The sequence below is a fragment of the Balaenoptera borealis genome (genome assembly GCF_965194805.1).
Source record: "Balaenoptera borealis genome assembly, chromosome: 20".
Classification (NCBI taxonomy): domain Eukaryota; kingdom Metazoa; phylum Chordata; class Mammalia; order Artiodactyla; family Balaenopteridae; genus Balaenoptera; species Balaenoptera borealis.
The window spans coordinates 7,086,034-7,154,380 of record NC_138879.1 but is presented as its reverse complement, the minus strand read 5'-3'; the positions used below and the strand labels follow the sequence as shown (position 1 = coordinate 7,154,380).

At 51.5% G+C, this 68,347-nt stretch overlaps 4 protein-coding genes and 1 pseudogene across 12 annotated transcripts in view; 1 reads left to right on the top strand and 4 right to left on the bottom strand.

The window, feature by feature from the left end:
* ARMC7 (armadillo repeat containing 7) overlaps nt 1-16,699 on the bottom strand; it is a 30,021-nt gene extending 13,322 nt beyond the window's left edge. For all 3 annotated transcript variants that reach the window (XR_014238602.1, XM_082372938.1, XM_082372937.1), the window contains exons 1-3: nt 16,591-16,699; nt 1,344-1,608; nt 1,102-1,245 (exon numbers count right to left, since the gene is read on the bottom strand). Coding sequence is in view for 2 of the 3 variants with exons in the window: in XM_082372938.1 (XP_082229064.1) it covers nt 1,102-1,245; nt 1,344-1,434 (235 nt within the window). In the remaining variant the exon portion in view is untranslated. The remainder of the gene's footprint in view (nt 1-1,101; nt 1,246-1,343; nt 1,609-16,590) is intronic.
* SLC16A5 (solute carrier family 16 member 5) lies at nt 2,267-16,722 on the bottom strand. 4 transcript variants are annotated; one of them, XM_082372933.1, is made up of 5 exons: nt 16,591-16,722; nt 13,497-13,755; nt 10,738-10,881; nt 7,399-8,208; nt 2,267-6,170 (listed from the first exon to the last, which is right to left on the bottom strand). In XM_082372933.1, the coding sequence occupies exons 2-5, from the start codon at nt 13,693-13,695 to the stop codon at nt 5,923-5,925; spliced, it is 1,401 nt and encodes a 466-aa protein (XP_082229059.1). In that variant the 5' UTR covers nt 13,696-13,755; nt 16,591-16,722; the 3' UTR covers nt 2,267-5,922. The 4 variants fall into 4 exon arrangements, with proteins under 4 accessions (XP_082229059.1, XP_082229060.1, XP_082229062.1 ...); XM_082372934.1 differs by lacking the exon at nt 16,591-16,722 and adding an exon at nt 16,047-16,204; XM_082372936.1 differs by lacking the exon at nt 16,591-16,722 and adding an exon at nt 15,662-15,752.
* Nucleotides 16,723-24,859: 8,137 nt separating this feature from the next.
* LOC309619360 (E3 ubiquitin-protein ligase TRIM65-like) lies at nt 24,860-46,131 on the bottom strand (annotated as a pseudogene). Its single transcript, XR_014249838.1, has 7 exons — nt 37,460-46,131; nt 35,294-35,389; nt 35,039-35,126; nt 34,678-34,869; nt 34,391-34,543; nt 28,376-33,481; nt 24,860-25,875 (listed from the first exon to the last, which is right to left on the bottom strand). The product of XR_014249838.1 is annotated as an E3 ubiquitin-protein ligase TRIM65-like (transcript).
* An 86-nt stretch (nt 46,132-46,217) lies between these two features.
* Nucleotides 46,218-61,477, bottom strand: KCTD2 (potassium channel tetramerization domain containing 2). Of its 2 annotated transcripts, none has more exons than XM_082372239.1 (6): nt 60,987-61,477; nt 59,262-59,370; nt 56,913-57,004; nt 52,426-52,521; nt 50,195-50,320; nt 46,218-49,069 (listed from the first exon to the last, which is right to left on the bottom strand). In XM_082372239.1, the coding sequence occupies exons 1-6, from the start codon at nt 61,323-61,325 to the stop codon at nt 49,040-49,042; spliced, it is 792 nt and encodes a 263-aa protein (XP_082228365.1). In that variant the 5' UTR covers nt 61,326-61,477; the 3' UTR covers nt 46,218-49,039. The 2 variants fall into 2 exon arrangements, 1 of the variants encoding a protein (XP_082228365.1); XR_014238507.1 differs by lacking the exon at nt 46,218-49,069 and adding an exon at nt 50,687-50,824 and having other exon boundaries at nt 50,211-50,320.
* Nucleotides 60,608-66,396, top strand: ATP5PD (ATP synthase peripheral stalk subunit d). Of its 2 annotated transcripts, none has more exons than XM_082372241.1 (6): nt 60,608-60,632; nt 63,208-63,338; nt 63,622-63,718; nt 65,682-65,753; nt 65,992-66,054; nt 66,199-66,396. In XM_082372241.1, exons 2-6 carry the CDS (start codon nt 63,217-63,219, stop codon nt 66,328-66,330), a joined length of 486 nt encoding a protein of 161 aa, XP_082228367.1. In that variant the 5' UTR covers nt 60,608-60,632; nt 63,208-63,216; the 3' UTR covers nt 66,331-66,396. The 2 variants fall into 2 exon arrangements, with proteins under 2 accessions (XP_082228367.1, XP_082228366.1); XM_082372240.1 differs by lacking the exon at nt 60,608-60,632 and adding an exon at nt 61,533-61,651.
* Nucleotides 66,397-68,347: the final 1,951 nt, after the last annotated feature.

Below are 68,347 nucleotides of genomic sequence, written 5' to 3'. Positions count from 1 at the left end.
ACAACAAAATGTCCTTTTGGGAACTATTAGAGAAGTTTGCCTAACTGGGTATTTGGTGATAATGGAATTATTAAGTTCATTCTCTATGTAGATAAGATTCCTTTCACTATGTAGAGAAATGTTCTTTTTAAAAGATGCATGCTGAAAACACAATGTTGGTTTGCCTTCAGAATAAACTCCAAACTCTTTCCCAATGCCGAGACCTGAATCCCTGTAAACTCTGGTGCCGTGAGCTCTCTATAACCTCATTTAGTACCACTCTCTGCTTCACTCATCACAATGGTGCCACATCAGCGTTCCTTCTGGCTCCTCCTGCTCTAGAGTCTTTGCCCACGCTGTGCCTTCCCATGATGGCCAAACCAGAAGTAGCCCCTCCCTCCCCTTGCTCTCTCTCATCACCTTGTTTATTTTCTTCAGAGCCTCAGCCTTCTTGTTTGTCAACCAGCTGTCTCCCACTACTAGAATGTAAATTCCTTGAGGGCAAAGACCCTTTGCCCAACTTGTTCGCCATCTCTCCAACATCTAGAACAGTACCTTGCTCGCACAATATACGCCCAATAAATATCTGTCCAGTGAATAATTCAGTAGGTCTTAGACCATAACAACTACAGGAGTCACAAGCCATTCCAAGTCACCGCTACTTCTCTTGATGGTAAAACTTTTTTTGGCTGTGCCCCACGGCATGTGGGATCTTAGTTCCCCAACCAGGGATTGAACCCGTGCCCCCTGCAGTGGAAGCACGGAGTCTTAACCACTGGACCTCCAGGGAAGTCCCGATGGTAAAACATTAAGTCAAAGATGTTTAAAAAGGGCACTCAATTTTTTCCCTCCAATGGGGCTTCAATCCATTCCCTCATTTTTGATCTCACCTCTAAGCGGGAGGGAAGCTAGACAGGCAGAGGCGCTCCTGGGAGTTCCAAACCTGATTCAAGCGAGCTGTGACCTGCACGACGTGTGAACCGCGGAGGCGGCACAGACATCGCGGAAGTCTGCCTTCGTAGCTGAGGGACTGCCTAAGAGATTCCTTTCCCAACAACTCACTTCTAACTCATTATCTCATTACAGCCCATCAGGCATCTAGGAGAGCGGCCCCATCCTTACCAATAGCAAACTCCACCAGGGTCTCATTCTCCTCCGACAGTGAATCGAGGAATAAATCCAGGACCTGCAGCTGCCGCAGATACTGGTAGTTACTGGGGTCATAGGCGAAGTTGGCGAGGTTGGCCAGTACTTGCTCCTTGGCGTCTGCAGTGGAAAAGCGGCACTGGAGCCAGGTCCGGGGCGGCGATCGCGGCCGGATCCCTCCCTGCCCGGTACCCTGCTCCCCACCCTGCCGCTCTCACCTTGGCTCTCGGTCTCCTGGAATTCCGTGACCAGCGCCTGCAGGTATCCCAGCCGGCCGACGTGGGGGTCTACCTTCGGCTTCTGGGCCATGGTCGGGCGGCGGAGGAACCCCGGGGGAGGGGCAGGGGAGTGTGGAAGGTGAGGCTGGAAAGCGGGCGAGAACCTCACCTGGGCCTCGCCGGGTCCGGAGAGGGGCAGACCGGGGCGGCAAATAGGTTCCTTTCCTGGCTTCAGGTTCTGCAGTAATTTGCAGCTGAAATTGGGCTGGGGAAATGGGGTGGGGACTCAGTACCTCGTAAGAGTTGGGAGTGAACATCCAAATTGGGGCGCGGCAGAGAAGAACGCAGTCGCGCGCCGTAGGAGGAAGGAGCAGCGCCCAGCGGGGCTTAATTTTCGGCTCGGTTCCGGACTTCCGGGGGAAGCCGCGCTTAGCCCCGCCCCAGGGGGCGGAAGGGGCGGACCTAGGAGGTTGAGGGGCGGTGCCGTCATTCCCTGGGCTTGCTTCGGGTTCTTACGCCGGGCGCTTCAAGCCTCTTGTGTCAGGCAGGTGGCGATCCGCATCGTGATGGAAGCGGTCATGGAAGGTTGCGGATGCGTTGAGGAACTCCTCTAGGGCCCTTAGGAGCTCAGAGGTGCCGGAGCGCCTATGTGGGGGGCTGTCGGGGCAGAAGCACCTCCAGGTGCCCCTGCACTTGACGAAGGGGTGCAGTTACCCCCACACACCAAGGGCCCCCAGGAATGCAAGTGTCGGCTCCCTGTGTCCCCCACGTGGGTCCTTTTGAAACGGAGCAGGACCCTATGGTCCTTGCCCCCCATGTCCTCAGCCTGCCTTTTGTCTGTGGAAAAACTTTAGCCAAAGAATAAGTTTAATCAGAGAAGTGAAAAAATGCAGAAATAGAGGAAAACGAAGGAGACCAAATAATAATAGTTTAGTCCTTAAGCATAGTCAAGGACGTTTAGTTCCTCCTTAAGGGCTATAGATAACATTCTGAGCCGTATCCTGTGAGCTGTTTTGCAGCTACTGAAGCCCCCACCAGGTGGAAGAGGATGACCACACGATGATCAAATTGAAGCCATGACATAAGCTGCTCCATTTCACACAATTCCGAGAACTGGCCTCAAAGAAATGGGAACAAACCCTGGAACTAAAGATTAACCGTACTTAAAACAACCAAGGTGACGCTGATCAGACCACCACATTACTGGTTTCAAGATGACTGTCAGAACTGACTATTCTGTTCTGCTCCCTCCCTCCGCCTATATAACCCTGAAACTCCCTTTTAAAAGCCCCTGTCCCCTGAGCAGCCATCGGGAGTTCTCGGACAGGACTCCACCCTCTCCCCGGTTGCCAGCCTCTGAAGCAACCTTTCCTTTCCTACCAACCCTTGTCTCTCAAGAATTGGCTTTCGAGCGGCGAGCAGCTGGACCTGGGTTCGGTAACACTCTGACACTACCTTCTGGTCTGCTTTTCCCAAAAGCCAGGTGACGACTTCCCTGGCAGTCCAGTGGTTGACTCCGCGCTCCCAATGGAGGGGGCATGGGTTCTGTCCCTGGTCGGGGAACTAAGATCCCGCATGCCGCGTGGCGCGGCCAAAATGAAAATAAAAGGCGGGCGAGCCTGGTACCCTCTGCTTCCCAATCCCGAGCTGAGTCTGCCACCTCTGGCTGGAAGGCATTTTATCAGCCAGGTGGACGGGGAGCACCAGGGCAGCACCATCGGGCCCTAGAAGGAGCCCAGTTGTACCGCTTTGGCGGTTTTCTGATGCTGAAGCCCTTCTGCCCACTTCTTTCTCGGGGCTTCTCAGGAAGGGGGCGTGTGACCCAGACCTCAGAGGCACAGGGGACAGAGCACCAGGGAGGAAGGTGGTCCTCCCAGACTCCAGTCGTGCTTGAAAATGTGGGGATGAAAGGGGCTTGGGCTGCGAGCTTCTTGAGGGCAAGGGCCGTGCTCCTTTTGCCCTGGGCCTGGCATGAGGGCAGAGTGGCTGCCACACTCCAGCCTACCACAGCCCCGTTGAAAGCAGCCTCCACCTCCGTGGTGGGCTCAGGTCCCTGTGATCAGCCCCTGCCCTATGCACACACCCCTGGGACAGGAGTTATGACCATAGTCTGGGTGCTTGGGTACCCTGGCTGCTTCTTGCAGGGAAGTGGCCCCAGGCCCCTCACCAGGCCCTCCACATTCTGAGGGGAGCTGATTCGACTTGGGGAAGTATATCTCAGCACAAGGTGGCCAGGGGGGCTTCTCTGCTTCTGTCTGGACAGAGCAGTAAAGGCCTGGGGACCAGGAGCTCAGAGCTTGGGGACAGGATGGAAGTGAGTTCCTGGTCAGGAACTGATCTAGACCTCTCTAGAGGAATCCCAGGATCAGCTAAGTGTGGGTTCTGGAATCAGATGGGCCACCCCAGCCTCCCTCATTTGTCCCCTCCTAAGGCTTCAGAGGTCCTCATCTTTGGGAAGAATTCTTAGTCCTTGGTTTTGTGCTGAGGGCAGCGACCAGGTCTTAACTCCTCTCTGCCCAGTTCCTGACACACAGTAGATGCTCAGTAATATTTGCTGAAGGAATTCTGCCCAGAGATTATCGCCACTCTTGCCCAGGGGGCAGAGGAGGTCAAAGTTCCCTATGCTAAATGTTTACTAATATCTTTTTTCCTTGAAAGAAATCAGTTTTCAGGAAGTGGGCCTAAAAGGGGATACACGTTTCAAAGCCTTGTGGCTACTAGCACCAAAAAGTATTCATCTACCCACCAGCCCCAACTCTCCTTTTCCGCTCAGTTAAGATGGAGAAGGTGGCAGGACCTGGTAAAATGTGTCCGGTTGTGGATTCCCCCTTCAGTGCACAAGCTGTCGATGGTGACCAAGTACAGGACAGGATGGGGGGGGGGGGGTCAGGGAGGCAATGGGGGGTCTTCAGGATCAGACTTTTCAAACTGGAAGAGACTTTAACTTATCTAGGCCAATCTCCTCCTTTTTCAAGGCCCAGAGATGGTGGACAATTTGTCCAGAGTCACACAGCAAATTGTGGCAGAGTCAAACGTGAATTCAGGTCTCTATTCCAGCCCAGAGCCCTTTGCTTCACCTCCGTACTACCTCTTTTGGCCAGAAGGGGGCACTCAAGAGTCCTGGAAAAGACAACATCCCCAAGGATGCTGACTCACGCCAGTTGGACTTGTGCAGGAGGAAGGCTGGGGTCGGGTCATAAAAAGAAAATCAATTCTCCTGATAAGGGTTTCTTGTTGAAACCTGGTTGAGCTTGAATCAACAAACAAGGTCCTTGGTGGGAGTAGCCCTGAAGGGGGATGGGGGAAAACTTACTCCAGGCCTCTTTTCTAGCTTCGTTAGTTCACAGGGTTTATAACCCGCTGCAGAAAATGTTTTTGTGTGTAATTCAAACAAACTCTCTTTTTCCTTTCACTCAGTTGGTACACTGTTGGGACGAGCCTGGGCTGATGACAGCCAGCCCCCAGGTGATGACCTCAGGGAAGGCACCAGCAAAAAGAGTATGTGGCGGCCGGTCTGGGGGAGAAGCTCTGACTTCCAGGCCAGACGCACAGGCCAGTGGGGAGCAGGGCTGGCCTGGCAGCTGGCCCAGCCAGCCACTTATCCTGACACAGCAGGGACACCTCTGACACAGCAGGGAGAAAAGGATGACAGGAGAGGGCAGTGAAAGGGCTTCTGCTGCAAAAGCAGCTCCATTTTCACAGAGGTCCTGGGGCCCTGCCTCGCAATCCTTCCTCCCCTGGTCTGATGTGTGGCTCCCCCACGCCCCGCCGCCCCCAGCACTAATCTTCCCAGCCAAGATACAGGATGGGGCAGAGGAGGGAGGAGACCCTAGAGCAGGCCCTGCTGAGTGTGCAGGGGGCCCTCAGATTTCACTGATTCTAGGACCCAAGCCAGGGGCTCCCCTCCAGTTCTCTGCACTGTCGCCAGGACGGGTGCTCCACCTGACATTTAATCTGTCCAAATCCTGCATCCAGGCCGACCCCTCAGCCTGGCCCTCCACCACTGCAACACATTCTCTCACAAAGCCCTTCGTCCCAAGGTTCCAGGTAGCATGAGGCCCAGCAACCTGTGCTGGGGGGCAGCCCTGCGGGCAAGGGCTGGGCCACCTGGGAAGAAGGGGGGCAGGAGGGACTCGGAGGAGGGTTGAGCTCTTCGGAACTGTCTAGAGGGTGAAAGACAAAGCGATCACATGGGAGGCGCCCAGGCTGGACTTGAGGGTCCAGTGTGTTGAGCTGTAGCAGCAGCGTAGGCAGACAGCTGAGCCGTGACAGACCTGAGCTGGGCTCAGACCCACCTTCCTGGGCCCCAGGTACTCTGGTGCCCCAGCAAAAAAGTCAGGAGGATCCGCTTCTGGATTCTGCTGGTTAGGAGGAACCCCGAGCCTCTGGAGGCCAGCCTCTCAGGCCCCGACTCCTGGCTGAGCCCCGACGTGCGGAACCCAGATGGCCTTTGGTTCACACTTTCTGGGCAGCCCTTCACCCCAGCCTCTGGCGAAGTATCTGGACATTCCTGGGCTGAGGCAGGACTCACTGACTTCAGGGCTCAGGTGCCAGTCACACACGTGAGTGATCCCAGGGCTCAGACGCTGGTCACATACATGATCTCCATGCGCAGCTGCTTCTTGGGACCGTCTGTGTCCTCCATAGTGAGGCCCTGCTCTGGGGCAGCCTCTGTTACAGCTCCTTCCATCTCAGCCCGTGGGCCCTGCCTCTCCATCTTCCCCAGGGCCCAGAAACTGCCACCCATGAAGAGGGCGGCTGAGATGAGGAAGAAACTTGACATGTAGAAGACATAGCTGAAGTTGCTGGTGGTGTCTAGGAGGAGTCCTAGGGGACAGAGAGCAAGTTAGGCCACTGCCCTTGGCTACCAGGCCTCCCGCCCGCGCCCCCTCAGCCCCCAACCCCTGCTAAATTGTGTGCTCTGTGAGAGCAGGGATTTTATTGTTGTCTCTGCTGCATCCCCAGCACTAGGAACCGTGGCTGGCACCTAGTAGGAACTCATTAGGTATTTGTTGAATGAAAGGAAAGGAAACACTAAACCAGCCCCAGTCTGGGCAGGAAGAGTCCTTGGGTGGGTCAGATGAGCACTTAAGGGCATGTTTCCTTTACCCTTGGCGGCAGGAAGCCAAGGACTCAAGGGCCAGTGGCGTCTGGGATATCTGCTCAGCCATACCCCAGGCCCGCCATACCTCCTCCTGGATTGCTCTCCCCGCTTGTCGGCTTGGAGAACGCCCTTGGAAACTGGGACTTCCGATGCCACACTTGGGAGGAGTCCCCACTGTCTGACTGTAATAACTGTGCTGTCTGTTGACTGCCCCTCAGCACCACGGGCTTCACACACCTTCCCTTCTACTCTGAATGTCACACGCTCAGCTGCCCAGCAAGTCCACTCCTGCGGGTCTCTGCTTCCATATCTGTTCGTTTCCTTCCCGGCACAAATCACCATTACGATCACAAAGGGGTCTCTTTGCTCTAATCCCCGACTCCTCCACCAGAAGGTAAGCCCTGAGTGGTGGGGACTAGATCTCTGTACTCAGCCCTGCCCACCCCGTGACTGGCGCAGGTGTAGGGATGGGTATGGCAGGTGTTCTCGTCTGCACAGATGACACTGTGGCTCAGAGGAGGAAAATGACTTGCCCGGGCCCCACAGGCACAGGACGTTAATAACAGCAGACATGTGCGTAGCACTTACCGTGTGCCAGGCTCTCTACTGAGCGCTTTGCTATATGACACTTGTGATCCCCACAACAAGCCTATGAGGTAGATTCTATTGTCATCCCCACTTTACTGATAAGAAACCAGAGGTACAGAGGGGAAGACAAAGGACTGAGGTAAGTCTGGTATGAAAATCCTTATTTTTCACTGTTCCTACCCCGAGTGCCAGCTGGGGAACAGGCTACAGCCAGTCCCCTGAGGTGCTTGAGAAAATCACAGATTCCAAGTCTCTAACCCTGAGATGCTGGAGGGGCCCCACATCTCCAGACTGTTCCTATTTGCACCCCTCCCCATGCCCTGCCCAGGCCACACCTGGCTGCCCTCCCTCCCAGGGCCTCACCAGCCAGTGGCGGGGAGATCAGGATGGAGACGCTCTCCAGGACGGTGAAGAGGCCCAGGGCGCTGGAGAACCGGTCCATGGGGACAACGTCCATGAGGACCTGGAAGAGGAGAGCACCAACGCCGCTCATGGACACGCTGTACACCAGGCAGTAGCCCACCAGCACCCGGAAGTCGGCCGACGCCGCGCACACCAGGTTGGTGAGCCCGTTGAGCAGGGCTGCCAGGCTGAACAGGTACTTGCGGTGACTGGCAAAGTCCCGCCGGCCTGCCACCAGCCCAGCCATGGGCCGCAGGAAGATGTTGCTAAAGCCAATGATGGAGATGAGCAGGGCCGCCCTGTGTTCATCCACCCCGTGCCAAATGGCATACGGCACCAGGAAGACGTGGGGCAGTGGGAAACCCATGATCATCCAGACGACTCCCAGTGTGTACACACGGTAGCCCACGTTGTGCCGCAGGACGTCGAAGGCCAGGTGGCGCTGGACGGCCCGACCGTAGGCTGCCAGGCAGCCTCGTGCGGGTCTCTTGGAAGGTGGAGGGAGGCCTTCTCTGGTCTCAGGGGTCGCAGTGGCAGGCACGGGCCTCAGGATGGCCCCACAGACACAGCAGTGGAGAAGAACCCCGCCGAAGATGAGGAAGCTGCCTCTCCAGCCCAGGTCCTCCAGGAGATAGCGGGAGAGCAGTGGCCACAGCATGATGCCCAGGGAGACGCCCGCCGAGGCCAGCGCGTTGGCCAGCACCCGCCAGCGGGTGAAGTAGAATCCCAGCACAGTTATGCTCGACTGAAAGCTGAAGCACATGCCCAGGCCTGCGGAAGGAGAGGGGGGGACCAGCTCCAGGGCGCACGCAGCGCACGGACCCTGGGGTCACGTCCCAGGTCTGTTCTCCTTCCGTTCCAGCGCAGACCCACTTCCAGGTCCCCGGGGATTTAAGATGGACTCAGCCTACCTCACCACCTCCCTAGAAGTATCCCACCCCTCAGATCTGCCCTCTCAAGGCTGCCAGGGGCACACGTGTTCCCGCTGGCACAGCACCAGGGGGATTTTCAAAAACCTAAATCAGGTTAACTCTCTCTGCTGCTTAACACCTTCCAAAGATTTCCCATCACACCTAGAAAAAAAGCCAAAGTATTTACTATGCCCTGGAAGGCTCTGCACGGTCTGGTCCCTGGCCACCTCTTGAGTGCCATCTCAGGCCACTCTCCCTGTCACTCGCCATGATCAAGTCCCATCAGTCTCTTTCTCTTCCTCTGGACATTAAGCTGCCCACCTACTCGGACCTTTGCAGTTGCCATTCCTTCTGCCTGGAATATGCTTCCCTCAGACTTTCCTCTCCTGACTCAGCTTGGATGCCACCTCCCTACCTACTCCGTGCACAGCTGAACATGCTGGAGAGAAAGTTCACAACCACGCTGTGACCACTGGCCTCAGGCGGGCCCTCGGGCCACCCATGGTGCCACTGTAGTTCCCTCGACCATTTACTCTCCCCGCTCTTAGATGACCACCAGGCCTTCTTCCTCTGAGCACCCCGACACCTCCCTCCCTCACTGCCAGCTGACCACCTACCCTCCCATCTGTGACAATGGACAGTCCGTGCTCCCAGTCAAGGGCAGCCCTCCACTTCTGCCCTGAATCCTGTCTACTTGAAGGCACATCCCTCCAGCAATTTCCCTCTCCTGCGGCATCCATTATCCCCTCTTTACTAGATCATTCTCCTTCATTGTTATTTCTCCCGTTACAACAAAACTCTTGACATCAGTCTCTTCTGGGTACTGGCCCATTTCTCTGCTCCCCTTATATCAAAATTTCTTGGAAATACTGTTTATCTCCACTGTCTCCAGTTTCCCTCCTCTTCTTTCTCTCTCTTTTTTTTTTTGGCCGTGCCACATGGCTTGTGGGATCCCAATTCCCCGACCAGGGATCGAACCTGGGCCACGGCAGTGAAAGCCCAGAATCCTAACTACTAGGCCACCTGGGAACGCCCCTACTGTTCTCTTTTGAACCTATTCCAATCAGGCTTTCATCCTTACCTCTGCTCCAGGATTCCTCTTATCAAAGCCGCCAACCTCCACTTTGCAAAGCCAAAGATGGAGTCTGATCCCCACTCGGTCTGATCCATCAGTGGCTTGACGGTCTATCACTCCCTCCTGCTTGAGCACTTTCCTCACTTCCTTTCTCAAGAAACCCCACTCTCCTGGTGCTCCTTCTACCTCTCTGTCACTTCTTCCTGCCCAGGCCGCTAATCACTGGAGTGTCTGTGCCCTGGGCCTCAGGCCTCAGTCCTTTACATCCGTCCTCCCTTGTTCCCTTAGTGACAGCAGGGCGATACCTCATCTCGAGACTTGAGTACCAGCCATCTCAGGATTCCCCAGCTGCCCACTCCAGCTCAGGCCTGTTCCCTGAACTCCAGACTGGACGTGTCCAAACCTGAGCTTCCCACCCTCTCGAGAACCTGCTGCTCCCCTAGTTTCCCACTGTAGTCAGTGGCTACTCCATTCTTCCATTCTCCCCTTGGTATCACCCTCCTTGGCTCCTTCTCTGCACCTCACATGCGGTCCTGAACACGACCACTTCCCATCACCCCAATCATACCACCCTGGTTGAAGGTACCACCACCTCCTGGCTGGGTGATGGCCACGCCCCTACCTGTTCTCTGCTCCCAGCCCAGCCCCCTATGGTGTATTCTCAACACCGCAGCCAGAGCAGCGCTCAGTGCTTCACAAACAGCGGCTGGATGACGTCCCTCTGCCCGAACCCCTCACATGGCTTCCCATCTCACTACACAACCTTTTAGGAACTAAACCTGTGTCTGGTCTCCCCACCCCCCCACGCCTTTGACCCTTCATTCACGCCCCTCTACCCCATCGGCCTCCGCGCTGCTCCTTGAGCACTTCTGGGCCTTTGCCCCTGCTGTTCCTGCTGCCTGGAAGGCTCTTCCCCAGACAGCCTGCTGGCAGACTCCCTCACCTCCTTCTGCCCAAACGCCACCCTCTCTGCAAGGCCTTCCCCGACCGCCCTGCTGAAATCAGCAACCTCCCGCAACCCTGCGTTACCTTCCGCGTTGGCTGTTGTAGTTATTCTACCTCTTTACTTGTTTAATCTCTACCCACCCCTAGCCGAGCCAGGACACTATCACATCAGCTGTCCTGTCTTCTCAGGTGCTTGTCATGATCAGATATGCTCTTTCTCACTCCTCTGTTCGTTGTTCCTCTCCCTCATGTGACTGTAAGCAGCCCCAGAAGATCTGGTGCTTTGCCTGCCCTGTTCACTGGGCCTGGCCCTTTTCAGTCTTGCACCCAGTAGCTACGCAGCAATTCTCGACATGGAATGGCAGTCACCTGTGATGAAGCCTGCCGTGAGGTAGAGCTGGCCGAGGGTGCAGCTGAAGGAGCCGGCCACCATGCCCAGGCTGGCCAGCACGCCGCCCAGCATCACCGTCGCTCTGCAGCCGAAGCGCCCCACCAGGATGCTGCACAAGGGTCCTGTGGGGAGGGGGCAGCCGGCAGGTGGCAGCGGGATGACAAGGTCAGAGGGAGGGGGACAGTGGCTTTGGGAGGGGCTTCCAGCAGGAACTAGCAGGTGGCTTAACGGGCACAAGCCCCGGAACATACAGACCTGGGTTCCGAGCCCCGCCCTGCCACAGACCGGCTTCGGGCCAAGCAACGCCAATCCCTCTCTGTGCTGCAGTTTCCTCCCCCAGAGACTGAGGGGTCAGACTGGGTGATGTCTGGCCAGCTGTGAGGTGAGGTGCTGCAAATATTCCGTTTGACCCTGATAAGGATCCCCGGAGGGACAGACTGAGGCCGTTCACTGCACTGACCTGAGGCCGCTTCCGTCCAGGTGAAATGGGATTGGCTTGTGACCTGGGTGGACGCCCCTCACGGGGGTCTGTCTTGGTGGGCGAGGGTCCCAGGGCAGCTAAATCATGGTGAGCGCCTCCAGCCGCTGCTCCCCCTCCCCCATCCTCAAGAAGACTGGCCACAGCCCTCCCACCGTCCTTCAACCTGTCCAGGGTGGGCAGCCTGGGGCCCTGGGCCACCCTTCACCCACTGGCTCTGGCCTCTGGGGCACTCTGGAGAAAAGCAGGTGGGGTACCCTCTCTCCCCAACCCCCTCCAGCCACCACCAAAGTCTTGCACCCAGATGTTTAGCTCCTGGTAGAGAGGGGCCTGTCCTCCCTCACCCACCCCCAGCCTGAGCTGCTTTCTCACCAGTGCAGACCCAGGGTAGAAGTGAGCCAGTCCTGGCCGGCTGCTCTCGACACCTCGCAGGGCCCCATTCACCAAGTACCCTGCCCCCGAGTACACACAGCAGAGTTTCTCCAGAGTTGCTCTCCCAGAGAGCAGCCAAAGGGACAAGGAAAGTGTGTGTGTGCACTCGGTGTGTGTCTGTGTGTTTGGCGTGGAGAGAGGATGTGTGGGTGTGAGCCAGTACGAGTACGGGAGCGAACATGGGAAGTGAGCGGCCCGTTCTCAGAGGTAATCAAGGAGAGGCACCATAGAGGGAGAGGAAAGGCTTTGAAGTGGACGTGACTGCTGACTCACACATCTCTCCCACCCCACACTCTGGCCTGACTTTGGAAAGGTGACACTGGGGAAAGCCCTGCGTCATCGAGTTGGGGGTGAGGGGCTGGGATGTGTGCCAGCTCAGCCGAGACAGCCGAGGGCGCGGGGTGGGGCGCTGGGAAGCAAGGTGTTTCTGCTTCCGCCCTGAACTCACTCTGCAACACCGGCAAGGCCTTGTACTTTGTGCTTGCTTTCCTCACCTCTAAAACGTGTGGGAGTGAGAGGTACTTAGGATCAAGGACACTTTCAAGTTTAAAATTTCCATAATACTCTGAATGAGCGTGGGCTAAAGGTGTGTGTGTGTGTGTGTGTGACACAGACAGGAGTCCCGGGCCCACTGAGATGCTGGCACACCTGCTAGGCATGAGTCTAAAGCTGGTGGGGGAGTGAGGTCCCCAGCGAATGCCTGGTTCCCAGCCCCTGGCCCAGACCCCTCTCTGGCCGCAGGGAAGGAACTGTCTGAGATTCCCACTTCTGCCCAACCTTGCTGACGAAAAGGTTATGCGGTCTGGGCCAGGCCTGGCCTTGCTCCTTGCCAGGCAGCAATGTTCAGGGGTCATTGCAGTGAGGGTGGCTTCTATCCCAGTCTGACTTCCCTCCCCATTCGAGGGAAGGACCTGGAATAACAAGCAGGCTGCTGGTGCCAGGTGGAGGGCAGGGCAGGAGGTAAGCAGGGAGATGGATCAGCTGAGACAGGCAAACACACCCGTGGGGAGAGCCCGGCGGCCTGCGAGGTCTGGCTCTAGCTGACCAGGCCCCTCTGAGGGAACTGCCTGTGGAGCTCTCCCTGGAGATCTTCCAGGAGCCCAAGGCTATTGTGGAGAACCCTCCTGCGCAGCCCATGCCCTTCCCTTTCCCTGGGGTCAGGGTGAGGTGCTCACATCCCTGGAGGAGCCCTCCCTCCGTCTCCCCAGCCCTTGCAACACTCACTCTGCTTCCTGGTGAAAGATGGGCTCTTACCCTGCCCCCATCCTGCTCCTGGTGTCTTCCTTGAGCCCCCCTTCCCATCCTGAAGCCCTGATGAGGGTCTCCAAAATACTAGTAATTCACAGCTGCTTCCATTGCCCTAGCTCTCAGACCTGGCCGGGACCCCATGTGATCTTCTCTCCAATCCTATGTGGGAGGTGGGCAGGATGGGATGCTGGGTGTCACTCCCATATTGCAGAGGGAAAAACTGAGGTTCCGAGAGATCACCCAGCGGGACCCCAAGCCGCTCCTCCTCCAGTCTGTGCTTGAGTGCCCGGCACGCCTTCAGTCTGGCTCCATCCTCCCAAGGTCATCAAGGGGACCGGCTTCACATCTTAGGGGCCTCTCCCCCCTCTGCCCCTCCCCAGCCCAGTCCAGCCCCGCCCCGCCGGGTTCCAGGCAGGGGAACTGGCCCTGTTGAAATCACAGGAGATCTTAGGGATACACAGCACAAGGCAAAACCTGTGGCCTCAGAGAGAGGGAGCCAGGAGGCCAGGGGGGTTGTGGCTTCCTCCCCCACCCGGGCTCTTTTTCATCCCTCCCTCCATCCCTCCCCTGGCTGCTCACCCCCTGCATGGAGCATGGCTGTCAGGATGGAGGGGAACCAGGAGGTCTCGCTGTTGCTGGCCTGGAACTCACGCTGCAGTTCAGTGAAGAAGATGCCGATGCACGTGGGGAAGCCCAGGGTGAGGCCCTGGGTCACCACAGAGGCCAGGAGCACCATCCAGGCCCAGTAGCCCTCCGAACACTCCGGGGCCTGGGGCATCCTCGGCTACGAGTGCTGCTGCCACAGCCTCACGGCCACTGCTCCTACTGCCCGGGCCACCTGGGGAAGGGACAGAATGGAGCTGCCAGCCCTCCCTTGGCCCACCTGCCACCTTCCCTGGGCGCTTGAAACCGTCCCTTCCTCTTGCCCCAGCACCAGGTATCACAGAGGGGCACCGCCCCCTGGGAGATGGCCAGAGGCCCATGCGCTGGCCTTGGCATCTCCTTTCTCCTACTTCCCAGGGCAAGCCTGGAGGGAGGGACAGAAGGGGCAAGCAGGTGAGCCATAAGTGGGACAAGGCAGGTGGGTGGAATTCGTTCTGGCTGTTACATCGCTTAGTGGTCAGCAGGTGGGACTTCCCAGCCAGCCTTGGCCCGCCCGCACACACCACGTGGCAAGCACTCGACAATCGCTTACAGAATGGACCAGGCGTCTGAGCCAGCCTAGCCCCGATGGCACACAGGCACACACGGATACCTTCCAAACATTCATAACCAGGCTTCCTGCTCACCAACACGGGCTTTCACAATGCCACATCAACAGCCAGGTTCACTGTCAGTGCTGCTGTGATGGCTGAGGTGAGCAAGACAGGGCTGGGGCCCCCCAGGAGTGTACACAGAACAGCTAAACGAGGGCTTACATAGATGCACACGCAGAGGGCTTCCCTGGAGGCGCAGTGGTTAAGAATCCGCCTGCCAATGCAGGGGACACGGGTTCGAGCCCTGGTCCAGGAAGGTCCCACATGCCGTGGAGCAACTAAGCCCGTAAGCCACAACTACTGAGCCTGCGCTCTAGAGCCTGCAAGCCACAACTACTGAGCCCGTGTGCCACAACTACTGAGCCCATGTGCCACAACTACTGAAGCCCGTGCGCCTAGAGCCCATGCCCGTGCTCCACAAGAGAAGCCACCGCAGTGAGAAGCCCGCGCACCGCAAAGAAGAGTAGCCCCCGTTCGCCGCAACTAGAGAAAGCCCGTGCACAGCAACGAAGACCCAACGCAGCCAAAAAAAAAAAAAAAAAAAATACACACGCAGACACACCCAGACACACACCACACAGACAGGCAGAGAGAAACACATGGAACCACCCAGGCACACAGATTTATATGCAGACACACACTTACATAGACACATACAGAAAAGTCTAGAGACACACAGACACACAGTCACACATACAGATGCGCACAGACATATACAGAGACACACACAGACATACACTTACGCAGATACACACTTAAAGAGACAAACTCAGACAAGCCTAGAGACATACAATCAAATGCACACAGACAGACACATGCTACACAGACGTAAGGACACACACAAACTCCCAGGGTCGCACGCTCTGCAGACAGATACACACACCCTCACATCTTTGACTCAGTCCTACCTTGGTTCCTCGCCACCACCCAGGCCACTACCCCCATCACAGAAGCTGCCTTAACCAGGCCTCAAAGCCCCAGCCTCCTCCCCAGATGTCGAGCCCTTTTCCAGTACCCTCCATCCTGGCTCTCCAAAGAGCCAAAGGATCCCAGGAGCTCCTGTTCCCACAGCCTCCCTCCTTTTAGCCCCAGGCCCCGAAGATCCATGGAAACTCAGGAAACTATCAGAAATATGAAACCCCCTTCCTGCCAAGCCCAGCACCCCACCCCTCCCCCCCACCCCGGGGCCCAGGAGCTTTAACACAGCACCTAAGCCGGACCCACCCTAACTGCCTCCTTCACGGGCTCCAATCCCTTCTCCAGCCACAAGGCCTCTTCCCTCCCCAGAGGACCCCCAGGGGCCCTGCCAAGGGGAGCAGCCCGTTCATCCCTAGCCCCGGAGTGTGGGGTGTGTGTGTGGTGGGGGGACCTCGAGTCCTGTGTGTGGGCTGGGAGCACCTCCTGCCCTCCTAGCTCCTGCACGTGACACGAGCCCTAGAGATCCCCCAGCTCCGATTCTCCTGGCTCAGCCCCATGCTCCGGGCAAACCTCAGACAGGCTCCTCCAGCAAACTGGCTCTCGCCCCTTCCAGGATTTCTGTTCCCTTGGCAAATGAAAAGGCCACTGGTGCCACCTGATCCTCTCTGTGAATGTCAAGTCCCCCACCCTGCTCTACTGCTCGCCCCCCTCCCCACGCATCCCGGCCCCTCGGTCCTCCCAGACCTGCCACCTTCCCCCTCCTCCCAGAAGGGACGCCAGCCTTCCCTCCACCATCCTCACTTCCTCCCGCTCCCCCCGCATGGCACCCCACCCCTGGCACTCCCCAGCCCCTCCCCACTCTGGTCCCCTCTCCTTCCGCCCTTGTCGGGCCCCTCTATGGAGAGGTCTCTTTCGTGCCCTTAGTCCAGGACTCTGACCTTCCCTCTGCACTTACCTTCCCTCTGAACCTTTCAGTGGAGCTAGTTTCTCCTCCCTCCAGGCCCCCCAGACAATCAGAGCCCAGGAAACCCTAAGCACCTTTGTTCTCTCTTTGCCCTGGCCTCCCTCTGGGAGCTGTCTTGAAGACTTTGGCCTTCCACAAGGAGGCTATCCCCTCCCATACACCCCCAATTCCCGGGTCGCACACATAGCTTTTCTGTCCCCCAGCCCCTCCCACAGCAAGCTGGTTCCCCCTCCGGAACTCGGCTGCCGAGATTCCAAAATCCTCAGCCAGAGAGAAGTCCCGTTGGTCCTCCAAGATTCAGCCCCAGCAGCACCTCCAGGAAGCTACCCTGACTCCTACCCCAGGCTAGGCTAGGCCCTTTCCTGTATTTCTCTCCGTAATAGTAGTTCTCACACCACGTTGGAGTGGGTCCTTCCCTTGTTTATCACTGTCGCTCCCCTCCTCCTCCCCACCTTCCATACCACGAGCAGGACCTGTTCACAGCCCCGCACCCAGCCTCCACCTGAGCACAAAATGTAACATTAATGTGACCCACCTGTGTTCCCCGGGGGGCAGGCAAGCCCAGGAACAAGGGTGACCTGGTTTCCCGGCAGGTAGGTCCATTCCAGAAGACTCGAGCAGAGCGGAGCAGAGCAGAGATGGGGGCTCTGGTCCCACCTCTGCCCCAGCAGAGAAGTGGTCTTCCCTTGGTACTGGGAACCAGGAGTCACAATCCCTGCCTGGTGCGTGGCTGGGGCAAAGGAGGGAGACGCGGCTGGAGGCGCTTCACTCTCCCTTCCCGGGACTGGAGGCGAGCAGCTTTCCACAGGAGCTGCCGACCTCAGCCCTCAGGGTTCCCCCACCCTGAGTGACACCATCTTCGTGCCCAGGTGGCCTGAAGCTGGGTTTGTGGGCAGGGCAGAAGTTCACATGACACCTCTTGCCCTTCTCCCGTCACACACCGTCCCCGGGCTGATTTTTAGGGCTTCTCATCTGACGACAGAGGCTTAGCTAGGCCCTCAGAATCCATTCCCAGCCCCTCTGAGCTTGCAGGTACGGGCAAAAGGGTGAGCGGACGCTCTCACACAGGGCTTTGGGGTTAGGGGCCGGGTGTGCGGAGAGGAGGGGCCGCCCCTCTCCCTCTGCTCCCTTCCCGTGGTGGGAGAGCTGGCGAGAGGAAAACAAGGAATCACCAGCTTCACCAGCAGCGGAAGGATGGGTAGACCCTGCAGACCCCCTCTCTCCCCAGGCTCCACATCAGGCAGGATCCCGGGCCTGAAGCCCAGGACACGGGACAGGCAGCAGTGCGGGTTCCTACTGGACAGGAGAGCAGCAAGAACCAGCCCGAGCCTGGGGTTGACAAGCCCGCACATCCCTGCACCTGGCAGGGGCCGGGGAAGGAAGGAGGCGGTTCCAGAGGTGGGCCGGCTGGGGCCAGCCACCCTCCTCCCTTCTGTGCCTCCAAAGGTGCCCCCGCCGTCCGGGCGGGGTCAGGCTGACCACAGCCTGGAAGGGGGATGGGATAGGCAGCAGGAACTTCCTGACCTCTTGTCACCCTGGCTCAGTCCCTGCTGTCGGGATCTAGTTTCCTTCCACTCGGCTTCCCACCCTCCCCGAGATGGAGCTCCTCTGGGTGGGGCTTCTGGGACGTCCAGGCGGCGTCCCCGTGGAGATTTCAGCCCAGGCCTTGGCTGGTGCCTGTCCCCTCACCCCTCAGGCCATCGCAGGCTGGGGCGGCCCAGGACCCGGACAAGAGGCTTTTCTGGATCCTCTCCCCCCACAGGCGGGAAGGGGCCCCGGAGGCCCACGGCGGGGCGGGCCCGCCACGGTGCTCCCAGGGACCCCGGCGGGGGAGCACACCTTGGGGACTGTGGGGGGAGCCCGCTCACCGGCTCGCCCGGGCCCGGCGGAGGGGCGGCTCCACTCCAGCGGAGCGCGGCTTCCTGCGGCCCGGCCCGCTCGCGGTGGAGACGGCAGGACGCCGGGCGGCGGCGGGGACCGGAGGGGCGGGCCGCAGGGCGCCGGTGGGCGGGACCACCTCCGCGTCTCCAGGGAGCCGGGCGGGGAGGCCTCCGGGCGAGGCGGGGGGGCGTGCCCGGGGCTTCAGCCGCTTCTGTCAGCCTCGCCCCCTCCTCTGAGTGGCCTCGACCCCGGCTCGGCGGGTTCATTTGCATGTCGTTAGCATGTCATTTGCGTAGCCCGCCTTCTCACTTTGCGGCTTCTCGATTTTCCCGCTCTGGGTTCTAGGGGCGCCAGGAGTGGAAGGGAGAAAGCGTGTGATGAGAGACTCCACCTCCCAGCGGCAGCGGGGTGGGAGGCCAGGGTGCAGGATTCTTTCTTTGGGGGCTTTAGCTGCCCCGGAGTCCTTCCAATGAAAACCTAGAGCTTTGAGGGCCACATCCAGGGGAGCCCAGGCAGGCAGCTGTGCGGAGCAGACAAGAGGGTGGACCCCCAACCCTGGGGGCAGGTCAGACGGCGCCCACCACCTCCGCGTGCGCCTCTCCCCCACCTAGCCAGCCCTTGATATGCATTGTTTAAAATGTATTCAATTAGTACAAAGTTACAGTAACCAGGACAGGCATAAGGGTAGGCATATAGATCGGTGGACTAGAATTGAGAATAAACCCTTACATTTACAGCCAGTTGATTTTCCGTTAAGTATGCTGAGACGATCCAGGGTGGGAAGAATAGTGTTTTCAGCGAACAGTGCTGGGTAGCTGCATGTAAAAGAAAGTGGTTGTGGTTGGACTTCCACCTCACACCATTTAAAGAAAAAAAAAAAAAAAAAAGGATTACAGATAGAAATGTAAAAACTAAAACTGTGAACTTTTTTAAAAAGATTTTTTGATGTGGACAATTTTTAAAGTTCTTATCGAATTTGTTACAATACTGCTTCAGTTTTATGTTTTGGTTTTTTGGCCGGGAGGCAGGTAGGATCTTAGCTCCCCCACCGGGATTGAACCTGCACCCTCTGAATTGGAAGGCAAAGTCTTAGCCACTGGACCACCAGGGAAATCACTGAATTCTGTCGAAGAAAGCACAGGAGTAACTCTTCATGACCTTGGAATTAGGCAATGGATTCTTAGACACTACACCAAAAGCACAAGTGACAAAGGAAAAAACATAAATTGGATGTCATCAAAATTAAAAACTTTGGGGGAATTCCCTGGCAGTCCAGTGGTTAGGATTCCACACTTTCACTGCCAAGGGCCTGGGGTCAATCCCTGGTCGGGGAAATAAGATCCTGCAAGCCACGTGGCATGGCCCAAAAAAAAAGAAAAAAAAACCTAAAAACTTTTGTGCACTAAAGGACACCATCAGGAAAGTGAACAAATAACCCTCAGAATGGGAGAAAATATTTGCAAATCATATATCTGATAAGGGACTTGTATTGAGAATATATAAAGAACTCTCACAACTCAACAGTAAAAAGACAAATTAACCCCATTAAAAATGGGCAAAGGATATGAATAGATATTTCTCCAAAGAAGATATGCAAATGGCCAACAAGCACATGACAAGATATTCAACATCATTATTCATCGGGGAAATGCAAATCAAACCCACAATGAGGTACCGCTTCCCACCCACTGGGATGGCTTACCTTCTGGATGAATGAGGTAGGAGATAACCCTATCAAGTTGTGAGTCCATCTTAAACATAAGTCATTGTTGTGCCTGTGGTTTATGTTCTTGCCAACAGTCACTGCGCTGGGTTGCCTCTTACTGGGGGCATATTCAACTTAGCCTGAGGTTCCCTGGATACAAACTTTGGGAGGAGGGGATCAAGGTTTATCCCATGGTCCCATAGGGATGGTCCCAGGCCTTGAGAGGTCCAGTGTGGGGGACAACAGGGATCATACTCCAGGGTCTGCACCATCTCGTCACCCCTTATCTCAGCCTGGCCCAGTACTGAGCGGCAGTAAGATAGGAGGGAAGGGGGCAGGGCACAACCATTAAAAGAATGACCCAGCTGAGGATACAAAAAAACCAGTTAGAACCAACTAGGCCCAAGGACTTCTCACAGACCTGGAGCCTCATTATACACTTACTGTAATACATTAGCAGGCTAAATGACACACATACCAGTACCATGACAGTTCCGAGGCTGACCATAAAAGGCCGAAAGTGGGCGGTGGCCCAATTCCTGGAAATCCCCACCCCGTCCCCAAAATAGCTGGAATCATCTTCCCACTTGTTAGCCCATGAAATTACCCAGCCCATAAAAACTAACAGCCCCATGCCCCGGGGCCCCTCTCACCTTCTGAGAGGGACCGCTTTCTGCCTATGGAATGTGTATTTTTCTAAATAAATTCGCTTCCACTTTACTGTGGCTCGCTCTTGAATTCTTTCCTGCACAAAGCCAAGGACCCTCCCTTGGCGGCCCGTCCCAGGAATTCGCCTGAGACCTGGGACTTGACTGTTCTCTCGTGCCCCCTTCTTCTGCAAAAGCAGTACCTGCCCCAGGTACTCAGAACAGGCTGGATGTAGCCCTCCACCCCATCCCTGGGTACTCTGGCGGGACCCAGGGACTTAACACCCAGGGTCTTCCTGGAGGCTCTTACCCGCTCTGAAAAAATCAAACCAAGAGGTTTTCCAGGACCTCACTATTCCCTGGGGAGCCCCACCCTAATCTTCGACCTCTACTCATCGAGATGAAATTGAGAGAGCTGTGGGGATACCCCCTCCACCATCCTGGACTCTGGGTACTTCTCCAGAATGAAGCTCCCACCGGGTTGGGGCATAGTCACTGTGGCTGCAGAGCTCAGAACCAGGGTCTGCTGTTCCCACAGGCAGTCCCCACAGCCTTCCCCAGCCTTCCTCTGTGACTCTGTACCCTAAGTGTTGGTCTGAGTGCACAGCCTGGTCACCAGGCCCAGTTTTGTTAGGGCCCATGACAGCTGTCATGAGGGGTGGGTGACAAGGGACTCAGCGTTGGAAAGGTCCTCATCCACAGAGAAAGCAAACTGAGGCATCTGCTCAAAGAGAGAGGGAGGCACCTACTCAAAGTCGTAAATCTTTAAGAATTAATAGTAAGTAATTAGTAGTTAATAACACAATTGCCATACATCACTAAGAATAACAACCACTACATTCATTGCTCACCTGCCAGACCCCCTGAGATCTTTACACCTGCGTGGTTGTTCCCTTTCCCTGAAACACTCTGTCCTGATGAGCCTTTTTTTTTTTAACCTGGTTGGCCCTTGGTTGGCCTGCAAGTGTCAGCTTAGAATCTCCTTCCTCCAGGATGGCCTCCCAGACCTCCCATGTGGAGGCATTAATCCTGCTGAGTGTTGGGCATCTCCCCCACTAAGCTCCCTGAGGCTTAGGAGCGTTCTTGCCCAGTTGGTCAACACTACCCCAGCACTTAGCACAGTGTGTAGCACAGGATAATAATAACTATAATAAGAAGGGTCAACATGTATGGATGGAGTTTCTCACTGCTGTCCAGATACTGCCTCATTGGCTGAATGAAGGAAAGGAGTATTGCCCGTCCAAGTCACTCCCCCATTCCAGGATCTTATCACCCCAAGCCCAGGACCTGGCATCCTTTAAAAATATTTTAATTACTGGAAAGCTCCAGGATGTGGTCCTGGTTCCTCTGCCCCTCTCTCCAGGTCTTGGCCTCTGGCAGTGACCCTGTGGTGTCCCTGGCATGGACAGAGTGCTGACTGCTGGGATTATGGGGACAGTCTGTCCAGGCTTTTCTGGATGCTGTTGGCTCTGGGCCCCTGGGTGCCCTCCTGTTCGAGGGCCCCTTTCCTTCTGCACCAGCTCTATCCTTTTTCTACCCTCTGCCTGTCACACCCCTCTGCCGGTCACACCCCTCTGCCTGTTTGTCCTACTCTGCCAGGGCATGCGGCAGCTTGTCAGCTGGCCCCAGAGGCCTAGGCCATGCCACCCAGCTGGCTATTTCCCCCAAAGACCCCCTGAACTCAGATCTGAGGTGCACAGTCTCTCCCAGGGCTGGCCATGGCTGCTTGCCTAATGTTGGGGTACATAGTACCCCAGCCCCCTCCACTCCAGCCCCCACCTCCTGGGGGAGCAGAGATGCCCTGACGGCTCCCATCGAGGGGCAGCAGATCGCCCAATGCTGGGGCCAGCCTAGGGAGCAGGACAAGAGAAACCACAGGGTGATCTCCTGCCCCCTGATTTGGGATCATCTCTGTGCTGAGCCTTGCCCTGATTTCGGGTGTGTGGGGAGGGGCAGTGGTCATCGGGCAGGCAGGCACTGCTAGAACCATCACCTGGGCACAGCCCTTGCTCCGAGACACCCGTTGCTTTGGGCCACCCCTCACTCTGAGTCCCCTCTTCCTTCTCCCTCTTTCTCCTTTTGCCTGTCTTACCCAGACTCTCTCCTCCGTGCCACCCTCCTCTCTGGAGCTCCAAGCACTTCTCCTTGAGATTTTCTTACTGTCACTGGAACTGAGCCTGTCCCCACACTGCTCACACCATCTTCCCCTTAGACCAGACCCCTCCTCTGTTCTCTGACTCCATCCCATCCAGGGCCTCCCTCCCTCCCCTTGGCCTTCATCTTCATATCCAGCTGATCGCAATTCTACAGACTCTTCCCTTTGCGATTTTGCTCAGCTGTCTTCTCTCTTCCTGATGCTGGGGCCCCTTCAGGCCCACACTCAGCCTTGATAGATCTCTCTCCTCAGCCTCCCTGCCTGAAATACCAGATCCATCTTGCAAAAGCCCCCCCCCCCCCCACTTTTCAGGGCTGCATTGGAAGGCCTTCCGGCTCTGAGTTCACAGATCACTCTGCCAACACCCTGGCAGGCCTCCGCTCTGCACACTTGTTTCCCAATACGCCCAGCCCACGTGCCTGGCAGCTCACCCTTGGGGTTCATCTCCTCACCCATCCCTACCTCATGTGAATTTCTGCTCTTACACCATTTCCTCCTGAGTCCTCACTTCACCTCCAGCACACTTCCTCTCACTCCCACTCAGCCTGGCCCTGGTGCCCAGGCCACACATGGTTCTCCCCACCTGGGCTGCCCTGATACCCTCAAAACTGTCCATGTAAAAACAAACTGGGGGGGACTTCCCTGGTGGCACAGTGGTTAAGACTCCGTGCTCGCAATGCAGGGGGCCCGGGTTCGATCCCTGGTCAGGGAATTAGATCCCACATGCATGCCGCAACTAAGAGTCCACATGGCATTTACACAAGCTCGAGTCTCTCCTAAAATGAAACAAGAACAAAAATCTACCCTCCCTCCCCTCACATCCCCCTCGGGTTCCCGCCCCCCCACCTCCACATCCTGACTTGGTGGGAGCAGCACCTCCTCTCACTGGGTCCACACCTCCCCTCCCCCTCCGCCCTCTAAGGAAAACTTCTGCCCCTCTGGTCATTCCCATGTTACACATCCAATGAGCATGTCTAGTCTTGATCTGCCTGAAGCATCGGACCACATTGATCCCTCCCTCCTGGAAATTTGCTCTTTCCTTGGCTTGCAGAACATCATTCTCTCCTGGGTTTCCTCCCATGTTTCTGGCCACTTGTGCTGTTTGCTCTTGACCTTCAAATGGCCGAGTCCCACAGGCTCTGACCTTCACCCTCTCCTCTTCTCACTCCCCATCTGTAGCTCCAACCACCACCTTTATACTGATCACTCCACATGTTCCATGTCCAGCCCATATATCCAAACTGGCACCTTCACGTGTGTGCCTCAACAACCCTAAAGCCCAACATCAGCCAGAACTTGCCATCAACGCTGGCCTCCACTGCCCCTGGTGTGGCCACAGGGCCCTCAAAGCCTGGCCCTTGCCCACCCTTCCAGCCCCAAGTAGCTCTCCCTCACTTGATGCCCTCCAGTCACCTGAGCTTTCTCTGCTTGTCATGTTCCCCCAGCTGAGGGGTCTTTGCCTCTGCTGCTCCCCCCTGCTTGGAGCCCCATCCTGACCCTCTGTGCCTGGCTAACCCCTGTCACCTCAGATCGAAGCTCAAGCGTCACTTCCTTCGGGAAGCCCTCCCTGGTTTCCCTGCCGGGGCTGGTGCTACTGGTTATTCCTTCTCCTTACACATCTACTGCTCCGCTTGGCCCTGTCCACCACCATGTGTTTATATTGATTTAAATCAGGAGTTACACACTTTTTCAAGGCCAACAGGTAAATATTTTAGGCTTTGCAAGCCAGAGAGTCTCTGTCGAAACTACTCAACTTTGCCATCGTGGGCAAAAGCAGCCACAGACAATATGAAAACAAATGAGCATGGCTGTGTTCCAATAAAGCTTTATTTATGGGCACTGAAATTTGAATGTCACCTATCTATCTATCTATCTTTTTTTTTTTTAATTTGGCCGTGCTGCATGGCTTGCAGGATCTTAGTTCCCCAACCAGGGATCAAACCCGGGCCCCGGCAGTGAAAGCGCCGAGTCCTAACCACTGGACCGCCAGGGAATTCCCTGAATGTAATTTAATTTTCAGGTGTCACCAAATCTAATTCTTCTTTTGATTTTTTTCCCCATTAAAAAAATGTAACAATCTTTATTAGCTTACAAGCTGTACAGAAACAGGCGATGGGCCATAGTGTACTCGCTAAATCCTCTTTGAGGTGGGTACTATTGTTTTTTTTTTTTTTCAAGTTGGGTGTTTATTATTTCAGTCCATTGCTTATGTATATTTGACATCAATTATTCTGTACATATCGAATATTGCATCATTTTACAAAGTGAACTCAACATGCTGTCTGTAAACCTGCTGTCTCTGGGATTCCCCCGTCCTTGAGAATGGTTCTGCCTTCCGCATAGAAGACTGGGGCCGCTGGGGCCCTTTCCCTCCCCTTGGCCCGCCCTCTCCAACCCCCCGTCCCCCACCCCCGCCAACACACACACTTAATCCAATGCTGCCTCCTGGCCCTTCATACCTGCAGCATCTCCGTCCACCCCGCCCAGCCCAGAGCGGGCTGTCTTTATCTCTCCCTGAGCGGCTGCATCAGCTTCCTGACCACTCCTCCCGCTCTAACTGATGCTCCCCTCCCTCCTCCAGGCCGGCGCTCTGTCCAGATCCGCTCAGCTACCTCCTGCTGAAACCCCGCAGTTTCTTCCCACTGATCCTGGATAAACCCTAAAGTCCAAAGAGGCTGTTTACAAGACCCTGTGCCATCTGGCTCCACCCACCTCCTCAGATTCATTTTCAGCCATTCTCAGCCTCTCTCCCCAAGCTCCAGTCATGCTGGGATTCTCCTTGCTTCCTAAAATACAGAGGTGGGTACTATTGTTATTTTGCTTTTCTTCAGATGATGGATCTAAGGCACAGAGAGGTTAAGTAACTTGTTCAGGGTCACACAGCTGCAAGTGGCAGAGCCAGGATTTGAACCCGGGACATCTGGCTTTGGAGTCCAGATGCTTAACCAGCACATCATGTTTGCTGAGGACTGCCATGGTGCAAGCTCAGTAATGATGTGGCAATAAAACCGGTCTCCACCCTCCACCAGCCACCACCCCGCTTCCACCTGGCACACCCTCCCCATCTCAGGTCAACTTCTTTTCTTTAGGGACGCCTGGTGTGGGATGGCTCCTTGGTCATCTCTTCCCCTGAGGAGCCTTAATCTCAGTGTGTGGCTAGATACACTCACCACCATGACTGAATTTAGGGTCTGTCCCCTCTACCCCCCAAGCTGCGCCAGGGCAGAGACTGGGTCTATCTTGCTTCCCACCACCCCCTCCGCCCCTCTCCTCCCAGGAGCCCTGTGCCTGGCACACAGGAGCCACGCAAGACACATCTGTGGAGCATGGGAACAAACTGGGCAGAAACCTAATCATTGGTGTCATCTCCAATTGCATGTAAAACACAAAAGGCACCAAGGCTCGTACTCTCCAGGCAGGAAGCATCTGTAGCTGTAAATGAAGAAGATTCAGCTTTCAGAAACACTTGGCAGGGAACCAGAAGCCTTTTAATGGGTGTGCTTGGGCTTCTGACACTTTGACTGTGATGTTGGCAAGGCTGAGCGGCTAAGCAAACATTATTTAACTCATCATTTGAAGCATCGGCGTACATACACATTACTAACAACGGGGCGCTACAGGCGTTGGCGGCCTGACTGTTCTGAGCTTGCAGGACAGTTGGCACCCCTGACACCTCGCCCTGATCCAGCTACTAAATTCCAGACATGTGACACCCCGTCTGGGGTGAGATGAGTGAAGCACTTGCCTGGAGCTCAAAATCTACTGGGACACCAGCAAAACTCAGTAATCCAGATAAATGATAACCTAATAATAATTTAAAGGTAACATTTCTAGAAAATCAAACCAATAAAGTATGGCCAATGGAGTGGTCACTTGGTTTCATGAGTACAATTTTGTTGGAATCAGGGCTGGGATTAGTGCGAGGGTTATGGAGCAGGTAGTACAAGCAATGGGTCAGGTCATAAACGATGGGTCTTTTTCTTCTTCTTCTTTTTGGCCACGCTGTGCGGCTTGCGGGATCTTAGTTCCCTGACCAGGGACTGAACCACACCCCTGGTGGTGAAAGAGCGGAGTCCTACCCACTAGACAACCAGGGAATTCCCAAAAGATGGGTCTTTATTTACAATTTTGATATTCTGTCTACCATGGATTTCTGCATTAATTTTGATGTTGCCATATGTCGCCTTCAAATATCATTTATTTTGATTTCTGAGTTTTTTGGCACCTGCTCTTAAATGCCGTGCCCTTGGTGAGGGTCTCACTTGCTTCACCCTAGGCCTGGCTCTACCTGAAACGCCCCCCATTCCCTAACCACCTGGCTTGAGAAGCCCTGGGAGTCGTATAATCTTCAGCAAATATGGGTGATATCTCGATCCATGCTTTTTTAAAAAATCTGTTATTTTATTTATTTATTTATTCATTCATTCATTTGGCCTTACTGCACAGCATGTGGGATCTTGGTTCCCTGACCAGGGATCAAACCTACGCCCTTTGCATTGGAAGTGCGGAGCCTTAACCACTGGACCGCCAGGGAAATCCCAATCCATCCCTTTCTATAGATCAGGAAACAGAGGCTGGAGCGGTCTGTGTCTCTCCCCTCACACACCTGCTGGAGGGTCCTCAGCCTCAAAGAACCTTCAGGCGGGACTTCCCTGGTGGCGCAGTGGTTAAGAATCCGCCTGCCAGTGCAGGGGACATGGGTTCAAGCCCTGGTCTGGGAAGATCCCACATGCCGCGGAGCAACTAAGCCCATGCGCCACAACTACTGAGCCAGCATGCCACAACTGCTGAAGCCCGCACAACAAGAGAAGCCACCGCAATGAGAAGCCCACACACCACAACAAAGAGTAGCCCCTGCTCGCTGCAACGAGAGAAAGCCCGTGCGCAGCAATGCAGACCCAACGCAGCCAAAAATAAATAAATTTATATATATATATATAAAAAAGAAGAACCTTCAGGCTAGAGGGGAGATCGAGATGGAAACTCGGGAGGAATAGGCAGGTCCTTTGCATCTATCTGGATGCAGTGGGTGCGTGGACCTGGCTTCAGGAGGGAGCAAACGGATGGCAAAGGGAGAAGGAAGCAGGTGAACAGCCATGCCTGGGCCACTTGCACCCAGCCTGGCCTGACCCAGGAAAGGATCTGAGTGGCCTCCCACCCTCCAGGGGTTCCTTCAGTCCTTGGGTCAACGTCTATTAAGCACCTGCTATGTGGCAGGGATGTGTTAAGCAATGGAGACAGAGATGAAATACCCAGCCTGGCGCTGGTCTGATGGAGAATTCCCACATTAAACAAGGTGGGTGCGAGGAGGGATGCATGCAGAGGTGATGGCAGGAGAGGGGGAAGCCCACCTGGCTTAGGGAGAGGAGGGTTCAAGAGTGGCTTGCTGTGACGCAGCACGTCTTAGCTGAGACTTAAGGACTAAGGAGGACAAAATAATAAGTAATGAGGAGGAGTAAGGAAGGGAATGAGGGTGGAAGAGGTCTCCCAGCAGGGCCGATGGCAGGTGCAAAGGCCAGGAGGCAAGCGCTTTGGAGAGTAGAATGGAGTGGGGGCTGGTGATGAAGCCCATGAAAACTACTGAAGACTGATGTTTGGCAAGGAGCGGGGGTGGGGTGGGGTGGGATTGGGCTAGCAGGGAAGGCTGGAGAGTGTCCACCTCTCCTGAGCTGATGGGACCTGGTCCAGGTTACCACCAGGTGCCTTCCTCACTGGAAGAGGGAGGAGTTGAGCATAAGCTCTCTTGGGTGAGATGCTCCTGACAGCCATCAGGGACCCACTGCACGCCAGGCACGGCCTCTGCCAGAGGCTCCCGCAAACATCCTCTCCCTTCCACCTCCAGCCTGAGCACACCCTCTCCTGGGGGAGGGAAGGGTTAAGGCTCCTTCCCTAGGCTCCTGCCATCTGATCCTGCTTCCCGCTCTGTCCTCACCTGTGGGATGGGATGGTGAGACGACGGGGGGAACCGTTGCTGCTGCCAGCCTCCTTCAGCTCCGTACTTTAACCCTACCCCTCCTGAGTCAAACTTGCGGTAACATCCAGGAAGCAACATCTGTGGCTTTGGCTGGGTTGCCACTTGCCACCCACCTCTAGAGGGAATCAGGGAAGGAGTTAAAGACAAAACAAAGATATAGGTCAGATGTGTAGGATGTAATATTATGCAGCCAGTGAGTGAACAAGCCATTTTTGTATTTTGAAAGTAACTTTGGAAAATGCACGATACAAGTTGTAACTATCTTTTAGCTACCTACATCTTCAACATCTACATCTGTATCAGAAAAGAAGACTGCAAGGTGGAATTTCCTGGTGGTCCAGTGGTTAGGACTTGCACTGTCGGGTGCACAGGTTTGATCCCTGGTCTGGGAACTCAGATCCCACAAGCCGTAAAGCGTGGCCAAAAAAAAAAAAAGACTGCAAGGAAATTCTCCAGGAGAGGTTATCTGTGGGGGAAGGCAGTAGTGATCTCAGAGAGGCAGCAGTGAGTGGTGGCATGAAGCGAGATCTTAATTCCCTGCCCAGGAATTGAACCTGGGTAGCCTGGATGAAAACTAGGAATCCCAGCCACCACACCTGCCCTGCCCTAGGACCCGCCCCAACATGCGTGCACAACTCTTTTTCCAAGATGGATTACAGCCCAGAGGCCTATGGGACCGCCTTAGCATCACATATTATGGGGTGGTGCTCCCTCCTCTTTGACCCCCAAGGAGCCTTTCTGCACATGTGCAATGTTTCCCTTGCCCCAAAGATGGGAAATATATGACCTCTTGATCTTTTAACAGGGTTTAGCCCCTCTCTGTCCCTGCCATAAAAGCGTCCAATGTCCGGTTATCTACCCTATTCCGGTTGTTTCTTTTTTTTTTTTCTGGTTGTTTCTTATATCGAAGTGCAGATCTTGAAATATAGACAGGAGTCTGGTCATAAATATGTAGTCCTGGAGCCCGTTTGTCTCTTGCCTCAGGAAATGTAAACAGGGGGCTGGTAATGAATGTGTGGCCTGGAGCCCATCTTCTTCTCACCCCAAGAAGTGTGAACAGGAGGCCAGTTATAAATGTCTAGCTTGGGGCCCACCTATCTCCTGCCTCAGTAGGATCATGATAGGAATATTTTATTTTCTTTTGTGTTTCTATATTGTGTACATTTTCTATAATGAATGTGTTATTGAAGAGGTGGTATAGCATAGTGATTGAAAAAGCAGACTGTTTGGGTTCAAATCCTGGCTCTCCAATTTATGTACCTTCAAGACCTTGGGACAAGCCACTTAGCCTCTCATCCTCAGTTTCCTCCTGCATACAATGGGGAGAATTAATACCTATTTATAGGGTTGTTAGGATTAAATGAATTCATATTTGCCATGAACATTTCATTTGCCATGAACAGGGCCTGGCATGTAGTAGGAACTATGTGTTTGTTAAATAAAAGCAAAGTTACTTTTGGAATTCCCTTGGTGGTCCAGTGGTTAAGAATCTGCCTTCTAATGCAGAGAACAGAGGTTCGATCCATGGTTGGGGAACTAAGATCCCACATGCAGCGGGGCAACTAAGCTTGCATGCCACAACTAGAGAGAAGCAATGAAAGATTCTGTGGGCCACAACTAAGACCCGACATGGCCAAATATAAATATTTTTAAAAAAATACAGATTATTCTTTAAAAAAAAGCAAAATTACTTTTATAGAATATGCAAAAAGGTTAATTTAAAAATTATCCAAGTAATACAGGAACATAGTCTTCTTGTAAGGAATAACATGGGAATTTTTTAAGTGGAATAATCCTTGGGGACAGATTAGTTTACAGCCTGTCTGGATTCACATTAAAAAAAAAAATTTTTTTTTTTTTGCATTTATTTTTTGGCTGCGTTGGGTCTTCATTGCTGCACGCGGGATTTCTCTAGTTGCAGCGAGCGGGGGCTGCTCCTCGTTGCAGTGCGTGGGCTTCTCATTGCAGTGGCTTCTCTTTTTGCCGAGCTCGGACTCTAGGCGCGTGGGCCTCAGTAGTTGCAGCACGTGGGCTTAGTAGTTGTGGCTCGCGGGCTCTAGAGTGCAGGCTCAGTAGTTGTGGTGCACGGGCTTAGTTGCTCCGCGGCATGTGGGATCTTCCCGGACCAGGGAATCGAACCCGTGTCCCCTGCACTGGCAGGCTGGTTCTTAACCACTGCGCCACCAGGGAAGTCCCTAAAAAACACATTAGTTGAGTGCTAAGGCAGGAGCAGGAAGGCATGAGAAGTGTGTGGGTGGCATTCCAGGGACAGTCCCCTCCCTGCTCTCTGCACAGTGGGGGAAATGGCAAGGCCAGGATTCACCAATGTGGATTATCAGCACTGGCTGATCCTGCACCCCGAAGCTCCCGCTTTGATATTTTCCCCCAGGAGGCAAATTCTGAGCCAGGAACCCTGACATTTTGATTTGCTGGCCAACCTCACTGACATGCAGGCCTACTTGCCATTTGGCTTTTTGAAATATTGGCAAGTATCTGACGACCCCCAGAACTACCATTGTGGGTCCCTAGGGGCCTAGGAACTTCAAATCAGGAACTGTTTAAGAAAACAAATGACATGCTTCTGATACGGATTTCACACCAATGTGTGCCTGAGGGCATCACCGTTCCAGCAACACACACCATGTGAAGTGTCCCTCAGAACCAGGAGGAGCTGGCGAGGGTAGCCCCCCTTGTCAGCTCCCTGATGGGGAAGGACTCAGATCCACGCAGCTACACAGTTACCTTCTTAGCATTTTTTTTTTTTTAATATTTATTTGGTTGCACTGGGTCTTAAGTTGTGGCAGGCGGTCTCCTTAGTTACGGCTTGCCGGCTCCTTAGTTGTGGCAGGCGAAATCTTAGTTGTAGCATGCATATGGGATCTAGTTCACTGACCAGGGATCGAACCCAGGCCCCCTGCTTTGGGAGCAAAGGAATCTTGTCCACTGCGCCACCAGGGAAGTCCCCTCAGCATTTCTTGACCTCAGCCCATAGATTAGGAAGTGTGCAGCCTCTTGCCCAGGAGGAACAGATTTTGGGGGCGAGGAGGCAAGATTTAAGCATTTTGGCGTGCAAGCTTTCTGTTGAACAAAGGGAAAAAGTTTAGATTTCATTCCTACCCATCCACACCAGTAGCAGCCTGTGAGGATGAAAGTGATTGGACTGGTGCTGAGCGGAGCCTCCAGGGAGGAAGGTCGACATGAGCCACAGCCCAGGCTCAAGGCAGCCAAAGGGCCCCCCATCCCGCGAGGCCGTCAGAGTGCACCCAACACCTGCTGCGCGGCCGCCCTGCCAGGCTCCACAATGACGGCCCCCCCCCAGTGAGAAACTAGGGTCACCAATGTCTCCGAGAACAGGCCAGGCGGGGATGGAGTTCAGGCACACCCTGGTTCTGGATGACGTTGCCCCAGGGATTTTCTCCCCTGTGACTTGTATCATTTCCTCTTCAGAGTCAATCATTAACCTTACCGAGGCCCTCACCTGAGAAGCTGCAGGAACAAGTAACTGGCTGAGGCTGGAAATGCCCAGGCTGCCTCCCCAGAGGGGCCGGGTCCCCAGTCACACTCCTGCCAGGGTCGCAGGGCAGGGGCCCAGCCCAGGCCCAGCCTCTCCTGCTGACTTCTACACACGCTGCTGGGCAGGTCAGATGGCAGAGGCCTGGATGTGGACGAAGCCCCTTTGCTTTCGGGCAGTGCTACCCACGGGAGCTGAGTGCCGTCCGCTTAGGGACGGGGGCGGGGAAAACAGCTTTCAGGAACACCGGGGAGGGTGCAGGGCTGTTAAGGTTTTCCCGCCCGGACAGCCTCAGTTCCACACCCTCTCCATGCTGTAAATCACCTGCTGTGTGAGAAAGTCTGCTGGACGGCAGGGTCAGGGGCCCCAGCCCCGCCTGGACCTAGGCCCTCGCCTTTTTTTTCGGGGGGGGTGGGGTCTGGGATAGTCCTGGATTCCTTGGCTTAACTTCCCAGCCTCCAATTAAGCCAGTAACACAGACAGAACACCTCTACCCCGGTGGGTCAGGTGCCAACTCTCAAGTCTGGCCAGCTGTGGGGGAGGAGCCGGAGAGAAGCCACAGGGTCCGAGCCCCGCCCATTCTTGGGCAACAAGGCCCTGGTGCTGAGTAGCCAGGACCGACCTGGAGAACCTCTGATGGGGTTTGGGAACTCAAGGGCGGGGGAGGCCGTGCATCCTGGTCAGGAACCGCCCCCCCCGCCACCCCGGAGGCCACAGGGCTGTCCCCAGTCCCGGGGGCTCTCCATTCTGGTTTAGAGCCCTTCTCCCGTGACGGTGAGGCCAGAGGGGTCGGCTTGTTTTCTGGGATTCCCAGGACCTCCCGGGACCACTGGGCAGGCGCCGCAGGTCAAGTCCAGGCAGCGGGTCGGGAGGCAGGTTCGCCGCCCACCCCTCAGCCACGGGCCGGGGGTCCCCGCGGGCCGGCCACCCTCCCCGGCGCGCCCCTCCCAGCGGGCCAGCCAGCGCTCGAGTCCAGCTTTATTGGCCGCCGCCTACGCCTCCGGGCGCTGCTTGAGCGTGACCGAGGCGCCGCTGCTGACCATGACTGACCGCGGGGTAGAGCGGCTCCAGGAAGGCGGCCAGGACGCGGTAGAGGAGGCTCACGTCGCCCGCCACGCCGTACAAGGAGAGGCAGCCGGCGCCGCAGTCGAGCGCCACGCCGAGCGTGCGGTGCTGGCCGCCGTGCAGACCGTCTGCGTGTCGTTGTGCCGCACGGAGAAGCTGAGCGAGTCCCACTCCAGGCACCACGAGTAGGGGCTGCGGCCCAGCAGGTAGATGATGTTGCGGCGCGGGCGGCCGCTGGGCGGGGGGCTGCGGCGGTAGGTGACGCCCAGGCACACCCACGAGTCAGACACCTCGGCCTCCCAGTAGTGGCAGCCCTCCGCCAGGCCGCGCGAGCACAGCACCTGCGGCCACTGCTTGAAGCCGCCGGGACGGGGCCGCCGCGGCGCGGGGCTCCAGGAGGGTGCCCAGGTTCAGCACCGAGGGGGCCTCCTTGAGCAGGAACAGCTCTTCACTGGCCGCGGCGGGGTCGAGGTTCAGGCTGCAATAACCTGGGGCAAGGGGGACGGGAAAGGAGGCCAGGGTCATTGGCCCCGGGCGCGGAGCGCTGGAGGCCCGGAGGGGGGAGGGGCCGAAGCCGCATGGCTTCTGCACAGAAGTCACCGAATGCTTCCACCCCCAGCTCCCAGGAGTGGCCCCTCTATACCCGCCTCTTTAAGTCTCCAACTGTGGCCCCCTGGGGGTGCTGACATAGTCCGGAGGAATGATGAGTTGGGTGCTGTCCAAAGGTCTGCCTTCCTAGAGAAGTTGAGAACCAAGAGTCCTCCTATCTGCCCCCACCCCCGCAAAACCCTAACATGATCTCCTTTTTTGTTTGTTCAGGACACACGATTGAGTGGGACTGAGGGAGAGTCAAGAGCTCCTAGAGGAGGTAGCTCAGAAGGGTTCATCAAAGGCAATGCAACCTTGACCCTGGAGATCTCAGAGAAATCACCGATGATTTCTTAGAGAATCACTTGGCCCCTAGCCCAGCCTGGGAGAGGGGCTGCAGGGACATTAAATGAAAAGGGAAACTGGCTGAGGAAGAAATGGACTGGGTCATCCAAGCTGGCTTGGCTAAAGTCCAGGGGAGGTCAGCAGGCACCCAGCTGAGGGCAGAGGTTGTGCCATATCAGGGCCACGGGGGGCTGCAGAGCCGGCCTCTGGGTGGTAGGTGAGGCCTTGCCCACCCATGGGGCTGGGACAGGACAGCCTTCTCCCCTTCCTATCGGGGCCCTGGAGTCACGGGCCGAGTCCTTCCGAGGTCTCCAGTCCAGAGTGCGAGGTCAGGGCAGGAGAGAGCTGGCACCTCTCTGGAGCCCTGGCCTGAATGGAGGTGGGGCTCAGTAAGTCAAGGCACCCAAGGGCCCTGTTCCTTTCCTTCCCACCCCTGGGGCTGGACCCCAGTACTGAGGACTCACACTTGAGAAGTGTTTCCCTGTCCACAGCTGGGGGCAGCACCTCATAGGAGTTCATCTTGCTGCCTGGGGAAGATGGAGGGGCTTTGCTGAGGACACTTTCACAGCCCAGCATCTTTCCAGAGAGAGGCATGGGCTTCCAGGAGGTTGAGTTACCTGGGGAAGGTGCACACAGACAGGCAGGGTTCTCTACAAGTGCCCGGGATCCCAACCACTGCCCTGTAGGGCCGTCCCACACCCAGAATGCAGGTCAGTCTCCAGGAGTCCCAGGCAACCAGGTACTAACTAACCCTTCAGGAAGAGCTGGTTGATGAAGCTGAGACCCACGTCCACCAGCCGGGTCTGGAGCTCTGCCAAGGTCTCTGGCAGCTGGAGGAAGCTCTGCTTCTCCTCACAGTTGGTGCCCATCAGGGGTTCCACGCAGGCCGGGAAGTGCTTCAGACTGGGGAACTCCTGCGTGCAGGGCGGGGCTGGCAATACCACTTGTTAGCCAGGCCCCAAGCAGATTCCAGGAACTCCTGCTTACGCCAGGGGCTTAGCGGTCCTCAGAACCATGGGGCAGGTGGAAAAGCTGCCCATGTTCAAACCTGGACATCTTTCTCCCCTCCGCCTGGTTTTCTGGACATCTTAGGTTAGGGATGTCAAAGGCACAGCCACTGTGGCCTAGTGGAGGTTGTGATGGGCTTGGGGCAGAGGTGGGGGTAGGGTGGGGCCTTGCCTGCAGAAATTGCTGGTCGCTCTGGAAGTGGAAGGGCGTATAGAGAGGCATCTCTGAGCCCCACGCCAGTACCGCCGTTGTCTTCTGCCTAGGCATCCCTTCTCTGTCTTCCTGGCCTCACCCCATTCCCTCCAAGCCCTGAGAGGTCCCCTCAGCCTGGGCCGGGGCTGGGGGTGGACCAACCTTACCGAGAGAAAAGCCACCTAGCCCCGGTGCTTTTGGCTGTCAGAGGTGATGATCAGCATCTGGTTCTCCACGTTGGCCTGGACCTTCCGAACCTCGATCTGGGGTGAGAGGGTGGGGTGGAAGAGGAGAGAGCCACTGATTCAGAGAGGTGCCCTAGCAGAAGCCCTTCTGTAAGCAGCCCCACATCAGGCCCAGAAGAGACGCACCTCTTACATTCTTTTTTTTTTTTTTAAAGGATCAATTTTATTTATTTATTTATTTTTTGGCTGCGCTGGGTCTTCGTTGCTGCGCACGGGCTTTCTCTAGTTGCGTCGAGCGGGAGCTACTCTTCATGGCGGTGCATGGGCTTCTCATTGCGGTGGCTTCTCTTGTTGCGGAGCATGGGCTCTAGGGAACACAGGCTTCAGTAGTTGTGGCTCGCGGGCTTAGTTGCTCCGCGGCATGTGGGATCTTCCCGGACGAGGGATCGATCCCATGTCCCCTGCACTGGCAGGTGGATTCTTAACCACTGTGCCACCAGGGAAGTCCTCACCTCTTACATTCTTAAGAGGTTTGAATGAGAATGAGGATGGGCAGAGCTGAAGGGTAGATGGCCCAGGGCCACCCCTCTTTTTTTTTTTTTTTGGGCCACGTGGCATGGCATGCGAAATCTTAGTTCCCCGACCAGGGATCGAACCCGTGCCCCCTGCAATGGAACTGCGGAGTCTTAACCACTGGGCCACCAGGGAATTCCCTGAGGGCCACCCCTCCGCTCCTGTTCTCTCACTCCCTGAGAGACTCTCTCCTCGTTCTTAGGTTCTTTGTTCCTGACAGTGATGACCATTGGGTTTCAGATCACAAGAAGCTGCTGTGGAGGGTTCAGTGACTTGAGAAGCCTGAGAGGCAGTGGGGCGAGGAGGGGCCCATCAGATATGGAGACCTTGGCTCCCTGGGCAGCGCTGCCAGGCCCAGGCAGCATTATGTTTCCAAGTTCCACATAAGCCTTTAGTCTCACCTATTCCAGAGGTGGGCATTGTCATGTTTTACAATCTACTAGAGGACAGTGCTATTCCAAGGGCCTGTCTATGAACTGTTGTTGACCCACAACAAAAGAAGAAGCTCCTGCCAGACTGTAAATCAACGCGCTGCTTCCTTTGTTGAGAAAGTCTTGCTATGAGAAAAGCATCAGCTGAACTGAAGAGTGTGATGAGTTGGCTTACATTCCCGCACAAGCTCCATTCTTGCCAGGGACCATCAACAGGTGGCTACGTTGGAATAGCACAGTTCTAGAATATACATGATAGAATGTCTAAAACATAAGTATTCCATTGTAAAATCAATACAAATACAGTAAACAAAATTTGAAAATAGAAAAAAGGGGGTTTCCCTGGTGGCACAGTTGTTAAGAATCCACCTGCCAACGCAGGAGACATGGGTTCGAGCCCTGGTCTGGGAAGATTCCCACCTGCCGCGGAGCAACTAAGCCCGTGCGCCACAACTACTGAGCCTGCACTCTAGAGCCCATGAGCCACAACTATTGAGCCTGTGTGCCACAGCTACTGAAGCCTATGTGCCCTAGAGCCCATGCTCCTCAACAAGAGAAGCCAACGCAATGAGAAGCCCGTGCACCGCTATGAAGAGTAGCTCCCGCTCGACACAACTAGAGAAAGACCGCGCGCAGCAACAAAGATGCAGCACAGCCAAAAAATCAATCAATCAATAAATAAATAAATAAGAAAAAAGGAAGGAATTTGCCCAACTGAACATGACATGTTTGTATTTTGATATGTTCTCTTTCAGCCTTTCCTTTTTCTGTGCAAAAAAAATTTAAATAGGATTCATCACAAATAATTTTGGATCCTTATTCATTCAACTTGCCAGCACTTTTCATGTCCTGGCAGGACGCTCGTGACCATCTTTTTTTTTTTTTTTTGGCCACGCAGCGCCGCATGTGGGAGCCTCGTTCGCAGACCAGGGATGGAACCTGTGCCCCCTGCAGTGGAAGTGCGGAGTGTCAACCACTGGACCGCCAGGGAAGCCCCATCGTGACCATCGCTGTAATGGCTGCATAACTTTCCTCCGAGGAAAGGTGTGCCCGGAGCTTCTGAGAGACTTTCACGTTCCAGGAGGACTCCCGAGTGCCCGGGCTCCTCCCCCCCCTCCCCGCAGCCCCCCAGCTCCGGCCTCACCTCCTTGCTGCCACGCTCCTCCTCCGGGGGGATGGTGTCGTGGTTCCTGCGCTCCTTCAGCAGGCAGGCCCCGCACACGCAGCAGCCTTCCGTGCGGCAGTACAGCCTCTGTAGCTTGCGGTGCTTCTGGCACAGCCGGCTCTTGAGGTCCCACGCGGGCTCCAGCAGCTGGTGGCCCTGGAACACCTGGCCCTCGAAGTGGCGGCGCAGGTGCTTCTCGCACAGGGAGGCCATGCACTGCAGGCACTTGACTGACTTGAGCTTCTCTGGGGCACAGAAGTCGCAGGGCACGTCTCTGGGCCCGGCCAGGTTCTGTGAGGCCCCCAAGGCCTGGCCCTCGGCCTGGGTGAAACAGGTCACCATCTCCTCCAGGGTGACGTTCTCGCAGAGGCGAGGCCTGGAGGGGAAGCTCTCTCGGCACTGGGGGCAACAGAGCGTCTCTCCCACAGCTGCCTGGTGGTCCCAGAAGCCCTGGAGGCAGGTCCTGCGGAAGTTGTGCCCGCAGGCGGTAGTGACCGGGCTGCGGAACACCCCCAGGCAAACGGGGCAGAGGACTTGGCCCTCCAATGTGGGGAGATTGTTGCTGTCATTCATCAGGAACTGGCCTTGGGGAGGTCTTGAGGGCTGGGCAGGGGGCTGCAGGGCTGGGACTTGGTCCTGGACTGGCCCTGGAAAGATAGAGCAAAGCTGTGTTGAAGCCAAGGCAGGAGTTGTGGGGCCCTTTGAGAGATACACCAGTTCTTCCCTCGGAAGCAGCTGTCTGCCCATGGGGTACAGGGACTGTGCCATCGGTCAACCCACATGGGGGCATAAATTGGGGCTTGTTTTCTCCTTGTCCCTGTTCTAATTCCTGGATGAGAAGGTGGATGGAAGAAGTCACGTCGTGACACGGGAAAGGAACCACTTCCTTGGCCCTTCAGAAGAAAGGTCAAAGCACAACTACTCACGTGAAACTCTCTGTATGTCAAGAAGAGCCAGAGGCTTGGCTGCCCTACGGAGGGAGAAAAAAGAACCCTTGGGCATTCAGGCGTAGGGGCCTTGCCCGCACTTCACCAGTGCGGGGAGGAGCCCCATCAGTCCAGTGTGCCCTCACCCCAGCCCTTTACATCTCTTGAGGTTTGATGACCACCTTCTCACCTTTCCCTTTGGCTGCTGTTTTGCGGTCTCCCCATCAAGTTGGCCCCCCTCCTCGACACTGCCTGCAATTTTGCTCCCTGATGTCACAATTCAACCGTGACCAGCCCCAGCATTCTGATTGTGATGTCAGTAGGGCAAAAGGCGTGCCACCGGACACGCTGCAGTGCTGATGCGTTCTGCCCCGCCCAAGAGATTCCTTGCTCCAGAGCCTTCATCCCAAGAGGCGGAGCCACTGCTGCACCTGGGGCCCCTTGCAGTGGACTTGGGGGACTCACATTACCAACCAGAGAGGGAAGATGGTAACTAAGTGGCAGTGGGATCTTGGGCAACTGGTTTAATCTCTCGGGACCATGGTTCTCTTGTGAATCAACAGGGTTGTTGTAGAAGATACTTCAAGGCTCCTTGATCTGAAGTTGAGTGATCCAAACGTTATCTGATTGGTCATCCTAAAGATTGTTGCTTCCCACTGTGGTTCTGACCCTGAGAAGGAAAAAAGGGATGAATGCAGCGGAAGACTCTTATCACTGTGATAGTTTCTTGTCAGTGTTTCTGTTTCCCAGTCCTTCCAGCCCGACAGGATATATGCCTTGAAAAGTTTACAATATATCACTCTTTTACTCCAAAAAGTTAGCTTGGTTCCACTTATCGGATAGGAATGGTAAACAGAAGACATCCTTCTCTCATTTCCTTATCTCAGAGGAAACATTTTCAGCATTTTTCCATTAAGTATGATGTTTGCTGTTAAGTTTTTTGTAGATACCTGTATCAGATTCTGTAGACTCCCTTTTCTTCCTGGTTTGCTAAGAGATTTTATCTGGAATGGTTGTTGACTTTTATCTAATTCTTCTTCTGCATCATTTGAGATGATTATAAGCTTTGCCTCTTTTATTCTGCTGATGTGGTGAATTTATATTTATCGATTTTCAACTATTAAATGAACCTTGCATTCTGGAATGAACACTTCTTGGTCATAACATGCTGTGCTTTTAATATATGCTGGATTCAATTTGCTACTATTTTCTTAGGATTTTTGCAACTATGATCACGAATGAGATTGGCCTGTAATTTTCCTTTTATGTAATGTCCCTATCAAGTTTTGGTGTTAAGGTATGATAGCTTCATAAAACAAGTTGGGAAGTGTTCTTTATCACTTATGTGGAATAATAAGATTGATATTACTTCTAACTTAAATGTTTGGTAGAATTCACTGGTAAAACCACCTAGGACTGGAGACTTCCCCGGTGGTCCAGTGGTTAAGACTACACGCTTCCACTGCAGGGGACACGAGTTTGATCCCTGGCCAGGAAACTAAGATCCCACATGCCGCTCAGACAAAAAAAAAACAAAAACAAAAAACCCCACCTAGGCCCAGAAAATCTTTTGTGGAAAGGTTATTAATTACATATTCAATTTCTTTCAGGAATTATGTTGTCTATTTCTTCTTGTGTCAATTTTGGTAAATGGTGTTTTCCTAGGAATTTGTCCATTTCCTCTAAATTTAAAAATTTGGGGGTATAAAGTTGTTCATAAGATCCACTTATTTTCTTTCTATTTTTTTTTTTTTGGCCGCACTGTGCGACTTGTTGGGATCCTAGTTCCAGACCAGGGATTGAACCCAGGCCCTCGGTAGTGAAAGTGCAGAGTCCTAACCACTGGACCACCAGGGAATTCCCTATCCACTTATAATTTTTAACATAACATGAAAATGGCATTTTAACCATTTTGGTGTACAGTTCAGTGGTATTGAGTACACTCACAATGTTGTGCCACCGTCACCACTATCTATATCCAAAACTTTTTCATCACCCCTAACAGAAACTTTGTAACCACTAAGCAACAATTTCCCATCCCCCCTCCCTCCAGCTCCTGGTAACCTCTAATCTACTTTCTATCTCTATGATATCTCTATCTTTCTATCTCTGTTCTAGATATTTTGTATGAGTGAAATCATACCATATTTGTCCTTTTGAGTCTGGCTCATTTTACTTAATGTTTTCAGGTTCATCCATGTTATAGCATGTATCAGAATTTCATCCCTGTTGATGGCTGGATAATGTTCCTGCTGTCTATATAAACACATTTTGTTTATCCATTCTTCTGTTGATGGACATTTGGGTTGCCTCTACCTTTTAGCTATTGTGAGTAATGCTGCTATGAACATGGGTATACAAATATGTTTGAATCCCTGCTTTCAATTCCCTTGGCTATATCCCTAAGAGTGGCACTTATAATCCTTATAAAGACTGTAGGATTTGTAGTTGTGGCTCCCTTTCACATTCCAGATATCCTTTGTATTTTCTTTTTTCTTGATGAAATAAACTCTCTAGGAGTTTATCCATTTTATTAACCTTCTAAAAGAATCAGCTCTTGGTTTTGATAGTTGTATTGTATGTTTGTTTGTTTTTTATGTCATTGATTTCTGCTCTTTATTATTGCTTTTACTTCTTTGGGTTATTCCTTCCTTTTACTTTCTTTATGTTGAATTTGCTTTTCTAAGTTCCTGAGATGGATGTTTATATAACAATTTTTAGCATTTCTTCCTTGTTAACACATATGTTTTCCCATTTAAGTATAACTCTTATTGCACCTTATACTAAAGAGTATTATCATTATCATTCAGTTCAAAATGTTTTCTGATTTCCATTGTGATGTCTTCTCTGACCCATGAGTTATTTAGAAGCATGTTGCTCAGTTTCCAAAAATACAGATATTTTCTAATTATCGTTTTTTATTATTGACTTCTAACTTGATTCCACTATAATCAGATGTTATGCTTGGATTTAAATCCTTTGACTTTTTTAAAGACTTGCTTTATGGATCAGAGCGACATGGTCAATGTTGGTAACTTCCACGTGCACTTAAAAATTCAGAATGTGGGACTTCCCTGGTGGCGCAGTGGTTAAGAATCTGCCTGCCAATGCAGGGGACATAGGTTCGAGCCCTGGTCCGGAAAGATCCCATGTGCCGCGGAGCAACTAAGCCCGTGTGCCACAACTACTGAGCCTGCGCTCTAGAGCCCGCGAGCCACAACTACTGAGCCCACATGCCACAACTACTGAAGCCCGCACGCCTAGAGCCTGTGCTCCACAACAAGAGAAGCCACTGCAGTGAGAAGCCAGCGCACCGCAACCAAGAGTAGCCCCCGCTCAATGCAACTAGAGAAAAGCCCACGCACAGCAACGAAGACCCAATGCAGCCAAAAAATGAATACATAAATAAATAAATTTAAAAAAAAATTCAGAATGTGTTCTGCAGTTTTTTGATGTAGCGTTCCACACATTTCAGTTATGACATTTGCCAATCATGTTGTTAAAAGCATCGGTATCCCTATTGGTTTTCTGGTCCTTTTAATACTAAAAGATGTGACAAAATTCCTAGTTTATTATGGATTTGCCTATTTCTCCTTTTAGTTCTATCAATTTTGAGGCTAGAACATCAGATGCACACAAGTTTATAATTATTATGTTTTCCTAGTGACTTGTTTTACCATTATTGATTTTTTATTATTCAATTTCCTCCTTCCTATTATCTGGGTAGTTATACTTCTATTATTTGGGGGATAGTTACATGAGAAATTAAATTATAACATGCATCCATGGCTTATCAAAGTCTAATATTAAGCGTTACTTTAATCTTAAATAATGCAAACCCTTAGAATTCTTCAACTTCATTTACCTCATCCCAACTTTTACTATGGTTGTGTATTTTAATTCTCTTTATATATTTTAAAACTATAAAGTGCTAATAATGCTTAAATGGTCTCTGTGTGTAATCTATATATCTATATATATCAATCCATGTACTTACCATTTTAATTGCTCTCCATTTTTTCCTATGTCTCTAGCTTCTGCGGTCGTTTCCTTCTTCCTGAGGAACACCTTTTAGTATTTCCTTTAGTACAAGGTCTGCTGGTGACAAATACTCTCAAGTTCTGGTTGTCAAAGTTGCTTTTACATCATCTTCATTCTTTTTTTTTTTAAATTAATTAATTAATTTATTTATTTTTGGCTGTGTTGGGTCTTCGTTTCTGTGCGAGGGCTTTCTCTAGTTGTGGCAAGCGGGGGCCACTCTTCATCACGGTGCGCGGGCCTCTCACTGTCGCGGCCTCTCTTGTTGCGGAGCACAGGCTCCAGACGCGCAGGCTCAGTAGTTGTGGCACACGGGCTTACTTGCTCCGCGGCATGTGGGATCTTCCCAGACCAGGGCTCGAACCCGTGTCCCCTGCATTGGCAGGCAGACTCTCAACCACTGCGCCACCAGGGAAGTCCTCATCTTCATTCTTAAAGGATATCTTCATTAAGGATAGAATTCTAGGTTGGCAGCTATATTCTTTTCAGCACTTTGGAGATTTAATTCCACTGTCTTCTGGTTTATATTTTTCTGTTGAGAAGATGACTGTCAGTCTTATTGCTGTTCCTTTGAAAGTAACCTCTTTTCCCCCCCTTCTGGTGACTTTTAAGATTTTCTCCATATTTTGTTTTCATCCATTTTGGTATTTCTATGTGTGTTTTTATTTATCCTGCTTAGGACTTGTAGTGATTCTTGAATACGTGGCTGCCTTTAAGTATCTCAAAGGGGCTTGATTCTGGCTCAGCATTTCCATTGCCCTGCCTCTGCCAGGTTCTTTTTTTTTCCCCTGCTATTTATTTATTTTAAAAATTTATTTATTTATTTATTTTTGGCTGCATCGGGTCTTCGCTGCTGCACGCGGGCTTTCTCTAGTTGTGGCTACTCTTCGTTGAGGTGCGCAGGCTTCTCATCGTGGTGGCTTCTCTTGTTGCGGAGCATGGGCTCTAGGCCCCTGGGCTTCAGTAGTTGTGGTGCGCGGGTTCAGTAGTTGTGGCTTGTGGGCTCTAGAGTGCAGGCTCAGTAGTTGTGGCACACGGGCTTAGTTGTTTCGTGGCATGTGGGATCTTCCCAGACCAGGGAATCGAACTCATGTCCCCTGCGTTGGCAGGCGTTTTCTTAACCACTGCGCCACCAGGGAAGCCCTCTACTATTTATTTATTTATTTATTTATCTGGCTGCGCCAGGTCTTAGTTGAGGCACATGGGATCTAGTTCCCTGACCAGGGGTGGAACCCGGACCCCCTGCATTGGGAGTGCGGAGTCTTAGCCACTGGACCGCCAGGGAAGTCCCTCTGCCCAGGTTCTGATGAAGCTCCCTTGGCCACTACAGCAGCTGCTTGGCTGTTTCCTCCCTGCCTCCAGCATTCCCCTCTCTCTCACTGTTCCAGGCCTGCAGTGGCTGTGCAGCACATGGCAGCAAATAAGTGGACGTTTGCTCAAGCCCTGATAGAAGTGACAGAGCTGAGCATCACATCCTTTCTGCACCTGCCAACCACACCCTTCTCCAACTTCAGGGTCTAGTTCAAGAACTCTGTGGAGCCTTCCGAATCCTCCCCCCTCCAAACATCTGCTTACTATCCATCATAATTGCGCAAAGCAGGCATATTTTGAGGATGTTTAACTCTTTGATTTGCCAACTGTGAGACGGTGCACGTGCAAAGGTTATCAGAATGAAATGTGACTAGAAGCAATAGCCCAAACTTAGACATAAAGTGATGCAAGAATATCCAAGGGAACTTGCTCACAATTTCCTTACAAGAATGCTAAGAAATACAAACTATTAGTCTTCTATCCATTTTGTGTTTTGTTAGAATTAACAGAAAACTGACCAGTTAAAAAATTACTCAAATTTAGGTATGAGTTAGATTTTGAGCTGCGAAATTTGACTTGGGGAAAATAAACACAGAGGAGGTAAGAGCCACAAAAGCAAGCCCACAAGGGCAAAAGGTACAACTCACAAGGGCAAAAGCTCGTGGAAAACAATGATCTCAATGAAAATATTTTTAAGTGAAAATGAAAATAGAAGAAAAATTGAATTGCATTGTATAGAAAACCGACCAAGGAATTAAACTGGCTAAATAGAGTAACAGTTCACTCCAGAGGAAAGCTTTAACTGATGAAAGTCCTTCTGTGTGGTGTGATTCTTATTAAAAACTTAGCTCTGGGCTGCCACCTGGGCTTTATGACTGAGCAGATTCAGTCAGACTCAAATAATCTGTTGTAAACAGCGCCGTATGGAGCCTCCAGCAAGCTCCAACGGGAGACTCACCATGCAGACTCCAGGGTGTTGGAACAGAACCGTGACTCCTTTTACAGATAACCCTTCTTCTGTTGAGGAACAGCTCCAGCTACGTAATCAGGGGAATCAAGTGACCATGCGGCCTGAGCTGCCCGTTACAACCCACCAAGCCAGTCTGAGGGGTAATGAACACAGCCCAGAAACAGACGTGACGGTCTCTCAGACCTGGAACAATGACTGTTTGCAGTGTCTCGTGTTGGGGGGAGGGTAAGATCATCTTTGTGTAAAGAGTAGTTGCGTCTTGGGACTCCCCCGGCGGTCCAGTGGTTACGACTCTCCGCTTCCACTGCAGGGGGACGCGGGTTCGATCCCTGGTCGGGGAACTAAGATCCCACATGCCTCGTGGCGCAGCCGAAAAATGTAAAAAAAAAAAGAAGGAAAGAAAAGTAGTTGCGTCTTGTTACATGGAAGCATAAAGCTGCTCTTATGAAGTTCAAATATGCACAGAAGAGTGCTTACGGATGCGGACCAGCCACAAAGGTGGCAGAGCTGTTGTTAACTCTCAGCCCCTACCCACCCAGACTGCCCTGTGCTGCTGGGGCCGGGAAGCTGCTGAAGGCAGCGTGAGAGGGAGACCGCAAGGCTGGAGGGGAAAAAGGAGACGTGGCCCTTCCTGTTAGAGAAACCACAGCAACGCAGCTTTGCTCTGGCAGCAACAGCTGGTCCCAGCAGTGCGGTTCATTTGCGGTTTTCCACACTCCCAGCACCAGCTCACTGAGCCCTGAGATGGCAGCATCCCTCTACAGGGCCCCTCCTCCAAGCCTCGACCGTTTAATGCCAACCTCTTCCCCTTGCTCCCCAGTCCTGGGAGCGATAACTGTGTCCTGCGACCACTACAGCTGTGACACCTGAGCCCCCTGGGCCCTCTCCTTTCTCCACCACCTGTTAACGACGGCTGTGGCCTCCCGTCGGAGCTGTTACAGCCACACGCCTTGCTCAGTACCTTCCTGTGTACATGCCACCTCCCCAACTGTAAGCGCCCCATAGGAGGGACGACCTAACGCCTTTTGAGGATCCCACACCCCGCCTGACGCCTGAGGGATCAATACTTAACTTGTTGGTGGCTTGATTCTCACCTCACGTTTCTTACTCCTCCTCTTCCTTGCAGAGAAGATGGGCACCCAGTCACTTATTTTCTTCCAGGAAGACTTTTTTCCCTTAAAAACCACCTCATACTCCTCCCCCTGTCTCTTTCCGGCTCTCTGGTGGGAAGCCCATCTGTCCCCACCTTCTGTTTCTGGGCCCTCTCTGGGTCCTTTCAGATGCAGTAAAATGAAAGCCAGGAGGAAGAAGGCCCAACACCCCCTCAGGCAGTTTTAGCAGCAGGAGAAATCAGGGCTTTGTAAGAAGCCCTGCTAGAAAAAGGTGCAGTGAAATTCATCTCCTGAGGACAGCCTGAGAATCATCACTAGTGAGTGACAGCAGGAACCCGGGAGCTCGCAGTATTGGAAAACATACACCAAAGGTTTCAAGATTCAGAAGTTTGTTTCATGTCTTTATTGACCAGAGACAGAAAAAAAGGGTCACGGCATTTCAGACTTTATTCAAACACACAAATGGTAACAAAGGGCACCCACAAGTGACAGGCATGGTCCCTAAGGCCTGGCTCAAAGGCCATGCTGGAGGGTGTGGGTGACTTCTCAGCCCTACTCCCTCAGCATCTCTGTCCCTTCCTCCTCTGCACCTCACGGACACCCCTGAGATCAGTTAAAATTGTGCAGAAACTAAGTTACTCTAGAGGAGGTTGGGCCCTGCCTCACTGCCAAGAAAGAGGAACAGGTTCTGAGGAGAAGATGGAAGCGGGCTTCTGGGGTCGTCACTCAGGAGATGCCAGGCTGCTCCCTGGGTCTGGCCTGCATCACCCACGGCCTCGGACCTGGGCAGGGAAGGAAGCAGGGAGACACTCCCCACGTGGCAGCCCTGGGCAGCTGGAGAGCGTGGGTCACTGGTCATGTGATACCCCCAGCCAATGGCCAGACCTCTGCCTGAAGTTACTCTCCCGGAGGGAGAAGGCTTTCAAGAAAAAAACACCAACTAGGTTCATAAAGGGCTTGGGTAAAATACTTTTCCAGAAACCTTAAGAAACGAATCTCTCTCGGATTCCTGGAGCATTGGAACAACTGAAATTGTCGTGGGGTTGCCGGCAGGAGGGAAACTTAGTGAAAGGCAGCCCTCTAGTTCCTCAGATCACTTAGCAAGGGGCTCAGCAGTCTTTTTGCAGGCTCCACGGTGGACCTCTGAGAAGCATGATGAAAGAAACAATGCATCCTGAGGGGCTGGCCCACGCCTCCTCGCTCCTTCTCGCTGGCTTGGGACCAGAGGCTGATCATCAGGTGAGCCCCAGAAAGCAAATCTGATTGGGCACGAGGCCCCAGATGCAGCTGCTTTCCCTCCTTTCAGTCTGACGGTTCTCATTCAAATCGGCCAAAGAGCATCCCGCCCATAGTTCTGTCCTACTGAGGGCAGCTTTTCCTTGACTCACTCAAAATCTTTTTTTTTTCTTTTTCCCCTGAAAGATGACAGGATGGACATCTGTCACCTTTCTGAAGGGGTGACTGTTTTTATTGTAGGTAGAAGTTCCTCTAACATTTTACAACTGTAAAAATCCTGGGCTCGGGCCAGACTTCCGAGGTGCCGACGTGCACGTTCACGTTGGTGCGCAGACAAGGCGTGTCAGCAGACGCCCTGGATACACGCTTCTACCCTACTCTACACAGACACGTGCGAATCCTGGAGAAGAGTTAGGCCACCTGGGCAGGGGCAGGTCACAGGCTCAGAAGACATTTGGCATAGTCGATAGTCATTTCCAAAACACCATGACCCCAGACCCACGCAGTAAGCAGCTGAGCTGTGGAGCAGAGAGAACCTCAGCTTTGAAGGTGCCCAGGAGCCTTGGGCTTGAGGGGGCTTTTATGGATGGAGCATTCCCCACGGGCACCTCCCCCTCCTCCAGACCATCTGCCACCCTAAGAAAGTCACCCGGGGAAAAGTCAGGATTCTCTGGCCCCTTTGCGTTCCATGACTGCTCATCGAGACTCAAAAGTTTAGAGAGTCCAGTTACGAGCTCTGAGGGCACAGCCCAAAGGAGGGCTTTCCTCCTCTGGGTCCAACAGCGTTTGATCCTCGACGCCTTGGCGCTCCACAGAAAGGAGTGGTGGTGAGGGCTAGGTCAGAGGTGGCGGAGTCGTCCGACTGCCCAGCAAACGCACACACACTATGGGGGATGGTGGGGGGGGGGCTCACTGACGCCGCCCAGGTCAGAAACCAAGAAGAGACACAAATATCGCACTTTTGGTCAAGGTATTTCCAAGAGACGATCACAAAAATGATACCACTTTTGGATACTACAACATAACACATTTGGCAACTTTCAAAGAAAACAGCCGTTCCCCACCCCAAGCCATCGAGGGTCCAAAGTCCCTTTACCCTCAGCCCCAGTTTAAAAAGTCAGGGAAGGAAGATGGGCCAACGGAGGGCAAGAAAAGGCTGCAGAAGCAGTTACACCAACTACCTAAAGCGCCCATCAGTCTGTCTGTCTCATTCGGCGCAGTATGCCGCCTACCTCAAACCTCTTCTTGGGGAGAAAGCAAGCTATCTGGGGGGTCCAGGCTGCTGGAGACAAACGAGGCAAAGCTGAACATGGTAGTAGCTGGGTGCCCCGAATCCAGAGCTGCGATCCCCAGTCTCCAACCACAACCAAGGACACCCTATCCTCCCCCTCCTCCAAGAGGCTCTGTTCATAGGAATGTGGGGTACTCTGGCAACTCTATCCAAACCTCAGTTCAACAGCCTGAAGCTAGAACCCTTTGCATCTGCTGCATTATTTTGGGGTGCATGGGCGGGGAAAGATGGTGTTACAAAGCGGCTGCCAACGTCCAACATGGCCCACTCAGGTGGAAACATGGCACAGCGCAGGGAAAAACCTCTTCGTTTGCTCCAGCTTCCTTGAAGCACAGCATATGTGCAAAGACCTAGGCCTTCCTCTTCCCCTCCCCCTAGCCGTAGATCAGCTCCAGCTGGGAACCCGGCCCAGCTGCTCTTGTAAAGATTTGTTATAACACTGGCTAAGAAAACAGAAGCAGGTACTGAAAAGGTATTCTGCTGCCGGAAGCGGCCTCTGTCTTCCGGCTCCTGTGGGTGGGGCTGGGGTTCCTTTGGTTTTGACCAGAACACTTCTCCACCGGGGGGCCAGGCTCAGCTTTGCTTTGCAGTAGCTCAGTTACTGTACAGGAGCAAGATTTAACTTCACAGAGGTGCTCTGCTGGGTTGCTCTCTCGTCGGTTAGGACTCTGGACTTTACATCCGAGATCCTCTCTCCTGAAGAATCTGGAAGGGGAAGGTGGGGGAGAGGGCTGAGGCTTGGAGGCTGGATGCAGACTGCTTTTGGGCGGCGGTTGCTTACCAGACCGCCGAGGGAAGAGAAAGAGACCCAGAGCCACTTTCCACTGGACCCCGCGGAGCAGCACGACAATCCGTTACCCCAGGAAGCCAGGCAACCGCCCCTGAAGCACTGCAGTTGTAAAAGACTTTTGCTGAACACGGTCAGGCCTAAGTTTATGTGCTGTTGGACCACTTCCCCTGTGAGAAAGGACACGGTCCGGGCTCACCACATATTGATGATTTAGAAGCATGTATGTGTGTCTGTGTACGAGGGGGCACAGTGGAGGAAAAAAGATAACAGTGTGCAACCATTTTCAAGTAACTTCAGGGCGTCAGGGGGCGGGGGGAATCACAAAGGTAACCAAACACCTTTTCTCTTGAGATGGCAGAGAAAGAGAGAGAGAGAGAACAGTTTCAAAATATAAAGGTAAAATACTTTCCAATTTTGAGTTTCAGAATTCTCACCTTATAGTAATTAATGGCCATAGCTTTTCTTTTTCATTGATTTGACAGAGGCTGGGAAAAGACTACCCTATTTTGGTTCACGTGTCCTAACTAAAAGCCTCTGTCACTGCTCCAAAAATCCTGATTTAATTTACAACAGTCAGGGGCTCCCCTGGTGGCGCAGTGGTTAAGAATCCGCCTGCCAATGCAGGGGACACAGGTTCGTTCCCTGGTCCAGGAAGATCCCACATGCCACAGAGCAACTAAGCCCGTGCGCTACAACTACTGAGCCTGTGCTCTAGGGCCCGCAAGCCACAACTACTGAAGCCCGTGCGCCTAGAGCCCGTGCTCCGCAACAAGAGAAGCCACCGCAATGAGAAGCCCGCACACCGCAACAAAGAGTAGCCCCCACTTGCCGCGACTAGAGAAAGCCCGCGTGCAGCAACAAAGACCCAACACAGCCAAAAAAAAAAAAAAAATTACAACAGTCAAAAGGCCAAAATGAAGGGGAAATGCAAAGCTGGCTTGAGAAGGAAAGGGAAGAACCCGTGAACAACAGTTCAGGCAAGGCCTGCGCAGGGGCTGGGAGCAAAGAGTCAGAGACGAAAGTGGGGTGAAGCGACTTACCTTTGCCTTCTCGCTCGGCTCAATGACAATGCCATTGGTAGAATTATTTAATTCTCTGGAGACAACACAGAGGAATTCTGCCTGATCCTCATTTCCATAGTTATAGGAAGATCCGATGCTGATTAGCTGATAAAACAAGAATATGGTGAACATACAAATAGTGATCTTAAAATATTTAAGTGCCACACAAATCAAACCCTCCTCCTCACTCAACTTTTGTTGTTTTGCTTCTCAAAGGATGAAGAATTCTCTGGGTCTATCAAGGCCCCAGGGGATAACTGGATCTCAGCTGTTCACCAGGCTTCCCCAAAGAAAAGTGTGAGTTCTGCCACTGTCCCCTCACCCAAGCACTTGAAACAGTGCCAAAGGCAGCAGCCAGGATTGATACGGTCACATTATTCCTTCTAGCAAACACTGAGGGGAACTAGAATGCTTCTGTGAATGAAAACGGACACTTGCTTCAGCCAAAACACCTACACGGAGCTGGCTCACCTTTAAGCAGAAGTCCTAGACAGGAGACTGGCGCTCGGGAGGCTCTGGAAAGCACCACGCGAGTCACTGGAGAGCTACTCTAAGCCAAATGCTGCTGGAACTTCTAACCTTTTTGGTGAACTGAACTCAGGCTCTAGTCTAAACAGGAAATACACATGCAGAGAGGGAGAAGCTGAGCCCGAGGGTGTGGTCATCCTGGCAAGTCCGCAAGGCTTCAAGTCGGGAGACCATGACTGACTTGCTGTATGACCGGGCTGCGGACACCTCAGCCTTCCTGGGCCTTAACTTCCTCCTCCGTGTAATGGAGTCAAGGGGAGCAGACTTGGTCCTCCCACAGCACATCAATAAGATGAGAAAAAACAGGATAAATTATTCATTAGTTTCACAAAGAATAGTTTTAAAAAGTTGTTATAGGGGCTTCCCTGGTGGCACAGTGGTTAAGGATCCACCTTCCAAGGCAGCGGACACGGGTTCGAGCCCGGGTCCGGGAAGATCCCACGTGCCGCGGAGCAGCTAAGCCCATGCGCCACAACTACTGAGCCTGCGCTCTAGAGCCTGCGAGCCACAATGAAGAGTAGCCCCCGCTCGCCGAAACTAAAGAAAGCCCGGGTGCAGCAACGAAGACCCAACACAGCCAAAAATAAATAAATAAATTTATATTAAAAAAAAAAAAGTTGTTATAATATCCTTTGTCTTTGAAACTTTATAGCAGGGAATAAATACTTCTGGAGTGGAAGTATGGTGACATTTTGAACAAGAACACCTGAACAAGAACGAGGCTGACACATGCAGGTAGCACTGATTCTGCAGTGGAAGCTAAGTGTGAGGAATCACCCAGTATTGGCTCTGAAGACAGAGACACCTGTGTGTTTGATCTATAACATAATACTGTTAACACATAGGGTAACTCTTATTTAAGAAGGTAAGCTTATGGTGACAGCTCAGCTGACCTCTTAAACTCTACCTAAAACCAGGCAGGATTCACTGAATTTATAACACAGTCACTCTATTCGTGCTCAGCCTCCCTGTGTTTTGAAGACAACAGATGAACAATTCTGCCATCTAATGGAAGAAAGCAGTAAAATCCTGGCTCTCAGACACTTTGTTTTGATGCCTCGGTCACAAGCACAAAGCTAAAGAACAGAAACCCACAGAGTGAATGGAAAGGACCTCGCCACCCTCCTTGATGTCTGATCCCTTCACATCACAGCTGTTCACTACGCCGTGCATGGTGGATGGTGCACATACTCAGAATGATGAAGATCTGATCCTGGGATAAGCAAAGGGAGGGTTGTTGCTAAACCCTAGTCTTCTTTAGCTACTTATTCTAGAATGTGTCAACAAAGCACTTTTTTTTTTTTAACATCTTTATTGGAGTATAATTGCTTTACAATGGTGTGTTAGTTTCTGCTTTATAAACACAGCACTTTTGAAAGGAATCCCTCTGAGGGAAAAAAGCCCAGAGAGGCACTTGCAAGCCTAAACAAGCTGGCTGGCTCTCTCTGGGGAGAACCACGCGGAAACTCTGGATATGAAGCTGGGAGACACAAGCCTATCCTCAGTTCTCCCCAACTCATCACGTCCTACCGCGCAAAGAATCCACGCGGAGTGGCTCCTTCTCCGTTTTGGAACAGGATCACACCTGGCCCCCACCCGACTCCCAGGGTGATTAACTGGCTACAGACGGCGACTGGCTCCGAGGCTGAGATACAGGGCTGCTCCCACGTAAGAAACATTACCTGTTCGAATTTCCAACCGTCAGACATAGTGGACACCATCTGCGTGAGCTCCTCTTCTTGGCACTGCAGGACTCTGTACACGTGCTTCACGGGGCCCTGTGACAACCACACACAGACTCTGAGGACCGGTTTCAAGGGCACAGCAGTTTGCAGCTGCCTCGGTGAGGCTCTCCAAAAAATAAAGACTGGAAAGGAGTTTGCTTGGAATTTTTTTCTTGGCGGCCACCCACTATCCCCTTTGCAAGCAGCACTGTAGTTTTTCAATAAAAACTTACCCAATAAAGAAAATAAGGGGTCGAAGAACATGAATAAAATAAAATAATCCTGAACTCTGGAGGGATGAATTATGTGAGTGACCATGCTGATAAACTGAAGACTTCATCTATTTCCCAAAGTAGAAAATAAGAGTAAAACTGCTCTGGACAAGAAAGCCACATTTTCTTCTTCAGTCACTATAGCTGACATACATGCTGAAAATGCAGACCATATCTTGGTTTATTCAGAATGATACCTTATATATGGGAATAATACATTAAACAGGGACCCCATAACGTACACATGTTCAAGCTATTCTACCCTCTGCTGAAGCTACCTGGAAGTGTTTCAGTGTTACATGGTAACATTCCAGTTATAGATATGCGTATAATAAAAAACAAATATTTGGTCTTCGTTCCTGGTTCCTGGCACATACCTCCTAAAACCTTTGGAAACTCCTGAGTGACAGAAGTGTCTTTTGGGGACTTCCCTCGTGGTCCAGTGGGTAAGACCTCTTGCTCCCAATGTAGGGGGCCCAGGTTCAATCTCTGGTCGGGGAACTAGATCCCACATGCATGCCACAACTAAGAGTCCACATGCCGCAACTAAAAGATCCCTTATGTTGCAACAAAGATCCGCGTGGCAGCCAAAACAAACAAACAAACAAACAAACACGGGGGGGGGGGGGAGTGTCTTTTGTATGCTAATGAGCTGGTCACCAGAAAGACTGAGAGAGTTAGAGGATTAGAACTTTCAGCCCCATCCTGTGACCCTGGGGGAAGGGGGAGGGACTAGAGATTGAGTTCAATTACCAAAGGCCAATGATATAATCAACCTTCCCTACCAAATGGAACGTCCTGAAAAACCCCTAAGCGATGGGGTTCAGGGAGCTTCCAGGTTGGCAAACACACCCATGTGTTGCGCAGTTGGGGGGTGGCGCGTGCTGACTACACGGGGACAGAGGAGGCTCCTGTGCTCAGGACCCTTTAGGACTTCACCCCATGGATCTCTTCATCTGGCTGTTCACTTGTATCCTTCATAATAAACTATAGTAAGTGGAGCATTTCCTGAGTTCCACGAGATAGTCTAATAAATTACTGAACGTGAAGGGGGCATTGTGGGAGCCCCCGAATTTGTCGCCAAGCCAGACAGAGTGCAGGCGGCTGGCGACCCAGACTTACGACTGGCGTCTGAGACCCGTGGAGTCTGACGCTGACTCTGGGTGGTCAGGGTAAGGACAGGATTGAACTGTTGGTCACCCAGTTGGTGTCAAAAATTCAGAGAAAGGCCATTTGCTGGCCAGACTCAACTCTCTAGAACATAAGTTAGAACCTAAAGCCAAAAGGCAGAGCAACGGAAATGGATGCCCCAGAGCCGTAGCACTAAGGCCCCTACACTTCACTGACACTTGTGATCTGGCCCAAGGGGGACGAGACGCCCAGTCACGAGAGAGCCAGGGTGGCTGCAGGGAGGCAGGCTCGCCAGACGGAAGTTCCAGCTCCCAGAAGGACAATCACAGGCGCACAGGAGGACTCGGTATTTAGCAATCTGGGACCATTCCGTGTTGGGTGCAAAGCTGCACACTCACTGCCAATCCCAGAGGGCATAAGGCACAAACAGCAACCCAGGTTCATAACAATGACTCCTGGTCATGGAGAGAGGGGTCAGTTATGTTCAATCGGATTTTAAGGAAATATGGACTGTTTCCTTAAGAATGATGAAAACTTAACACTTTTTCAAAAGGACAAGCTGGCTTCAGCTACCTGGAAAATTAGTTTTAGAACAACTTGGGGAATACTGGATAAATAAAAGCAGCTACTGATCACCGAGCGCTACAAGCCCCAAGTGTTACACCCTTCTCTTCTAGTCTTCACTGCAGTCCTGGAAGGCAGGCGTTGGCTTCCTTCTACACGTGGGACACTGGTGTTCGCAGCGCAGTATCTTGCCCGAGCTGTACAGCGATTAAGCGGATTGGAGGTAGGGCTGGGACTTGAGCCCAGGTCGGCCTGACAACACTACAATCTTTCTTGTACACTTTGTCCTTCTACATGAGGTACAGCTACCATTAAACAAGGTGCTAAGGTAAAAAAAATTTTCTTCCATGTAAAATATAGGACAAATCTTCCGACAATTTCAATTACTCTAGCCGTGCATTTCGGAAACAACCAGATGTTTTATAAGATGTAGAGCATCCAAAAGACCTGACAGTGGTCACAGCTGTCAAAGTCCCAGGTATTTAAGATATCTGTACTGCCTCTTTTTTATTCTTCTCTTCCAAAGTAAACCATTGGTGCTCTCAAATGCACCAAGATTAATCACCTAGCCAAAAATACTACCAGGGACAGCAGAGTAATAGAATGGTGGCAGCCACTAAAAGGGATGTGATGTCACTGAGAAAAGGCAGAGTAGGTCCCCCACATCTTGGGCTTCGCCCTATTGCCTGCCATGTGTGTCTCCTTTCAATGCAGACAAGTTAAAGGAGATAACGTGTCTGAAGGGACAGCCACGGAAATCCACGCTCAGCCTTAGAGCCACGTGGGACAAATGCAAAAGGGGACGTCATTGAACAACATCAAATCCATTGCCCAGAGTTCCACTAAATAAAGAGGACAGATGGAAAGATCAATTAACATCAAAAGGGTCTTGACATTCCTAGAATAAAAAAGCTTCCAACTGGGTATAAATCCACAAGCCTCAGAATCTAGAGAACTAATTAACTGCTGTCATCAAATAGATGAGCATCTAACGATGCTCTCAAGGAATTTGCTAATGGCAAAGAACTGAGAGTGTTCAGGGGCCATGATTCGAATGGTTTCAAATGACATACTCTATGGTACCATCAATATTTATATTAAGCAATCAAAGGGGTTTTTTTGGAATGTGGAAAACTGAGGATGAGGCAATATTCTCAGAATGTCTGATCTATTAAGTATCTATAATAGTGAAAGATGCCATGTAAATATACTATGAGATGGCAGAAAGATTGGTGACACTAGATCATATTTCATATGGTAATCTGCAAACCAACTACAAGTTCATCTCTGAACATTAAAAAGGAGCCTTTCAGCCATTGGGCAGATGTAAGAGAACTAAATGAATAAGCCCTTCTTTCCACCTTTGCAAAGTGCTGGAGATAAAATGTATAAAAGAGTTCATTTTTTATCATAGGTGTCCGTTATTCATCCAGATAATTCCATTTAGAGCCAGAAAAATTTTGATATATGAAGTCTAACAAAGAAAGAGCAAGGAACTATTTTTTTACTTTTGAAAAGGAACATACTGCCTTCTTATTTCAAGGAAAATTCTATATTGCAATAGATTAGATCTCAAGAAAGCGACCACCACCGGTATCTGATGGGGTAAGAGGCAAGTCATGCTGGAGTCCAACTCTGCCCCGTTACTGCAGCTAAACTCTCTTAAAATAGAGCCTAAATACATGAAAGGGAGTGTCTGTGTTTCTTGCTAGACTTTAAGCTTCTTGAAGGTGTGGACCTTCTCCTATCAGTTGGGGTCCCCAGGGCCTAACAGAAGCTATTGTGGCCACTTACTTAAGACACATGATGGGTGATGCGACATGAAATGAGGTGAGAGTGCCTCACTGCCTTCCATTCTCAAACTATGTGGCAAATTCTGTTTGATTTTTGTTACCATATCTACTAAGTTAACATAAAAATTCAGACTTCATAATAAAAAGAGAAGCTTGATATTATTTTCTTAGAAGCATGATTCACAAACCACTTGCAAAGTCTACGCCATGACTGGTTTCAAGAGGCTGTCAGGAGCTGGATGTGACATGGTAACAGGCTGAAGGCCGGTCCTAATAAACAGAAGCCAACAGGCGGAAGGAAGCAAGACCTTGTTTGGCCTCCACGTGGACAAGAAGGGAGACAGATACTCTGCCGGAAAGAACAGGCTTTGAACCTCAAGTGCAGTGGCTTCTCCCACTGCCAAATGGAGAGCAGCCACAACCTCCTGCTCTTCTAAGGGGACACGGGGCTGTTTTGTCTTCTTTGTGATTTCTTCCCCTCTGTTTCCTTGTTCTGAACAAGTCTGGCTGAGTACACGCTGTCTGTCTGGCAGACGGACAGTGTTCCGCACAGAGACCTCCGGCTCTGTGGGGAAAGGCAGGGCTCTGGCCGAGCAGCACATCATCCGTTTCAAATCACACCCAGACACGTGGACAAAGAGAGCCACTTGGGGTATTTTCCCCTTAAGAGTTCAAAACCCATTACCTGTGAAGTTCTGTTCTCATTGTCCCGTATCCTTTCCTTAACCAGTCGCACGAGAGACGCAATGTTGTAAAACTCCGCTTCCTCCAGCACACCTAGAAGGACCAAACTGTAGTTAGATGTGTGTCAATTCCCCAGAAAACGGCAGGAAGAGGCTGGAGTTCATGAGCTTGCTAAGGACTCCATCTTTCAAATGCAAGTCTAGTCTATCTCCTTCAGCCCGGCAAATGTTTCTTTGCTGTTTGGTGTGCACCCGTGACCTTTTCCCCAACGGCAGTGAGTCAACAGTGCTCTGTTTACTCCGTTTCACCCCTGCACTTTCCCACCTGGCACCTTCCCCTGCTCTTCCTGCACCTGCCCGTTAGCTGCAGGACACCTTTACCATATGTCACTTAGTTCCTGGAACTAGTCCCATTGGACAACTCTCGAGCTTGCAATTTCTACCCAGTTTGTCCTAAAAATGACCAAAGGTCTGTGTGCATGTGTGTGTAAATTTACGTGGACCAAATTTAACAAGATGCATATTATTTGAACAATATAAAAGGCAGTCATTGAAAGAATCCCATGCATAGGACTTCCCTGGCGGTCCAGTGGTTAGGACTCGGAGCTTTCACTGCCATGGCCCTGCGTTCAATCCAAAAAAAAAGAATCCCACGCTAAACAAAATCAAAGGCCTGAGACAGGATAACTAAATGGGATGTGTGATCCTGCACCAGGAAAAAAATTTGCTATGAATACCATTAATGGAACAACTGATAAAATTAGAATATAAGCTATAGTTAAGGTGTTTATCAATATTAAGTTTCCTGAATTTGATAACTGTATTGTGGTTATGTGAGAGAATGTCCTGTTCTTGAGAAATACACACTGCAGCATTAAGGGGTGAAGTCTGTAACCTAGTCTCAAATAGTTCTGAAATAAAAACTAGAAGAGGGAGAGGAAAAAGAGCGGGGAGGAGGAAACAGAGAATGAATTATAACGCAAATATGACCAAAAAATGTTAAAAATTGGTGAATCTGGGTAAACGGAGTTCTTTGTACTATTCTTGCCCTTTTCTCTACATTTGAAATTATTTCAAAATGAATTTTTTTATGGCATTAGAAAAGATGCTTCAGATTCCTCTTTTCAAGAAACAAGAGTACCCATGAGTTGGTAATTGCTGAAGCTGGATGGTGGGTGGAATTTACTGCACTATTCCCATTACTTTGTATGCATTTGAAATGTTAAGGAAAAAAAAAAGGGAGGGGGCATTTAAAAAAAAAAAAAAAGGGAGAGTGATTCCTCTTTTGACTGGTTTTAACAGCAGTGTTCTGCAGCCGCTTCATTAATTAGCACGGCCATTACAGCTTTCTCACGCAGAGCTAAAGCTCCCAGGTCAGGGTGCCCTGGCTCTAGGGACAGGCCCCAGCCTTCAACTGAATGCCTCAGTGAGACCAAGAGAGCCTTTTATTTTTTATTTTTTTTTATTTTTTAACATCTTTATTGGAGTATAATTGCTTTACAATGGTGTGTTAGTTTCTGCTTTATAACAGTGAATCAGCTATACATATACATATATCCCCATATCTCCTCCTTCTTCCGTCTCCCTCCCACCCTCCCTATCCCACCCCCAAGACAGCCTTTTAGAAAGATTTCTAGACCCACTTACAGTCCAAATGCTCTACAAACCAAAAAGATGAGTCAAATAACGATGCACCTGACAACGGGCTGGAGAATGAATTAGGTCAGATGCAAAAATTTACAAGGAAGCATGAGACCAGTCTTAAAAGAAATGAGGCCAAGCCTTTATTATTATTTTTTTTTACAGCTGCAAGTTCAAACTAAAATTGAAAGTATGAATAGCTAAATGTCAGAGATTTGTTGCTTCAGGCTGTGGACATTCACTGCTAGTAGTAAGTAAATGTAAAAAGGGGTCCTGACAATTCTGCAGGTTCAGAAAAAACTCCAAAGCTATCTCCAAAGCTGAGCTACGTAGCTTCCTTCTCCCGAAGGAGGCTGAAGCGAACCGAAAGGGGCTCCTTCAAGACCCTCTCAGACGAGACTAGGTAATTGGAGGCTCCTTATTTATTTTCGTAAAGCTTTCCTACACTATCTGCTGCACATGAGCTTGATGAAAACCTCAAAATTCAAATCTCAGGACTTCCCTGGCGGTCCAGTGGTTAAGACTTCTCACTCCCAATTCAGGGGGCACGGGTTCAATCCCTGGTTGGGGAACTAAGATCCCACATGCCGCATGGCGCGGCCAGAAAAAAATAAAATAAAATCTGTGGAAAAAAAATGTTCAAATCTGTGAAACAGCTTTAAAGATTTGACCTGAACTTTGAAAACGCCCAATGCAAACATCATTCTTACCTTCTTCTGCCAACTCCTTCGTAATGATGAGCTTCCCATGGCGGAGGTAGTTCAGGATAGGACCAAAGTAGGTAGGGTCCCTGTCAATCAGATAGGCCCCTGTCTCGTCCTGCCAACCAAACATAAGGGTATCATTGTGGAGCTTTCAGACTAAGTCAGGGCAGGGTTTCCACCTCTCTGTCACAATTCATGAGTGAGAGGGCAAGTTTTGCTAGATATTTATCACAAACTATTGGCAAGAAGCCTAGCTTTATGTATCTTGTACTTCAAGATCATTTCAGGGAGGGTGTTACAGATGTACAGTCATATTCATCATCTAGGCGTTAACTTGAACTTCTAAAATTTTTACTCTGACACAATTACCAACATTCTTCCTTTGGGATACTTGTTGTAAAGAAACGGAGGAAGAAAATGCCATAGTTGCATGATCTAAATTTTTGCTTGAGATGGACACTCTGACTTCTCTATTGTCCCTGAATCACATTCCTAATTCTAAGAAAACCTCTGTTCAGTTGGCAATGCTCCAGAGCTCAGGGCCAACAACAGTGGGAGTCTGCATTGGCAGCTGTAACTCACACACTCCAGATCTGTGCCCACAGGAAGCTTGGCACAGCCAGGACTTGGCTCTGAGCAGTTTTAATCCTACTCATCTTTACAGTAAAGGGAACAAGAAGAAACTGGCTTCTACTGCAACAAGGAAAATTTAGGGTAGATCAAATAATTCCTTTAGAATAAGCAAGGTTTTGGAAACTCTTTAAAGTTAGGGCAGGACAGGTTTCCTTCAATCTGAGATTTATTACAGGAGAGGCAGGAAATGAATAAATGAAATCAACCAATGTTTACCCAACCCTAGCTCTGTTGGCAAGGTAACAGCTAAGTGCTCTATGGGATATAAGGCGCTGTGAGCAATGATCAATGCTTTTAAGTCGGAAACTAAAAGATGAACGTGTAAAGTTAAAAAAACAACTCAGACAACAGCTCAAACTGAAAACGGGTTAAGCGTCTTGTCACCTCTCAACTCTCTGCTTAGTAGCCATGCATCTTGCCCAACAGCACTCTTTGGGTTTCATTTTCTCTGGTCTTAACGGGTCAGCTTAGGTTTGCACTGGCAAATGACAACCTCTTTCCAAGGAACGTATCTGATCTCAAACATCGACCTAAAACAATGACAGTTACCAGATAGGAGCTCAGGGACCAGGACCACAGGAAAGAAGTGTGATATCATGAGAAGCACTTCCTGCAGCTGTCGAAGCCATCATCAGACCCAGGCTTTCACCCAACTTGGCAGAGGGGTCCGAGAGGAAGTCTGAGAAAGCTACAAAGATGCCTTAGCTCACCCTGACCCAGTTCTGGATGCATCTGGCACAGGCGGTGAGGGGCTGACGAGGAGCCCGGGGAAAACGCATGCAGACCTGAGGGGCTGGGATGAGAGGTGCAGAGAGGAATACGGAGAAGGGGTGTGGAGTGGGTTCTCGTGGGTGAAGGTGGGCACAGTATGGGGAAGGAGCCGCTGAGAACGAAGGGTGGCGTCAGAGAGAAAGCCCGCGTGCGCCTGAGGATGGGGGAGAATAGCCCCGGGGGTTAGCCTGGCGGGGAAAGAGGAGGAGGAGGGGGTCCCGGCCCGAGGTGCCCGCCAGTGAGAAGCGTGTTGCAGGAATCGGGGGACAAGCCTAGGAGGAACGAGGGGGTCCGAAGGCCGGGGGCGCGCCCGAGGGCGGGGCACACCTTGTCCGAGTCCAGCTCCGGGTCCTCCTGGCAGCAGAGGCGGCAGAGAAAAGACTTGGGCTCCCGGCCTAGGGTCTGCCTGGTGGTCACGAAGTAGGTGCCGCCCACGTTCAGCCGGACCCAGCGGGCGGCGCCACCGCCCCCTGCCCGCTCGGGAGGTCCGGGACCCGGCTCCAGCGGCTGCGCTGCGGCGGTGGGCTGGCGGCCGTGCCCGCGGGGCGTGGGGCCAGCAGGGCGAGGGCTGGGGGGCCCGCGACCCGGGCCGCCCCCGTCGCCCAGCCCACTCCCACCACCCCCTCCCAGCCCCGCCATCGCCGGGTCCAGTTGCAGCTCCGCCATCTTGGGCCGCCGCCGCCGCCGCCGCTGCCCGCCCGCCGCCGGGCCGGCCCATCTCTTGGCAGGGAGAGCCGGGCCGGCCCATCGGCGGGGGAGGGGCCGGCGGAGAGGGACGGGAGCGCCCCCAACCAGCTCCCGGGGACCCTGGCAGTAGAGGCTAGGCGCCCGCCTTCGGGGACGGGACTTCCGGAACCAGCTCCCATCGCCATTGGCTGATCTGATAAATAGGGCCCGCCCCCTTGGCTTTGGGGCTGGCTGAGGGGAGGCTTTCCGGTGACCTACTTCCGTTCCTTGGTGCTGTGGACTGTGGGCCTCCGGGGTCGGTGAAGGTGAGTGGGGTTTGGGGCTTTGGGTCCGACCCCAGCGGGTTCCTCTGCTCTGCCGCCTGCAAACCTCGGCCCGACCCTTGTCGCGCCCCTACCGAGGACGCCGGGCCCTGCGGTTGCCCCGCTGGCAGAGTGTCCCGGCTGTAGCTGCTGCTCCGTGCTCCCTTCCTTTCCCCTCCCCCGAGCGGGAGGTCGCAGGGGCCGGTCTGTGACCCCGCCGCCTCTGACTTAGGCGCTTCCACTAACCTTGTCTCGTCCAGCCCGACCCCAGCCTGGCCGAGTTCAGTAGTCCGGTTTGGAGGCTGCGGAAACGTTGCCGGGAGATAGTTTTAGCTTGGTGAGTGACACCCAGCAGGCTGAAGGTTTCAGCATTCGAGCTTGTGGAGCTTTCAGAGCTTCTCAAGTGCAGGGTTCATTTACCGATTCAGCAAATATTCACTGAGCACCTCCTGTGTGCAACATCTGTTCTAGGCGCTGGGGATTCAGCAGTAAATAAAAGACAACAATCCACTTATGAAGCCTATCTTCTGTGCTTGGAAAAGTCTCTGTAAGGGCACTTATTTCTCTGGTGTATTTAAAGGTCACCTGCCCCTCACTTCCACTCCAGGAGACATAAGCTATCCTGAGAGTGAAAGGAAGCGGCAGGTGTTGGACAAGTGTCTTGAGATCCTGGGGAAGATTTCTTCCATCTTCCTTGTGATCCACCCCATAGCTTGCAAAGACCTTTGACATTTCAGTTTTTTTCCTAATGTTTGACATTGATCTTATTTAGTTTAAGTTGACTATTTTCCCATATTCTATCCTGGTTTAAAAAAAGAATGGCTGTAATCACTTTCCATCTTCTCTCACATTCACACATGTATTGAATACCTCTTTTAAGCGTATTGCTAGTATACTCAGGGTATGTGCTAACACTGCAAGGGATCATCAGACATGAATAGGAAGGTGCAGGTGTATTACTAATCTAACAGGGAGGGGGTAGAGAGCCCCTTAAGTTTGTATAAGATTGTAGAGCAAATTGATGTGCACAATTAACATCTGATATTTTTAACAGCCTTCTTAGGTAAGCAGGGCTATTATCCCCATTTTTCAGATGAGGAAAGTTTGGTCGAGAATCTGCCCTATTTAACTAAGCCTTGTTGAAATGGAGGTATGTGTCAGGTTCTGTGCACTGGAGAATCAGTGAATAAAACGCAAACTGAGTGGAAATGCATTTAAATTATTTTATGTAATGCATGACTACTGCATTAGCAGTATTTCCAAAGGTACATGGAGTGCAAACACTAGAGAACGGGGCTTTGATAAGTTAGGAGTTGAGTAATAGAGGGAGGACCATCTAGCAGGGAGAGAATATATTTATATGCCAGGTTGCACACCTTGAATTTGAAAAGGTAAATTGTCCTCCTCTTCTGATTTAGTGATCCTAATTCCTTTAGTTGACAGATATACCCACTCATATGATGCTGATCTATTTCTTAAATACTTGAATATTTCTAAGATGCCCTTCAGACGATTCTCTCCAAGAGCCCTGTTTTGATCTGACCAGTTTTATTTTCTAGGATCTCTAGATGGCTGGACGGAAACTTGCTCTAAAAGCCATTGACTGGGTAGCTTTTGGGGAGATCATACCCCGCAACCAGAAGGCTGTTGCTAACTCCCTGAAATCCTGGAATGAGATCCTCACCTCCAGGTCAGTACCTTGCTGAGAGGGAGTGTCTTAACCTGTCACTTAATGTGGAAACAAAATGTGCTTTGGAATTGCACATGAAGTTTTGATGTTCTTCCAGCAGAAAGTATAAAGAAATCCATGCATTTTCCAAATGCAAGTAATTTTTTGGCATTCCTTTGATCTCCCTCCAAGGGAAGAGTGTGATGGTAGCCCCAGGCCATAGGAATAAGGAACAGGGAAATTGCTGTGTGAATTTTTTGTTGCTCATGGAACAATCTTAACTTTTGCTTTTCTACATGATCAGGTTGGCCGCTCTGCCTGAGAAGCCACCTGCCATCGACTGGGCTTACTACAAGGCCAGTGTGGCAAAGGCTGGCTTGGTGGATGACTTCGAGAAGAAGGTGAGACTTCAGGCAGCTAAAGCTCTGGTCTTGTAACCCGTCCTACTTGGGGAGCAGGACGGTGGACAATTACACGTGCAGGATGACAGGGAGGAAAGAGGGGTGGAATTAACACCCAGAATCCAAAGGAGGCTCAGGAGAGATGGGTGTGGCCAAAGGTCTTGTGATGATAGATTTAAATGGTAAATAGGTGCAGAGACTTCAGGGTCTCTTCATGCAGCAGGTTTCTTATCCAAGGAAACAGTATGGCAGAGCCTTAACCTGGGAGCCAGAGGGCTCTCGAGTTGGACGTTTCTGCCCAACTCTGAGTTCCTTCTTAGCTCCCCACCTGTCTCCTTTTAGAACAAACGTAACATTTTTTTTCTACCCTTTTACTGTTGTTTTCCTCTTTTCTCTGCTGTCTTTTTTACTGTCCCTTGTAGCTGTGATCTCTTGCTCACCTGTCCTCTTCTGATGTTAAATTTCAACATCCAAAGTTTGTTTGTTGATTCCGCGGTTGCTTATTGAGGGCCCACTCTGTACCAGGTGCAGTGCTAAGTGCTGGGGCCGCAACACTAAGCTGTCTTCGAAGGAGACCATCTCCTCCATCTCCATTATGCAAACATGATTTACGCCAGTCCACTACGGTTTCTTTTAAAAGAGCAATCAGGGGACTTCCCTGGAGGTCCAGTGGTTCAGACTTTGTATTTCCACTGCAGGGGACACAGGTTCAATCCCTGGTCAGGGAAGTAAGATCCTGCATGCCGTGTGGTGCAGCCAAAAAAAAATAATAATAATAAATAAATTTTTTAAAAAAGATTAAAATCAAAGAGATTTTATATATTTATCATTAGAGAGCATTGTTACACTGTAGTAAGTAATGCTGAACCATAGTGTAGTGAAACCCAAAGTAATACATTAGTAAAAAAACAATAATTTTCTAAAGCTGTGATCTGGGTAATACAGAGTTGCTACTCAAAATCTAATAAAGCTCTTACTTTGTATTGTGAATTATAGAACACTACTTTTTTTGTGGCTGCGTTGGGTCTCTGCTGCTGCACGCGGGCTTTCTCTAGTTGCGGCAAGTGGGGGCTACTCTTTGTTGCAGCGTGCAGGCTTCTCATTGCGGTAGCTTCTCTTGTTGGCGGAGCAAGGGCTCTAGGCGTGGAGGCTTTAGTAGTTGTGGCACGCGGGCTCAGTAGTTGTGGCTCATGGGCTCTAGAGCGCAGGCTCATTAGTTGTGGTGCACCGGCTTAGTTGCTCCGTGGCATGTGAGATCTTTCCGGACCAGGGATCGAACCCATGTCCCCTGCATTGGCAGGCGGATTCTTAACCACTGCGCCACCAGGGAAGTCCTAGAACACTACTTTTTATAAAGCCATATTTTTTTAGGGAAACTTAGGAGTGACATAGAACTGATAAATGTGTAAAGTAAATTTTGCTGGATTTTTGTATATAATCATCTCTAGAACTCTGGACATTGAGGATTCATTATGCTGTGGTCAACTTCAAATACTTTCCAATTCCAAATATCTCAATGAATGAGCCTTGTCTTTTACAAGTATATGCCAAGCTGGGCAACATCAATGGATTTTCTAAAAATAATGTAAACGTCTTCTGTTCAGTGTTATTTGAGTGCAATAAAATGCAGAATTCTTAAAAAAAAAAAAAATCAGAATTTCTTTAGAACTGCAGGGTTCTTTGAGGTCATCAAGTCCAACTCTCTTTATCAAGTGAAGAAACTGAAGCTCACTGTAATAAAGAATTGTCCAAGGTCTCCAGTTAGTTAGTTACGGGGCAGAGAAGAACCTCGAGCTTCCATTGGTAGTCTAGTACTCTTTCCACTACGACGCCCTAGATGCATGCTGGTTTCCTCCCCGAATGGAGAATGTGTGTTTATATGCTCTATTATGATTAGCAGCTTTGAGCCCTTTTTGGGGGCTCTTGGTTATATTAACGACAACTCACTGTCACTGTTTTGTAGTTTAACGCCCTGAAGGTTCCTGTGCCAGAGGATAAATATACTGCCCAGGTGGATGCTGAAGAAAAAAAAGATGTAAGTATTTGAGGCTCTTATTTATTCTAAAATTCTCTTAATTCCTGACAGTTCTGTTTCTTCCTAGTAAGGTTAAGGTGGAGTGACTTTAAAGGATCGATAAAAAGGAATGAACTATTAATAAACGCAATAACATGGATGAACCTCAAAATAATTATGTGAGTGAAAGAAACCAGCAAAGGAGTACATACTGTATGATTACATTTCTGTAAACAGAATTTCTCCCTTCTCTTAAAAGGTGAAAATTTGTGCTGAGTTTCTGTCTCTCTCTAAGACCAGGATTGAGGAATACGAGAAAGAGGTAAGGATGAGCCTTGGCCTTTGCCTATATTTCCTCTCTTTCACGGCCACACATCTTTCACCTAGTGGGGGTAGCCTGCCTTGGATTCTTTTTTGCATCTCTGCAGCCCTATTTATCTTAACACAGTTCCCGTCTTTTTTCTAGCTGGAGAAGATGAAGAACATAATTCCATTTGATCAGATGACCGTTGAGGACTTGAATGAAGTCTTCCCAGACACCAAATTAGATAAGAAGAAGTATCCTTACTGGCCTCACCAGCCAATTGAGCAATTATAAACTTGAGTCTGGAAGAAAGCTCTGGCCCTTGAATTATAAACTCTGGACATTAAAAATAATTATGTAGTGCTGTGTGTGTCTGCTCCTTTGCGGTTGAGATAGTTAAACTCTGGAGTTACCTCACTGGGAGCGGAGTTTTTGTTAAAATGGAAAGGTATGCCCATAGGTGTGTGCTGTTGCCTAATGGTGAGGGCGTGTAGGAGCCAATTACTGAGCCCCCAGGGCTGCTGAAATCTTAACAAATAACAGTAGGGTCGATGACAGTGTGTTTCACTGGAATATGGTAAAGAGGAATCATTATCTACTGATTGCCTTGAACTTTCTCTTTGCTTTCAAACCACTGATTCCTAGGGAGTGCTTCCTTCTACGTGTCCATCAGTAAGTCACACGCAGATGTAACAGCAGGGTGAGTAGCAGCAGGGATCTACTTTCCTGTGCTTCAGCTCTTCAGGATAAATGTGGTATAAAAAGAAATTTTGTCACAAAGTTAAAACCTGTTATAGCTTTGTATATGAACACAGGAAATTATTTTAATTCCATCGTTTCATTAAAAAAAATCCTAGTATTGATTGTAGTTAGCAGGACTCTTGAGCAATGCCAGGAAGTGTAGGTGGTTTAAAGTAAGATGAGGTGGTGGGAAAAGTTCTATTGCCTTTGAAGTCAGAGGACCTGGTATGCCTATTGCTTATGCCTGCCCTTGGCCATTTAGTTGCTGGTTCTAGACGAATCGTTTACCATCTCGGGACTTTCCTTTTCTCATTTACAAACATCACGATTGTAATGAGAATTAAATGAGATAACCTGGGAAGTTTCTTGGTAAGAAAGTGATCTAAGCAAAGGCATCTGGCTTGATATGGCTTAAATCCTATAGGAAAAACCTACTGAGGGGCTTCCCTGATGGTGCAGTGGTTAGAAATCCACCTGCCAATGCAGGGGACACGGGTTTGAGCCCTGGTCCGGGAAGATCCCACATGCCGCGGAGCAACAAAGCCCATGCGCTACAACTACTGAGCCTGCGCTCTAGAGCCCGCGAGCCATAACTACTGAGCCCACACGCCTAGAGCCCGTGCTCTGCAACAAGGGAAGCCACTGCCTGCGCACCACAACAAAGAGTAGCCCCCACTTGCCATAACTAGAGAAAGCCCATGCACAGCAATGAAGACCAAAAAAAAAAAAACCTACCAGGGGAAGGGTAATGTGCACAGGCCAACAATTTTGTGACACTTCCGCCAGAGATTCCAGAATTTACTGGAGAAGATCAACAGTTGCTGATAACGCTCAAGAAAGTAATGTAGTCTTAAAGGACATAAGCAGAGGAAGCCTGGGGCACCATCACCCCTAATTTGTAGGGCAGGGGCTAGGCCGAAGGTAAACTGTAATTGAGGGGCAAGGCATGTTCCACTTAGAGCTGCTTTAGTCGTAACATAATCTGATGTTCAGCAGTAGTTCTGCCAGAAGGACTTCAATGCACAAAACGAGTACCATTCGCTCCCTCCCCCCAGGCTGTGAAACACTGAACTGGCACCCAGCCATCCAGCTGAAGATCCAGGGATTCAGACAAGTGAAAACATGGGAATCTTAGAAAAAGCCACTGACTTTGCTTTTGGAGTGTGGTTAGAACGTGTGTTCAAGGGAAGAACCAATATGAGTCCTATGAAAGTGTCGTAACATAAAGGGAGGGGTCCCCAGCACTTGAGGGAGAGCCTCTGGAAGACTCAGGAAGAAACAACAGTGAAAAACTGACAACGTGCTCTCAGTCCAAGGCATTTAGGAAGGATTGGGGCACTTTTAAGTTTTATATCCTGAATCATTTGAAGTTTTTGCATTGAGCATGCATTGATTTTACATTAAAAATAATCACTAGTAAAATAGGATTATGCTTTTCAAATCACAAGAGAGAAAAGTACATCCTATATGGCAAAAATTAAAGAAATCAGCAAAAACATAAGCATAAATACAGAACCAAACATACACAGGATGATTACGGATCAGTAAAGTGCCCTATTAGAAGACAAAA

What these genes read in the sequence shown, in the direction of transcription:
- ATP5PD (XM_082372241.1), top strand. Translation starts at nt 63,217, where the DNA reads ATGGCTGGACGGAAACTTGCTCTAAAAGCCATTGACTGGGTAGCTTTT. An exon ending in AATGAGATCCTCACCTCCAG is followed by an intron (nt 63,339 to 63,621) that starts GTCAGTACCTTG and finishes CTACATGATCAG; the next exon opens with GTTGGCCGCTCTGCCTGAGA. An exon ending in TGGATGACTTCGAGAAGAAG is followed by an intron (nt 63,719 to 65,681) that starts GTGAGACTTCAG and finishes ACTGTTTTGTAG; the next exon opens with TTTAACGCCCTGAAGGTTCC.
- KCTD2 (XM_082372239.1), bottom strand. Translation starts at nt 61,325, where the DNA reads ATGGCGGAGCTGCAACTGGACCCGGCGATGGCGGGGCTGGGAGGGGGT. An exon ending in ACGGTTGGAAATTCGAACAG is followed by an intron (nt 50,321 to 52,425) that starts GTAATGTTTCTT and finishes TTGTTTTATCAG; the next exon opens with CTAATCAGCATCGGATCTTC. An exon ending in AGCCGAGCGAGAAGGCAAAG is followed by an intron (nt 49,070 to 50,194) that starts GTAAGTCGCTTC and finishes TTCCCCTTCCAG; the next exon opens with ATTCTTCAGGAGAGAGGATC.
- SLC16A5 (XM_082372933.1), bottom strand. Translation starts at nt 13,695, where the DNA reads ATGCCCCAGGCCCCGGAGTGTTCGGAGGGCTACTGGGCCTGGATGGTG. An exon ending in AGCCATGCTCCATGCAGGGG is followed by an intron (nt 10,882 to 13,496) that starts GTGAGCAGCCAG and finishes CCCTCCCCACAG; the next exon opens with GACCCTTGTGCAGCATCCTG. An exon ending in GATCTCCCCGCCACTGGCTG is followed by an intron (nt 6,171 to 7,398) that starts GTGAGGCCCTGG and finishes TCTGTCCCCTAG; the next exon opens with GACTCCTCCTAGACACCACC.